The following is a 71,634-nucleotide window of genomic DNA, read 5'->3' as shown; positions in this document are numbered from 1 at the left end:
GTTGCCAATTGTGGTGAAGAATTACACATGTATAATAATAAAAAAATCTGACCCTTTATATACAGATAGTACGTTTTCACACCACACGCTGCATCACATGTATGCAAAAGCTTAACTCACACAATAAAATAGGGATGGATCCAAACAGACTGGGACTCAGGAAACGTCACATAAAGAAACTCAATATCTCTGTTCGGCTGAAAGAGGCTGAAAAAAAGCACTACAATTGGGACCTCCAAAGAACCAGAGACAGGAGAAAACAATGAACTGACAAAGGAACAAAGGAAGTGAACAATGAGGCGTTCTGATATCCATACTTCGCGACCGCCGCCGCGGTTTATCACCTGCCAAAAACATCCCGCTTTGAACGGTGAACCCTTCACGCCTAGCAACTATAAAAAGCAAAAAAGCTATAAAAGCTACAGTATGTGATTTTCGCTTCCAAATCTGCAATTTCTTAACCACTAATATTGTTAAAAATAGCACCAAACCTCCGCAGTACCATGACTAGGGTCCCTACACATAAAGCGAAGCACCAACAACTTAGTTTGGATAACCAGAGTTTATTCAAAAAGGCTGTTTTACAAGCATTAACGGTAGTTCCATGTTTACAGGGAGTCCACCACAAGTCGATTAACGAATGCACCGGAGATCAGTTCAAGGAGGAAAGTTTTGGAATGTTTAATTTATGTAATTTATATTTATAAATAATATATAGCGAGTGTATTGCAGCTGTTATAGTGGGCTGTGCGGGCTGCACTTGATTCATGGAGTCAGAAGTATATCCCCGTTCACTCCAATACAAGTAGGTGTCATGATCCACTCCTGGTTTTCTCATTCACCTGCCTGCCACCCTGATCTCCCCTAATTAACCCAACCACCTCCACCTGTGATCCCTCTATATAAATTCTCTCTCCACTCAGTCTCTACCAGATCGTCTCTCGTAGTCACAGAGCTTTGCCGCAACTCCTGAACTATTCTACAACGCTGATCCTGCCTGCTTCCGACCTCTCGCCTGTCTGACCACCTGCCTGTTGTCAAGTCCCTGCCGGCCTGTCTGCTTCCCAATCTCCTGCCCCTCGCCTACCTGTCTGTCCTCCCGTTGCCGACCCCTTGCCTGCTCGCTCCTTGTCTTTTTCCGGTAATCTTGGATTCCGTTTCTGAACAATAAAACCGTTGAACTGTTCCAACTCTGGTCTCGGTCTGTGCTGTTCTTGGGTCCAACTTCACGCCCCATTACAGTGGGGAAGAGGAATTTGTCACCGCAAGAAAATTCTGGATATCAATCAAAGGCTCATAATTATCTTTATACAATGTATTAATAAAAATGAAGAGCTGAGAGCTGAAAGGAGTCGTAGTGAAACAAATATTGTTTCATCCGCGAGGGCACAGTGCACGGCTCCGTAACTTCTCGTGTTAGTCTCAAGTGGTCATTATGATTTTTGTTTTACAATACAACATTTTTTACACAAGGTGTATGAAAAGGGACAAACTAATCTAGGTCCATGCTCCTGACTCAGCATTTTGACCGTTTTGAGGGCACCATCTGGGTCCTTTCAGTGCACTTCTTTGCACCCCGATCGTAATTGGAACGTCCTACATACTCACACTAAGTTTAGTAAGTATGGGAAGTATCGATATCAGAATGAGGCTCAGGTGGGAAGAATAGCGAGAATACTCGGACGTGAAGTGATTGGAACAGTCAAAGGATACCTACGAATGGACAAAGTCAGACCATGACACCTCGGACCATTGGGTGTGTGTACAGTGTGTGTGTGTGTGTGCATGGATGTGTCAAACGTTAAAATGTGTGTGTGCGTGTGTGTTAATCTCTTCACATGCACACTTTCAATCCCACAGAACTCGAACAAGACGGCCGAGTGGTGATTCATGACATCAGCCCAGTGTCATTTTGCTCATCAATTATTAAAGTAGCAGTATGGAAGTGTGAAATGTGTTGAACGGGCCGACAGACATGAGGGAGGATCAAAACTCCTTAGGGTTGAAAGGTATGTGGGCCTTTTACCCCCTCCAGCCTGCTTGGGGTGCAGTCAGACTATCAAAGTTAAAGGATAACTGAAACATTACACAGACATGATGTAGGGCTGACTTAATCAAGTGAAAGATGGAAATCAGCAGCCAGGTCACTTCTCTCCCGAACGTCTGTCCAGACCGTGCTGAGGTCAGCAATAAGGTCAAGTGGCTCAACAGACATGCTACGTGCATAGCATCAGATTCAAAGTCTGATTCCATTTTAAATGAGTTTGTAGTGCCGATTTGTCCTCAATAAAACAATAGAATCTTACGCAGTGCAGGGAAAAGAGTCAACTGTCCAGTCGTGAATTTGAGTTTCTGAAGGTTTATTTCCAGGTTTATTTCATCTTACAACAGTGGGAACTGGCCGCCTCATCTCCTTTGTCTCTCTCTTACAGCTGGTAAAAAACCCTTCCCAGTGCCTGTTTTACTTATGCCCGCCTACCTCTATACATAGGCTAGTAATAATTTCAAAACAAAAGCATAAACAAACTCAAATTAACTTTAATTTATAATACAAACGAGAAAATAAACCAAAAAATAATCATATTATTTTAATTAAGTAAACAAACTAAATACATGTTTTACAATTAAATCTTACAACTGCATAGCTCCAACAGAGTTCTCAAAGTCTTACTTGTCTGCCTCTTCTGACATCACTAGTGGGCGTTTCCACCTAGATGTGCGCTGGATAGATGAGCGACACATTTGCTACTGGGTAGGCTGGTAGACTGATGCATTAATCATTGACACACTCGCCCATGTAAGAACACACACGCAAACATCACAGCGACACACTCGTCCAGGTAAGACGTTATGTTTTTAAACATAACGGTTCCGCTATCGACTAACTCTCCCAGGTAAGACGTTCCGTCTAAAGACTGTAGAAAATGGGATAAAAGAAGGGAAGATACAATTTCTCACCTCGACAAGCATTGGCAGGTCGTTCATTTCGTCATATAAAAAATGCTAAATTCAAACATCGCGCCGACCGGCATATCAACACACAAGTCATGTGAATATTTACAGAACACGGCTAAATGTGCATGGTACCTTGGCTGCACGCTGCTCAGGGCCACACACACAAATACTGTGTTTAGGGCCTGCTAATATCGATATTAAAGCGTCCATAAAGTAGCATGCCATGGGACCTTTAATAATTGATTTGCATGCATAGTATACTACACTTTCCATTGAACAATTACCCCTGTTACCACAAATTGACTAATTTTATAATGTCAACAAATGCTCACACACTAGCTGCTTTCAGACACACGTGTAAATCCTGATATTCTCCTGATGGGCCGTATGTGTGAACAATATATCCTGACATTTGTACCCTGAAAATCTCCTGAATAATACTACCCCTGAGGTAGTATTTTCTCCGTAGGAACTGTAAATTACCTAATATTTGAATGAGGAGTAGAAAGTCAGTATTCCTGACACCACTTCAATGGGCGTGTTGATGACGTTTCTGCATGTCTTTGAGTGGCCCCCTCAATGATAATCAGCCTGTTGCCTTTTGTTCGCTGAATGGTTGAAAAGTATTTACATGTTGGCACTGCTTTTAAGAGTAATTTCTGGTGAACGATTGTTATGCGTTGTAACATTATAGCCAAAATGGTATGATGTTATGCGCTCAGAAATTTGTTACATTATCGCCTGGTGTCTCCACATTATTGCTATGGGTTTAATTACAACTAGAGGTTGATTAAACTCGAGTAGATTAAGAATATTAAAAAAATCAATACACACATACACAAACCTCTTATTAATGTGGTGAAATTAGAGGGTTTGATGCTTGGATCACTGGGGGTGAAATAACTTTTAAATAATGATGATGATGATGATGATGATGAATAATGCATCAATTTCTAGATAGATGGGGATAAGTTGATTTGAACATTAAAAAGAAACAAAGTGCAAAGTATCATGTTGTTGTTGCTGTTGTTGTTGTTTATTCGTCAGCCGGGCCAACTGGAAGTCATAAAACCAATCACTACACATGACTAAGTGCGAGACTGTGATGAGGTATAGCAATACACACACACACACACACACACACACACACACACACACACACACACACACACACACACACACACACACACACACACACACACACATGAATCCGTACGCCCACACAGGCTGGCGTCCCGCCGGGGTGTCGGGGGAGCAGCTTGTGGGAGCAGAGAGCGTCAAACGATGGCTCTGTCCCGCTCGACGTGCGCTGAGGGCTCACACTGCGACGTCGCTCATCACCAGCCCCACCCCACCCCACCATCACCACCACCTAACCACACCCCACCACCACCACCACCACCTAACCACACCCCACCACACCCCACCACAAGCCCACCCCACCATCACCATCACCACCACCTCCACCACTATCACCACCGACATTAGGCCCAACGTGGAGTTCTACACTCTGGGGCGCATGGCGCAGGGGGGGACGGAGGGAGCACCACCACTGGCTGTCGCCCTGCGTGGTTGATTTGCAGTCTGTTTGAATGTGTGAATGAATGGTTGTGAGTCGTGTTGGATAAAAGCGTCAGAGAAATCCCCTAAATGTAATGTCATTTCTGTGAAGGTGTGTTTGATACTTGGTGCGCATACCTGGGATAGATTAAGAATATTAAACAAATCAATACACACATATACAAACCTCTTACCGAACCCATTACAGTGATCAGCTCTCATCAACTCTGCATCTGTCTGACGGTTCTAGCTGTCCTGTTAAACTCCCATGCTACACATGGTGCTCATAGGGGACTCTGTGACGAGCTGAGACGGTGTTGAGACAGAGAGTGGATGCAGACCTCCCAGAACCGTCAGAAGAGTTGGTGAGTAAATAATTACATAGTCGCCGTGTGCAGGGATGGAAGGGATAAACAACAATGGGTGACTTATTATACTACAGCTACCAACAGAATGGTTACTTAGACAGCAGCATTGTTAAATACTTTTAAATTGATCCTGATTGATCAATAATGTTCTGAGGATGTGCATTGACAGTCATTGAGTAAGTTCCTAATCAATGTGCTACAAAGCCAGCATTAACAACAAAGGAACAGACAAAAAAATATGCTCAAAGCACCACTGACAAATACTTAAATATCAGCTGATAAGATGATGGTAAACCAATCATGTTACAGATGAAAATAACCAATATTTAATAATTGTTGGTATCCACTCCTTCACAACCCCGTTGTATGTTTTATAAAGTAACTCTTTGTGGATTATTACTGACATACACTATACTTTGTGTTTCCATAATTTTCTTAAATTCGAAAAACCTGCTGATGGCATCATTATCAGTTTTCTTTTGATGATGAATATAATATGAATGATGAATATAATATTGTAGATAATTGGCATCATTATCAGTTTTCTTTTGATGATGAATATAATATTGTAGATAATTCCTAACAAAGGCTATGCGTTGTATACAGCGACCTTCGTACTGACCTTCAGGTTACGGTTTTCAAAAACCCTGCTGCGCAGACGTCCAAATGATGATGAGGCTTTATTGATCCGGGTGTGTATTTCTGTGTCAAGGGAGCAGCATGAGGACAAAGTGGAGCCAAGGTAAGTGAAGTGATCCACTGTTTTAAGTGGAACACCGTGTATGTGGAAATTGGGGGGGGTGGGGGCGGGGGTGTTGAGATGGGACATGACCTCAGTTAACCTGTAGGCCAAAGGATTGGTACAGACTGGATATTGTGTTGAGGGCGTGTAGCATAGAGTCCGGGCTGTGAGCTAAGATGTTACATTCATCAGCATACTGAAGCTCACAGATTTGGCGGGTCTTTGTCTTTGTGTGGGCATGGAGCCGACGGATGTTGAAGAGGCTTCCATCAAGGCGGTATTCAACATGGACACCGTCTTCATGTCCCATGACACTGTGAAAGAGGCAGGTGATGGCAGAGAGGAGGATGTTAAAGTGCATCGGAGCCAAGACACAGACCTGCTTCACCCAAACGTTTACCTTGAAAAACTCTGACTAGAGTTCTCCTGTGAGCACTCTGGCATGCATCCCATCACGCAGCAGCTGTAGGATGCTAAGAAACTTGGGTGGTACCCCAAGTTTGCAGAGGTATTTCCAGAGCAACTCACGGTTGACGGAGTCAAAAGCTTTGCTGAGGTCGATGAAGGCTATGTAAAGGTCTTTGTGATGCTCTCGGCTCTTCTCCAGCAGCTGCCTCAAGAGAAAAAACCATGTCAGTTGGCCAAAGGCAAGCTTTTGTACTCACATGGCCATCAGGTGAGGGTCTCTGACGCGTGGGAGGAGGGAGACCTCCTCCACCGAGCCGCTGGCGCCAGAGAACGGTTCTGTGTAGACGCTCAACTTAGAGGTTCTGGGAGTATTGAATATACCCACTTGAAGCTCAAACTAATTGTCAGGATCCTCGCATGGACTGTTGTTTTTGTCTCCCCCTACCTGTTGGAGTGTGATAGTTCTGGACTTCGTTTATGTTTGGAGCCATGTGTTGGTCATGTGTCCGGGGTGACGCCCATGTCCTTATTTGGGCGACTTCCTGCCTTTTGTTTGTGCCCTCCATTTTCTCTGTCCACCTGTCCCTCATTTTGCTTTGATTGGTGGAGTATTTAAACGCTGCCCTTTCTGCTCACTTTGTCAGATCGTCACGTTAGGTACTGTTTGCTACCCGACTGCCACGTGAGTGCGACTAGCGTGAAGCTCTTTAAAGAGAAACTATTGTTTACTGTTCTTCCCGGTTTTGAACCCTGCCTGTTTTGGACTAAGCCTTCTGCCTATCGGTTTTGGATCTCTTGCCTGTTCCTGTCCGCCAGTATCTGTCTGCCTGCCTGCCTGTTTACGAACCCTGCCTGTACCTGGAATCTGATTTGCCCGCTGGACTGTATGGAAATAAACCCTTTTTTGATCTGCTATTGATTCCCGTTCTGTGTCGTGACACTAATGCAGATGCATGTGAATTCCAATTTGTGAACAAACACGCATGCACGCACTAATACACACACACACACACTCTCTCTTAGCTGTCCATCGTGTCCGATGACGCTTGCTCCAGGGATGGGGGTGGGGGAAGGGGGGGGGTTCAACGACATTGCCGCTGATGCCACTTCTCATGGGCGTAGAATCCGATCCTTGAGCCGCACATTCGTCCGCAGATGGAGCAAGGGAAACCAGATGGCAGAAAGGTACCAGCCGCCCGCTGGTGTCTCTGGATGTGCCTCTCGGAACATCGGTCTTGGTTAGTTTGGTGAATTTGACAAACTGCAGTAGCACATGTTACCTGCCAGGCTGGTCTGTTGAGTGCCAGAGTTTCAAGCTGTGTGAGGGGATGTTCGCTCGCTTTAGGAGGTCCCTGGTGTAGTCCTTAAAGGAGCATTTCACCGGTGGAGGCATGAATATGTATTGAAATTGGGTCCTATATGTAGTCTAATAATATAAAATTCTAATTTGGTGCCGTCTTGACCGAGAAAAGGCAGAAAGTGACTTTTTGGCGCTTGTGGATTGAAGACAACAACTCCCACCATGCACAGCTTCGCTGGCGGCCACTCCCGCTGATCATCTCCGCCTATCGGACATCTCCTTGTTCCATCTACTAATGGAACAAATCAGCGTGGAGCTTGACCCGACGTCACTGGCAGAGAGTAGTGACGCTCGCTTGCTTTGATTCTGGGTGGAAATAGTAACATAGTTACGCCATTAAATGCGTTTATGTAAACATTTTTAGCGAGAAATGTGCATTTTACTTTCATCATGTTCGCTCGTTGAATGTGAAGGATGTTTGGTTTTATAGTTATGACGAAGAGGGAACGCTCCATTCACTTGCATGGACAGCGTCTCTGGTTGCTAAGCAATCTCAACGTCTTGTCGGACTATCTGCTGATCAACACTACGAATGCTGGAAACACACCAGACACACCATGTGAAGTTATTTAACCCGATTATTGTTATTTATATCCGAGATTATTTAATCTAACCCGATCTAAACTCTATCATGCACCCAAACACGGCGGCGTTTTGGTTTCCTACCTCGGACTCCTAAATCCAGCGCAGCCACAGGCGCGTTGGCGCGTTGAACCATTTTTGTGACACACAATGATCAAGCGTCAAGTTAGGCACGTTACACGCGTTTGGTGTGGCCGTAGCATTATACGGTTTCACCCAAAAAATCGGCTTTGTGTGGACGGGGCCAAGAAGGCGAACATCACGTCACCAAGTCACCAAGACGGGGAGACAGCGCCAGGCGACTTACGCCACTATCTGCCAATGGATCGTGGATGCCTGGGCTGATATAACAGTCTCAACTGTGGTCGAGGCTTTCACGAAGGCAGGAATAATCACTGAACTGCCAGGCAACAGCAGCGACACTGACTCGGATAATGACGAGAGGGATCCGGGCATGTTGGATGCCGTACTCGCCCAACTGTTCTATTCGGACACACAAGAATTCGAGGGATTCGTAGACGGGGAATGAACTGAAAAGTGAGCTTATTGTTAAGAGATATTGATATTGATCAGATATTGATGAGATATTGTTAATATGCACATTAACGTTTGAACATCGTTACCATGGGAGTGACCGGAGTTGTCAGAACGCTTAATAAAGTTTGACTTTATCTGACTGTTTTGTTGACATTCCCTTTAGCACAGCTCGGTCTAGTCGATGCATAACGCAACCCCAGTCAAACGTTTGACTGCAGTATCTTCTATTCTATGAGCCTTATAATCCGGTGCGCCCTATATATGAAAACAGTTCTAAAATAGGCCATTCATTAAAGGTGCGCCTTATAATCCGGTGTGCCTTATAATGCGGAAAATACGGTAGTCCTCGTTTGTATTTCTTTCGAAATGGTGAACTTTTGCATGGAGCCATCTTCTATGTCAGATCCAGTACCCTCCGCCAATGTACTTCAGTTTTATCAACAGCCTCTGTTATCTTAGCTTCAGACGCTGTGGATGTTAGTTTCTGCTGGTGAAGTCCCACCCACTGGCACTGCTCTAATAGGTCTGTAGCGTCAGTGGGTCCCACCCCCCTCTAGGGGGTGGGACCCACTAGTGCCCACTAGTGGTTGTAGTCTTACGAGAATCATCCCCTCTTACACTTCCTATTTTCTTGTACGCAAAAATCGTCATATTGCGTCATTGAAAACAGGAAGTGTTGGAGATCGATACCGATCTCTCCAGTCTCTCCAGAAAATAAGGGAATGATGCTAGACCATTCAAAAATATGCGGGGGGTTCTAAAAATACAAAGCTTATGTGAAATGGGTGAAGTTGCCCTTTAAAGCACCGCTTTTGCCCTCCAGCGGAGCGCTTTGCTCCTATCCTTGAGCCGCACATTCGTCCGCAGATGGAGCAAGGGAAACCAGATGCCAGAAAGGTACCAGCCGGATAGGCTGTAGAGGACTTGGCGGGGCAGGCGGTGCTCAGGCATGCGTATGGTGTGCCCTATCCAGCGCAGATGTTTTTTGGCCAAAGCTGCTTCCATACAGATTGAACCGGTGTTGCTGAGGATGTCTGTATGGGGGATTCGATCTTCCCAGGACAGACCGAGGATCTTCTGTAGGCAGCGGATATGGAAGGCCTCTAGGTTGCTGATGTGCTGGCGGTATGGGGTCCATGACTCTGCCCCATAAAGCAGAATGGAGAGACAGCGCGTTGTATACAGCGACCTTGGTACTGACCTTCAGGTTACGTTTTTCAAAAACCCTGCTGCGCAGACGTCCAAATGATGATGAGGCTTTATTGATCCGGGTGTGTATTTCTGTGTCAAGGGAGCAGCATTAGGACAAAGTGGAGCCAAGGTAAGTGAAGTGATCCACTGTTTTAAGTGGAACACCGTGTATGTGCAAATTGGGGGGGGTGGGGGCGGGGGTGTTGAGATGGGACATGACCTCAGTTAACCTGTAGGCCAAAGGATTGGTACAGACTGGATATTGTGTTGAGGGCGTGCAGCATAGAGTCCGGGCTGTGAGCTAAGATGTTACATTCATCAGCATACTGAAGCTCACAGATTTGGCGGGTCTTTGTCTTTGTGTGGGCATGGAGCCGACGGATGTTGAAGAGGCTTCCATCGAGGCGGTATTCCACATGGACACCGTCTTCATGTCCCATGACACTGTGAAAGAGGCAGGTGATGGCAGAGAGGAGGATGTTAAAGTGCACAGGAGCCAAGACACAGCCCTGCTTCACCCAAACGTTTACCTTGAAAAACTCTGACTAGTTCTCCTGTGAGCACTCTGGCCATCCCATCATGCAGCTGCTGTAGGATGCTAAGAAACTTGGGTGGTACCCCAAGTTTGCAGAGGTATTTCCAGAGCAACTAACGGTTGACGGTGTCAAAAGCTTTGCTGAGGTCGATGAAGGCTATGTAAAGGTCTTTGTGATGCTCTCGGCTCTTCTCCAGCAGCTGCCTCAAGACAAAAACCATGTCAGTTGGCCAAAGGCAAGCTTTTGTACTCACATGGCCATCAGGTGAGGGTCTCTGACGCGTGGGAGGAGGGAGACCTCCTCCACCGAGCCGCTGGCGCCAGAGAACGGTTCTGTGTAGACGCTCAACTTAGAGGTTCTGGGAGTATTGAATATACCCACTTGAAGCTCAAACTAATTGTCAGGATCCTCGCATGGACTGTTGTTTTTGTCTCCCCCTACCTGTTGGAGTGTGATAGTTCTGGACTTCGTTTATGTTTGGAGCCATGTGTTGGTCATGTGTCCGGGGTGACGCCCATGTCCTTATTTGGGCGACTTCCTGCCTTTTGTTTGTGCCCTCCATTTTCTCTGTCCACCTGTCCCTCATTTTGCTTTGATTGGTGGAGTATTTAAACGCTGCCCTTTCTGCTCACTTTGTCAGATCGTCACGTTAGGTACTGTTTGCTACCCGACTGCCACGTGAGTGCGACTAGCGTGAAGCTCTTTAAAGAGAAACTATTGTTTACTGTTCTTCCCGGTTTTGAACCCTGCCTGTTTTGGACTAAGCCTTCTGCCTATCGGTTTTGGATCTCTTGCCTGTTCCTGTCCGCCAGTATCTGTCTGCCTGCCTGCCTGTTTACGAACCCTGCCTGTACCTGGAATCTGATTTGCCCGCTGGACTGTATGGAAATAAACCCTTTTTTGATCTGCTATTGATTCCCGTTCTGTGTCGTGACAGTACGATCTGACCAAGATGGAATCAGCAGATCTGGATCAGGTGAAAGCTGTGCTGGAGAGGCAAGGAGCGCTTCTCGGTCAACATCAAGCCCAGCTTCAGACGGTTGAAGATTCTCTGGGGGCCATCGCAACCAGCATCACAGACTTGGCGGCCCAGCTGCAGCAGGTCCAACTGGCCCTGGTGCGGCCACCCCAGCCTCAACTGGCGACACCGCCCGACCCCCCCCGTTCCACCTGGTAACCTGTTCCGAGAGCCCCGTCTGCCAGCTCCTGCACTTTATGCCGGGGAACCTGGAACCTGCAGATCGTTCCTTTCACAATGTTCGCTGGTGTTCCAGCTGCAGCCCGCCACCTTTCCGTCGGATCAGTCCTGGGTTGCTTATGTCATTACCCTCTTGGCGGGCCGTGCAAGAGAGTGGGGAACTGCGGTTTGGGACTCCAACTCCCCAGCCTGTCTCAGCTATCAGTCATTCATAGATGAGATGAAGAAGGTCTTTGATCGCTCGGTGCACGGGAGAGAGGCCGCCCGAGTGATGTTGCAGATCCGTCAAGGCAAGAGGTCTGCTTCTGACTATGCAATAGACTTCTGCACCCTCGCCGCCACCAGTGGATGGAATTCAGATGCCCAGTATGATGCCTTCCTCTATGGACTCTCTGAGGCCATCAAGGATGAGGTCGCCACCCGTGAGCTGCCTTCCACCTTTGATGACCTCGTTGAGCTTGCCATCCGAGTGGACAAACGCCTGAAGCAGCGCGCCGGGGAGCGAGAGTTCCGCCCTCCTCCGAGGTCACCCGCCTCGGAGGCCCCTCTCCCGTTCCTGCCTGCGCCAGCTTACCCCAGCCTACCAGAGCCCATGCAAGTGGACCGTACCCATCTGTCCCCAGCCGAGAGACAGAGAAGAAGGGACACCAATTCGTGCATGTATTGTGGTAAACCGGGTCATTACTCCGCCCAATGCCCGGCAAAAGGCAACGCTCACCCGTAGAAGGGGGATTACTGGTGAGCGTCACTCCTCTTCATCCCTCTGCTACCACCCGTACCCTTGTCCCTGCCACGCTCATTACAGGAGCTCATTCCCACCTCGTGTCTGCACTTATTGACTCGGGAGCGGATGGCAATTTCATGGACACCTCCCTGGTCTCTGAGCTACACCTCGTCCCAGCCCAGCTGAAGTCCCCTCTGGAGGCAAGAGCACTAACCGGAGCAAGGTTCTCCCAGATAACCCATGTCACGCCCCCGGTGAGTCTACTCATTTCTGGCAATCATCAAGAGGACCTAGTGTTCCATATGTTAGACTCACCAACTGCTCCCATCGTCCTCGGCCGGCCCTGGCTGGTAAAGCACAATCCACACATTGATTGGGCTAATAACACCATCCTTGGCTGGGGCACATTCTGTCTGAATAACTGCCTTAAGAGTGCCCTTACCCCCCCCGCCTGCAGTCTCACCAGCCACAGATGATTCCATGGATCTGTCTGAAGTACCACCTGAGTACCTGGATCTCAAGGCTGTGTTCAGTAAAGCCCGTGCAACCTCCTGCCCTCCGCCGCATCCACCCCACCTTCCATGTGTCCCGTGTCAAGCCCTTCCGGGGTTGCCGTCCGGGTTCCAACTCCGGCCCCAAACCCCCACCACCCCCCAGACTCGTTGATGGGTCTGAGGTTTACACAGTTCGCCGCCTGCTCGACGTCCGCCGTCGGGGTCGGGGCCACCAGTACCTGGTGGACTGGGAGGGCTACGGCCCCGAGGAGAGGAGCTGGGTCCCTGCCCGGAACATTGTTGACCCCTCGCTCATCAAGGACTTTCACCGTCAGCATCCCGCTCCTACCTCGGTCAACGCCAGGAGGCGTTGGTAGAGGAGGGGGTACTGTCAGGATCCTCGCATGGACTGTTGTTTTTGTCTCCCCCTACCTGTTGGAGTGTGATAGTTCTGGACTTCGTTTATGTTTGGAGCCCTGTGTTGGTCATGTGTCCGGGGTGACGCCCATGTCCTTATTTGGGCGACTTCCTGCCTTTTGTTTGTGCCCTCCATTTTCTCTGTCCACCTGTCCCTCATTTTGCTTTGATTGGTGGAGTATTTAAACGCTGCCCTTTCTGCTCACTTTGTCAGATCGTCACGTTAGGTACTGTTTGCTACCCGACTGCCACGTGAGTGCGACTAGCGTGAAGCTCTTTAAAGAGAAACTATTGTTTACTGTTCTTCCCGGTTTTGAACCCTGCCTGTTTTGGACTAAGCCTTCTGCCTATCGGTTTTGGATCTCTTGCCTGTTCCTGTCCGCCAGTATCTGTCTGCCTGCCTGCCTGTTTACGAACCCTGCCTGTACCTGGAATCTGATTTGCCCGCTGGACTGTATGGAAATAAACCCTTTTTTGATCTGCTATTGATTCCCGTTCTGTGTCGTGACACTAATGCAGATGCATGTGAATTCCAATTTGTGAACAAACACGCATGCACGCACTAATACACACACACACACACTCTCTCTTAGCTGTCCATCGTGTCCGATGATGACGCTTGCTCCAGGGATGGGGGTGGGGGAAGGGGGGGGGTTCAACGACATTGCCGCTGATGCCACTTCTCATGGGCGTAGAATCCGATCCTTGAGCCGCACATTCGTCCGCAGATGGAGCAAGGGAAACCAGATGGCAGAAAGGTACCAGCCGCCCGCTGGTGTCTCTGGATGTGCCTCTCGGAACATCGGTCTTGGTTAGTTTGGTGAATTTGACAAACTGCAGTAGCACATGTTACCTGCCAGGCTGGTCTGTTGAGTGCCAGAGTTTCAAGCTGTGTGAGGGGATGTTCGCTCGCTTTAGGAGGTCCCTGGTGTAGTCCTTAAAGGAGCATTTCACCGGTGGAGGCATGAATATGTATTGAAATTGGGTCCTATATGTAGTCTAATAATATAAAATTCTAATTTGGTGCCGTCTTGACCGAGAAAAGGCAGAAAGTGACTTTTTGGCGCTTGTGGATTGAAGACAACAACTCCCACCATGCACAGCTTCGCTGGCGGCCACTCCCGCTGATCATCTCCGCCTATCGGACATCTCCTTGTTCCATCTACTAATGGAACAAATCAGCGTGGAGCTTGACCCGACGTCACTGGCAGAGAGTAGTGACGCTCGCTTGCTTTGATTCTGGGTGGAAATAGTAACATAGTTACGCCATTAAATGCGTTTATGTAAACATTTTTAGCGAGAAATGTGCATTTTACTTTCATCATGTTCGCTCGTTGAATGTGAAGGATGTTTGGTTTTATAGTTATGACGAAGAGGGAACGCTCCATTCACTTGCATGGACAGCGTCTCTGGTTGCTAAGCAATCTCAACGTCTTGTCGGACTATCTGCTGATCAACACTACGAATGCTGGAAACACACCAGACACACCATGTGAAGTTATTTAACCCGATTATTGTTATTTATATCCGAGATTATTTAATCTAACCCGATCTAAACTCTATCATGCACCCAAACACGGCGGCGTTTTGGTTTCCTACCTCGGACTCCTAAATCCAGCGCAGCCACAGGCGCGTTGGCGCGTTGAACCATTTTTGTGACACACAATGATCAAGCGTCAAGTTAGGCACGTTACACGCGTTTGGTGTGGCCGTAGCATTATACGGTTTCACCCAAAAAATCGGCTTTGTGTGGACGGGGCCAAGAAGGCGAACATCACGTCACCAAGTCACCAAGACGGGGAGACAGCGCCAGGCGACTTACGCCACTATCTGCCAATGGATCGTGGATGCCTGGGCTGATATAACAGTCTCAACTGTGGTCGAGGCTTTCACGAAGGCAGGAATAATCACTGAACTGCCAGGCAACAGCAGCGACACTGACTCGGATAATGACGAGAGGGATCCGGGCATGTTGGATGCCGTACTCGCCCAACTGTTCTATTCGGACACACAAGAATTCGAGGGATTCGTAGACGGGGAATGAACTGAAAAGTGAGCTTATTGTTAAGAGATATTGATATTGATCAGATATTGATGAGATATTGTTAATATGCACATTAACGTTTGAACATCGTTACCATGGGAGTGACCGGAGTTGTCAGAACGCTTAATAAAGTTTGACTTTATCTGACTGTTTTGTTGACATTCCCTTTAGCACAGCTCGGTCTAGTCGATGCATAACGCAACCCCAGTCAAACGTTTGACTGCAGTATCTTCTATTCTATGAGCCTTATAATCCGGTGCGCCCTATATATGAAAACAGTTCTAAAATAGGCCATTCATTAAAGGTGCGCCTTATAATCCGGTGTGCCTTATAATGCGGAAAATACGGTAGTCCTCGTTTGTATTTCTTTCGAAATGGTGAACTTTTGCATGGAGCCATCTTCTATGTCAGATCCAGTACCCTCCGCCAATGTACTTCAGTTTTATCAACAGCCTCTGTTATCTTAGCTTCAGACGCTGTGGATGTTAGTGTCTGCTGGTGAAGTCCCACCCACTGGCACTGCTCTAATAGGTCTGTAGCGTCAGTGGGTCCCACCCCCCTCTAGGGGGTGGGACCCACTAGTGCCCACTAGTGGTTGTAGTCTTACGAGAATCATCCCCTCTTACACTTCCTATTTTCTTGTACGCAAAAATCGTCATATTGCGTCATTGAAAACAGGAAGTGTTGGAGATCGATACCGATCTCTCCAGTCTCTCCAGAAAATAAGGGAATGATGCTAGACCATTCAAAAATATGCGGGGGGTTCTAAAAATACAAAGCTTATGTGAAATGGGTGAAGTTGCCCTTTAAAGCACCGCTTTTGCCCTCCAGCGGAGCGCTTTGCTCCTATCCTTGAGCCGCACATTCGTCCGCAGATGGAGCAAGGGAAACCAGATGCCAGAAAGGTACCAGCCGGATAGGCTGTAGAGGACTTGGCGGGGCAGGCGGTGCTCAGGCATGCGTATGGTGTGCCCTATCCAGCGCAGATGTTTTTTGGCCAAAGCTGCTTCCATACAGATTGAACCGGTGTTGCTGAGGATGTCTGTATGGGGGATTCGATCTTCCCAGGACAGACCGAGGATCTTCTGTAGGCAGCGGATATGGAAGGCCTCTAGGTTGCTGATGTGCTGGCGGTATGGGGTCCATGACTCTGCCCCATAAAGCAGAATGGAGAGACAGCGCGTTGTATACAGCGACCTTGGTACTGACCTTCAGGTTACGTTTTTCAAAAACCCTGCTGCGCAGACGTCCAAATGATGATGAGGCTTTATTGATCCGGGTGTGTATTTCTGTGTCAAGGGAGCAGCATTAGGACAAAGTGGAGCCAAGGTAAGTGAAGTGATCCACTGTTTTAAGTGGAACACCGTGTATGTGGAAATTGGGGGGGGTGGGGGCGGGGGTGTTGAGATGGGACATGACCTCAGTTAACCTGTAGGCCAAAGGATTGGTACAGACTGGATATTGTGTTGAGGGCGTGCAGCATAGAGTCCGGGCTGTGAGCTAAGATGTTACATTCATCAGCATACTGAAGCTCACAGATTTGGCGGGTCTTTGTCTTTGTGTGGGCATGGAGCCGACGGATGTTGAAGAGGCTTCCATCGAGGCGGTATTCCACATGGACACCGTCTTCATGTCCCATGACACTGTGAAAGAGGCAGGTGATGGCAGAGAGGAGGATGTTAAAGTGCACAGGAGCCAAGACACAGCCCTGCTTCACCCAAACGTTTACCTTGAAAAACTCTGACTAGTTCTCCTGTGAGCACTCTGGCCATCCCATCATGCAGCTGCTGTAGGATGCTAAGAAACTTGGGTGGTACCCCAAGTTTGCAGAGGTATTTCCAGAGCAACTAACGGTTGACGGTGTCAAAAGCTTTGCTGAGGTCGATGAAGGCTATGTAAAGGTCTTTGTGATGCTCTCGGCTCTTCTCCAGCAGCTGCCTCAAGACAAAAACCATGTCAGTTATTGATCTGGTCTTCCGGAAACCACACTGTGTTTCCGGAAGCACACCTTCTGAGATGTGCTCAACCAATCTGCTGAGCATGATCTTGGCCAGGACTTTCCCTGCGATGGAGAGGAGAGATATTCCGCGGCTGTTGGCGCATACTGCTCTGCCATCCCATCATGCAGCTGCTGTAGGATGCTAAGAAACTTGGGTGGTACCCCAAGTTTGCAGAGGTATTTCCAGAGCAACTAACGGTTGACGGTGTCAAAAGCTTTGCTGAGGTCGATGAAGGCTATGTAAAGGTCTTTGTGATGCTCTCGGCTCTTCTCCAGCAGCTGCCTCAAGACAAAAACCATGTCAGTTATTGATCTGGTCTTCCGGAAACCACACTGTGTTTCCGGAAGCACACCTTCTGAGATGTGCTCAACCAATCTGCTGAGCATGATCTTGGCCAGGACTTTCCCTGCGATGGAGAGGAGAGATATTCCGCGGCTGTTGGCGCATACTGCTCTGCCATCCCATCATGCAGCTGCTGTAGGATGCTAAGAAACTTGGGTGGTACCCCAAGTTTGCAGAGGTATTTCCAGAGCAACTAACGGTTGACGGTGTCAAAAGCTTTGCTGAGGTCGATGAAGGCTATGTAAAGGTCTTTGTGATGCTCTCGGCTCTTCTCCAGCAGCTGCCTCAAGACAAAAACCATGTCAGTTATTGATCTGGTCTTCCGGAAACCACACTGTGTTTCCGGAAGCACACCTTCTGAGATGTGCTCAACCAATCTGCTGAGCATGATCTTGGCCAGGACTTTCCCTGCGATGGAGAGGAGAGATATTCCGCGGCTGTTGGCGCATACTGCTCTGTCTCCTTTCTGTTTATAAATGACCACAATGTTATCATCCTTCCAGTCCTGTGGGAGGGTCCCATGTTCCCAGATGTTTTTGATAAGGGGGTGCAGGCGACGCGTGAGGATGTATCCTCCGTTTTTGAAAACCTCTGCAGGGATTCCATCGGGTCCAGCGCTTTTATTGTTCTTCAGCCCTGCAATGGCTCGCTGGATTTCTGAGTACAGTGGTGGGGTGACCAGGTGCGTGGTTGGTGGGAGGTCTGGGAGATTATCCAGAATATGTGGATCGACAGGGATGGTGTGATTGAGGAGACTCTCAAAATGATTTGACAAGAATCTCGTGGCGGTCCTTGAAGAGTGTGGACCCATCAGCTGATCGGACTGGGGCAATCGCAAATTCCTGGGGCTGTACAATGTTTTTATGGCATCGTAAAAGCCTTGAATGTTGTTGCAATCTGCCAGGTTCTGGATCTTTTGCGCCCACCAGGTGTCCTCCATATTCCGGAGGGCTCGCTGGGTTGCTGTTCTTGCAGCAGTAAAGGTGGTTTTAAGGGTGGGAGATCCAGGGCAGGACAGGAGAGCTTTGTGGGCCTCATGCTTGGTTATTAGAAGTGACTGTATCTCAGTCAAACGTCAAACCAGTCCTGGTGACGTTTCGTTGACTGACCGAGCACCTCTATGGCTGCGCTATGAATAGCCTGGCGCAGGGCTGGCCAGTTGGCTGATTCCTCCGGGATCTTATAGAGGTTTTCAGCAAGGAGCCGTCGAAGGTTGTCTTTGGGGCGGCAGTAGCTCAGGAGGTAGAGCGGGTTGGCTGGTAACCTGAAGGTTGCTGGTTCGATCCCCGGCTTCTCCTAGCTGAGTGTCGAGGTGTCCTTGACAAGGTACCTAACCCTGACTGATGTCGTGATGTCATCATTTTTTCCCGCTGGGCGCATATCTGGCCTTGGGGCGCTACTGCTGGAGAGTTGGAAGTCTCAGACATCGAAGACAGACATCCTGTCTGTCTTCGACAGCTGCTGCTGGAACAGAGACTTCCAACTCTCCAGCAGTAGCGCCCCAAGGCCAGATATGCGCCCAGCGGGAAAAAATGATGATGATGATGATGATGGTGGTGGGGCTGTTCAGCGCTGTACGGTTGAGTATCTTGTTTGGAGCTGTCCTCGGGCCACGGGGCTGAATGCTAATAAGTAGTTTGGATCTGACCATGAGGTGGTCAGTCCAGCACTCAGCTCCGCGCATGAAACGTGTGGTGAGGACATCTTTTCTGTCCTTGACGGAGAATCACATAGTCGAGGAGATGCCAATGTTTTGAGGGTGGATGCTGCCAGGTGGTCTTGACCCTGTTCTTCATCTGGAAGATGGTGTTGGTAATGACCAGCTGGTGCTCTGCACATAGGGAGAGGAGTCTGAGCCCGTTGTGGTTCATCTTCCCCACTCCATGCTGGCCAATGACTTTACTCCATACCAGGTGCTTCACAGGGGATTCCGGAATGCGCTGCAGCAGTTTAGACTTCACAGCAAAGCCAACTCCATGCTTACGGCGAGTGCCTTCGGGGACCCTCTTCCAAAAGAAGGTGTACCCAGCACCAACCTCTGACAGGGAGTCTTCTCCATGTAGCCTTGTCTCGCTGAGAGCTGCTATGTCGATGTTGTATCTTGCAAGCTCCAGGGCCACCAGTAGCCGCGTTTACATGGCACATCTGATCCGCATAGATTTTTATGCGGAATAGATCTGTTCCTAAAATGTGATCCGAATGTTCTGTATACATGGCAGTAACAAAGTGTCCGTTATGTCTCTCGTGCACACCTGACACATCTCTGGACCGGCGGCGACATAATGGACGTCTTATCACTATTTGGCATTGTGAATTTGATTTTAATGAAAGCACAGCAGGAGAGAGCTTTTCTCTGCCTGCTCCTCCAATTAAGAAGAGGAATATATAACAAGAGGAATTTGGATGCGAGTCCTCAGCCAAGACTGGTGGGAGAGAGTGGTCTTACGCAAATTTAGTGACCAGGAATGGCAAGAAAATTTTAGGATGAGTCGGCAGTCGTTTGTGAAGTTAAGCGAGCTCATGAAGAATATATCGCCAGAGGAAGTAACTGTACGAAGAGCAATACCGTTGGCAATGAGGGTTGCCATGGTACTGTACAAGTTGGGCAGCAGCGCCGAATATAGGCTGATCGCTAATCAGTTCGGGGTGCATAAAAGTACCGTTAAAAAGTTTGTTTATATGTTCTGCAAAAGTACTAGTAGTAGCCTACTCATTCACAGTTGTCTTGGACGCGCCCGGAAACTACGATACACGAACACGTCATTGATAAACACCCATGTCCCGTTGCTTAGCAACCGGACACACTTACCGGACTACTTATGGAGTGGTAACAAAGACGTGAATCAGGCAATAAATCCACTTTCCTTGACAGCGGTCAAGTTCGGTGTGCTTAAAAGTACCGACGGAGCTCAGTGGACCAATTGCGAAGTACTGCAGCTGCTCTAAGTTAAACCCCAATCTATTCGGAATAAGTGTATACATGTCGATTAAAACAGACTACACCACCTCTTCTATTCGGCATAGAATTCTATGCCGAACAGATAATTGTATTCCGAATGAGGTGTATACATCATCATTTTCTATTCTGCATAGAAATCTATGCAGAATAGATGTGTCCATGTAAACGCGGCTAGTGCTGTCCTGCGAAGGGGCCTGTCAGGAGTTCCAGCCAGGTCCAGCAGTGTGCGAACGTTCCACGAAGCAATGCTTAGCTTATTTTTTTGATCTTTTATTTTTCGACCGCAAGAAGGGATGCTCTGACGGAGTATGGGGAGCAGACAATTTTTTGGCCACCTTTTCTCTGTCCTTCCCCATCTCAGGGGTGTGCAGTGTGGGGCTGCTCAGTCACAATGGAAGCTGCCGAAAAGATGCGCTGCTCCATCCCACAATCTTTACGACCATCACATCATTGCTGCTTGTGTGCATGGTTTAGCTAGATACTCCCAGCCACATCCTTGGCCTGTACCCATCACCATTCCACAACGCTACAGGACTTTTTTTTTTGGGGGGGGGGGGGGGGGGGGGAAGCAAGAAGCTTGCGCCTAGGAGAGGATTAAGGTGAGGGTGTGGGTGCGCAGACCTCACTCCCACTATCTTCACACCTACCAGATGGACCTCCAGTGGCATGAGAGAACCCATGACGACCTTCATCTGGCAGGAGTTGCAGGGGACTGCCGGTGGTCCGGTCAGTTGGACTCCGCCTGTGCCTCTCCCCGGGTGCAGGTTTGTTTTTCGGGGTTTGCTCCCCTAACCACTGTACCCTCCTGAGTTAACCCATGTGGCTATGGGGTTGCCTTCTTCCGCCTTCCCAGCCGTTGTGGTGGATCTCACACTGACAATCTTCCGCCTGCTCCGCAGTTGGGGTCTTCACTATTTACCCAAGCTGGGGCTATTTACCCATAACTGGGACAGTGGTTGACGGGCAACAGGGCATTTCCACTCACCGATGGGCCTGCATGCCACGTCCCTGGGGCCCACTGCTGCTCCGAGATCCTGCACAACTTCCTGTACAAAGCCTGGGACCGCAAGGGACCAGTTACCATGTGTGCCACAGGGAGGCGTGTACGAGATCTTGGCAGTGGAGAGGCTATGTACCGGCTGAGGAGACTTACGCACTCGGCTCCTCTTTCCCCCCTGTTAACAAAGGGCTATCCGGTGGCAGTAGCTGAGAGCAGAGAGTAGCAAGCAGCATGCAGCATGCACTAACTACAAGCACTACTTCTCCAACAGTACTGCACAGATGCATCACACGCCCTGTGTGTGTTTGGACGTATACACACAGACAGACAGACAGACAGACAGACAGACAGACATAATGTGCACAGACACACACACACACACACACACTCACACCAGTGGTGGCGGGTGGTTTTTAAAGTGAGGGAGGAAGGACTGCGCGCTTGGTTGCCATTGGCTTGCTTGCACTGTTGGTGTATGGTGGCATAAGAATGTGAGACTCAAGTTGTTTCAGGGTGTTTTGGTGAACTACAAAATAGCAGGGAGGGATAGTTATGTGAATAAAATTGATACAAAGCCACCAGTAGCATCACTGTAATTTGAAAGCTGGTGGGCAGCATCATGCTCTGAATCATTCACTAACACCCTTTCCACAATATCAAACAGATCGGTCAGAGTAACAAACTAGTAAAAGAACAACAAGAACATTATTTTAAAAGTATTTACATGGGCTGTAAACCTAACTATATAACGATATCAGTGACCTGGTCATACCAAACTGGATATTTTTTAAGTGATTTCACCATTTTCTTTTCAATCGAAATAATGGCCAGATTTGTTAACCTCTCATGCCCCTTCGCATTCCGTGTTTACGTTTTAATTGTTTCAGGCAGGAAAAAATTTGCTCAGCTCGTGCAGAGGTGGCACCAATTGTGGCAATCAGAGACGTTTATAAAGCTGTGGCTTCGCTACATCAAGGCTGCTGGATTTCATGAAGGCGAGTGCATTACAAAGTTTTCTTGTGGAATTTATCTCTGTGTAACGGAGCAAATAAAATTAGTGTGTAAATAATTTAATCCTGTATCATTGGTTCAAGACTTTTATTATTTGCTAATGTTGCATTCCGGATACCCTGCAGAGCAGAAAAGACAATCTGCTGCAGGTAGGTTGAGCATAAAATGTGTCCACATGAAACATTTATTAAAGTAATTTTATCATTGTCACTTATCTCTAGACGGTTGTTTAATACATTCTTCTGATATTTGGCATAGTAGGCCTATTGTTTCTTTTATTTGATTTTTTATTTTTGTTTGCAATTTGTAATATTGGATTTATTTTGTCTAGGCGGACCAGGAAATGCTAAAACCTGTCCTTTATGTTTGCTGACCCATTGTGCAGGTAACCGATAAGTTGTTTTAGTTTTATGTATGTTTAATTCCCACTTGTGACGTTGCTAGAATTCACAACCTAGAATGTCTAGCCGGTCCCACCATTTTTGTGTTGTACATGCAATACTGCCGGTCGCCACATGAGTGGAGGGTTCACCTGTTTATGCGCGATGTTTAGCGCGACTCTGTTTTCTTATTTGTAAATATATATTGTTTGTTTGTGTTATATAACACATTATAATGCAGAAAAGACAGTATCTGCTGCAGGCGGACCAGGAAATGCTTAAAACCTGTCCTTTATGTTTGCTGACCCATTGTGCAGGCAATAAAACCGTTGTACCCAATGCTGAGTGTCCGAGTCCATGCTTGAAGGAAAAAAACACAACGCAGGTTACATCTCCATTGCTAAATTGTTTTTCAATTTTTAATTTGTCTCATTCAAAGAAGTGGTCATATGTCTCGCAATTGCCAGCATGGGAAATGAGTAGGGGTGTGACAAGATCTCGTGCCACGAGATCTCGCGAGATTAAACTTGACGATATTACCCGTCGCGTTAAAAATCTGTGTCACGAGATTTGTGAGCTATTCAAACTTCTATTTGTCGCCTGTGGGGGCAGTAATGCGCCTTTGCTACATCTAGCCTGCCAGAACCTAAAGAAGGAGAAGGAAAAGAAGAGGAGGAGAAGGAGGGGAAGCATCAAAAGCAGCCATAAGCTGTGTTCGAAATCGTTCCCTATCACGGATATATTGTACTATATAGGGTGCTCGCCATTTTGTAGTTGTGTTCGAATTCTCACTGGTTAATTTCATGCACTATATAGTGCACTTAAAGTACCCAAAATGTGAGTGTACATACGATGTACCCTACATGTTACTCCCGTATACCACTATGCAATGCGGTCGTGTTTTTCCGGAGGAGAAGAAGAAGCTGAATAGCACTCTGAGATTCTGCTAGAATGAAGAGTGCTCAACAAATAAAATGAATTATTATTATTATTATTAATAACCACAAATACATTTAATGATGGAGTCTCCGGCTTGCGTTCAGAAATGTCAACAATTTATTTGGGATTTAACAGAATATTTAACATTCAAAATTAATTTAAAAAAGCTTGAACAAGGAAATTCAACATCAATACAACCGCCCTCATCATCATGTTTAGATGATGAGGGCGCATCACGTCACACAAATACCCAGCGCATTTACTGACGCAAATGACGTTTAGAAATGTTCAGCATAGTGTCCGAATTCTCGTTTGTTCGTTAGTGCACTATATCATGAACACTATATAGGGAATAGTGAGTGAGTGTATAGGGAACGATTTCGAACACAGCTAAAGACAGCCAGAATGACGTCGGAAAATACCCGTATTACCGTCGAAGATGCCCCCGCCACTTTTAAATAATTTGTTTGGCAGCATTGTGGGTACTTTGGTTTGGTTTTGCACATAATATTGTTTGCACTTGAAAAAAAGAAAATTATTAAATTTAATTTATTTTACCTTAACTTTTATAAATTTTAGTTTTAATTTCAATTTCATGCATGTAAAGAGTTATAATAAAACATTTCAAAGTGCATGTGCAACTTGGTTAAATAAAAGTCTGTTGGTCCAGTCATATATTATAACCCAATATCATGTCTCGTCTCGTGTCTCGTGTATCGTCACAACTAACGTCCCTAACTTTGAAAGATTCAAATTTAGCCGCATCCAAAAGCTTGGATAAGCCCAAACGATCGAGGTGTTGGAAGCGCTGGGTGAGTTGGGTGAGCATGCTGTCGTGGATGGAATCATAAAGCGCTCTGTATGCCTGACGGGGATTTAGCAGCCTTGTTTTTGCCCTGTGAGATACATCAGGGTCATCTGCAGTGTTGGGTATCGTTACTTTTGAAAGTAATCCGTTAGGTTACTTTGTTACTATCAATTAAAAGTAATCTGTTACGTTACTACGTTACCTATAAATAAAAGAACCGCGTTAGAGTACTCGTGCGTTACCAACAATTAAAATGCGTTTGGGGTGCGTGCGTGTCCGCCTAGCGCAACAACAACACACATCCTCCTTTAGATGCACCAACAGTGCTGACTGTTTATGAATCAATCATGAACCTATAGCATAATGACAGGAAAGACAGTCATCATATTGCACGTTTTATTTAACAGGCATTCATCCTTTGATCATTTGAACAGCTTCCATGAATAACATACTCCGGTAACAGGCAGTTATTTTAACAGAATGTAGCTTACCGTATTGGCTGCGCACAAAAGAACAGTGCGTCACACATAGCTTATCCACTTTACAAGTGCAGGCGCCTAACAAAGTGCTTAACAGGTAGGCACGCAACCTTTTAGAATTGGAAATTTAACTCAATTTAACCGTATGCGTTGCACAAAAGAACAGTGCATGGCACTAAAAAAACATTGAAGAACTGAAAATGTTCGTGTGACCCTATAGCCCTACATTCATAACAATCACGTAGGCTACCTTTTTCCACCTACACACAGATTGCATTTGACCACTATGTTCTTCTTGTCCTTTTCGCTCTGTAACTCAAAATAATGAGCGTACCTCCAGGAATCTAAGGCTATCTTCTCGGCCATCTTGCCGCGGTACGAACACACGTAGCTTACACACACAGTTGCGCGCGCACACACACAGAGAGAGAGAGAGAGAGAGAGAGAGAGAGAGAGAGAGAGAGAGAGAGAGAGAGAGACAGAGACAGAGACAGAGACAGAGACAGAGACAGAGACAGAGAGAGAGAGAGAGAGAGAGAGGAGCAGGGCAGCAGCATCTGACTAAATGCAGAAAACCCGGGACTTTACTTTCCTTATCGAGGGAAATTCTTAAAGTAACGGAGTAACGAGTGGTTATTTTGGAAATTAACGAGTTACTGATTACTGAATTCGCAAAACTAACGCGTTAGGTTACTCGTTACTGAAAAAAACGAATAAGAGTACTCTAACGCGTTAGTTCTAACGCGTTACCCCCAACACTGGTCATCTGTTTGAGTGGCAGCCCTGGTGTAAATCTTGTCGAAGACACTTTCTACTTTCAATTTCGTTGGTCAATTATTTGTAGGAGGTTTTTCTATGCGCCGTTTGCAGAAAGTGATATCCATTGACTTGTGCTGTAAGATGTCAAAGACCACGTCAGTGTGCGCAAACAACTGCTCAAATGCGAAGAGAAAAAACACAAATTCAAACTCTTCCATCTTACACCTCAAACCATCAACCAAACGAATAGTCTCATCGTCCATCGTTGGATGCACAATAATATTCTCGAAGATGTCGTGTAGTTCGTCATAATTAGAAGCAATTATTCACTACTCGGGAGGAGAGGTTTCAGCGAGTCGGAGCGTTCCGGGGCAGCCGAGCGCACCTGAATTCCTCGAGTAAAGCTACCCTCTTGCTTGACTTGGAGAAAAAGGATTGAGGCCACACAAGTGAGCAAAGAAGTACTTCGCTTGGCGAATGGCCTTAACACCCTGACTTAAAACTATGTTTAAGGGATGTGCATAGCACTGCAGTGGACAAATGTTGCACAGTGAGCCAATTCCTTCACCTTAGCCTACAGGCCATTCAAATGCGAGGCCATGACCGCAGCATCATCGTACGTTTGGGCGACAAGTTTATCCTTGAAATTGAAACCTGACAACTCAGCCTGCACAAATTCAAATAATGACTTAGCATCTCGACCATCGGACACATCAAAGAAGCCTAAGAAGCATTCCTGAATGGTACCATAGTCATCAACATAGCACAAGATGGTATGAGGGGCCGCCTGGGACAGAATTCATACTTGGTCTTACACACACTATTATAATCTTGCATATACACCACTATACTCATACACACACACTATTAAACTCCTTTTACATGTAAGTATGAGAGTGTATAGTCGTGTATGTGAGGGAGTATAGTAGTGTATGTAAGAGGGTATAGTAGTATGTGTAAGAGGGTATAGTAGTGTATGTAAGAGAGTATAGTAGTGTATGTAAGAGAGTATAGTAGTGTATGTAAGAGAGTATAGTAGTGTATGTAAGAGAGTATAGTAGTGTATGTAAGAGAGTATAGTAGTATGTGTAAGAGAGTATATTAGTGTATGTAAGAGAGTATAGTAGTGTATGTAAGAGAGTATAGTAGTATGTGTAAGAGAGTTTGAATGAAACGGAAGTGAGTTTGAATGAAACGGGAGAGTTTGAATGAAACGGAAGTGAGTTTGAAATGTTCATAAGAGTCAGCAGAAATCGAATATCAATATTATTTTAGTGTAATTACATTGTGTATATGCACAAGCCATCTTATACAAAGCAGCCGAAAAATAGAAAACCGAAACGCTACTGTTTTTTTTTAGAAAACTGCGATTCAGGGTTAGAATTCTGCTATTGTAGTCCGATTCATTGAATCCGCTGTGTTTGCCAGGGTCTCACGGTGACAGAGAGCCCTCCCACATGTCTGTAAGACCAATACTTCCTTGTTTACAAGCCTTACAAGCCAATGAGGCGATCACTATCAAAACGGTGCGTGTATACTTTGATTGACAGCTACACCAGCAGACAGCAAGGGTCGGGGACGGGCCTTAGATATCCTAATAGCCAATGAAAATACCTTTCTGACGATATCCAGCATGTCAAACAACGTCTCACGTGTGGTTGAGAAAACAAATGCGCAAGGGGTGTGTGCGCTCTTCCCCAGAGTTGGAAGACCCTGAGACCCTGGCAAACACAGCGGATTCAATGAATCAGACGACAATAGCAGAATTCAAACCCTGAATCGCAGTTTTCTAAAAAAAAACATTGTAGCGTTTCGGTTTTCTATTTTTCGGCTGCTTTGTATAAGATGGCTTGTGCATATACACAATGTAATTACACTAAAATAATATTGATATTCGATTTCTGCGGACTCTTATGAACATTTCAAACTCACTTCCGTTTCATTCAAACTCACTTCCGTTTCATTCAAACTCACTTCCGTTTCATTCAAACTATTCAACTCCTTTTACATGTAAGTATGAGAGTGTATAGTCGTGTATGTGAGAGAGTATAGTAGTGTATGTGAGAGAGAATAGTAGTGTATGTAAGAGAGTATAGTAGTGTATGTAAGAGAGTATAGTAGTGTATGTAAGAGAGTATAGTAGTGTATGTAAGAGAGTGTAGTAGTGTATGTAAGAGGGTATAGTAGTATGTGTAAGAGAGTATAGTAGTGTATGTAAGAGAGTATAGTAGTGTGGCAGGGCGAGGGGAAAAGCGGGCGTGGGGCGAGGTCACGTTAGGGACCACACCAAGCACAGCCCGTGTTCAGGAGTTTGCAGACAACGCCACCTTGGGACTTTCACCCAAAGATTTAATTTAAGACACGCAAGTAAGTTGACTCTAATGGCAGGAGACGTGGTTCACAGTTTTTAACAATATATATTTTATTTAATTAATCCAATGGAATAAACACTATAAACTGTTAAGGCGGAGGCTGATGTGAATGGGGGGACTAGCGAAGGGAAGGGTCCAAATAATATGAATAACCCGGGTAAATGATAATCACAGACACAAACACAAATCCCAGGGAAGCACAGCACACAGGAAGAAAAGGGACACTGCCACCACCACAGACCTCTGTAAAGTAAAACAGACAAGAATCAAACACAGTAAAACAAAACTAATACGAAACCAAAACGGGGCAAACAATCGATCCAAACAAAATATCCTTTGCTCAAAAACAGAAAAGAAAGTAAATAAACAAACTATCTTCAAAGCAAAACAAACCCAATGGCCAAGGCGGCACACTTATGAAAATGGCTGTAACGGTTCCGGCCGTGGTAACAACGCCAAATCTGTTGCAACGCTGTAGGCAACAGACAACAAACAGCGCTATAAACAAGGACAACAGGCAAAGCTGTAAACACAACAGCGGACGGCGCTGTAGTTGAAACTGCAGACGAAATATAAGACAAAGCAGCAGGGTTCAGCCGTTCAGGTTGCTCAGTAGCTGTCCCTCATCTGTTGACTCGATTGGCGGCACACTGACGATAATAGGGGGAGGAGCCTACAGCTACATGCGGTACCAACGCAGGCCAACGGGAGTAGCGCACGCTAATAGCGGGGCACGGCAGCTCAAGCGCTCCGCCACGAGACAACACTTCGGACCGGAAGTCATGCATGCAATTGAGCGCAGAGAGAGAGAGCACCGGGGAGACCTGCCTCCTTTATGTAGCGTTCCCCCTACCGGCTGCTATGCGCACTTCATTGAGTGTCTACTGCTACAGTAGTATGTGTAAGAGAGTATAGTAGTGTATGTAAGAGAGTATAGTAGTATGTGTAAGAGAGTTTGAATGAAACGGAAGTGAGTTTGAATGAAACGGAAGTGAGTTTGAATGAAACGGAAGGGTTTCCTCATTACCATTTACCTCCTCAAACAAAAACTGACCGTGGAAAATAAAGTAAATAAGAAGAAATACCACTGACATCTTTTTGCCACGGTTGTTTCTGCTGCTTGATTTAATTGTTCCTTTTTAACCGTACGTCCACACCAGGAGCGACCAGACGCTTTGGTCGCTCACAAAGTTTCGCTGCGAATATTTCTGTTCTCTTTGGTCGCTCAAGTCGCTCATGAGTGACATACAATTCAATTATGCAGACGCATTTAAAGGAGCCGTATGCTTTTAGTACAGACAGCCATATCAAAGAGTGAACTCCCATACACTTTGGCCATATTGCCGAGACGGTTTAGCTTGTTGGATAAAGTGCTTCGACAACAAGTAGGACAGTGATTCCCCCCAATATAAAAACACTCCTAAAATCTGCATCAGCAAATCATGATCTGCACTCATTCGTCGCACTCAAAACAAATAGACATTGGCGCACATGGCTAATTTGCATACGTGCACGGGACTGGTTGGCTCCGCAAGGCAAATAACGGAACATATCTATCTATCTAGGCCTATCCGTCTATCTATCTATCTATCAACGCGTGTCTAGTTTTAATGTGATGTATTGTGTGTGTGTCCAGTCAGACTTGTTCTGTGTGGTCTTGTAGGCTACTGTCCTGTGTGGGCCGAACCACCTAAATGGATTCCCGACGATTTGTGTAGTTTGGTATTAATAAAGACTTGACTAGGCTATCTATCTATCTAGACTATTTAATTAACAATTATTCACCTCAGGCTCCGTGAATAGTGGAGAATAGAGGGATAAACGACAAGAGATATATCCCTTGTCATTTATCCCTCGTCTTGTCGATTAGTTTGTTTATGTGACGATTTCAAAAACTTTTTGGGTTTTGTTTAAAGCATGCTACACGCGATTAGTTGGTTAGATTGGTGGCATCAGGGCCGTCGGACTGCGGGGACAAAGGGGACAGTTGTGGGGGGGCCCAAGGCAGAGGGGGGGCCCATGACCAAAAAAAATAAAAATAAATTGTTTTTTACCTTTTGGCCAGTCCCCCCCCCCCCCGTCAACAATCGCTCCGGACCCCCCCCCCCCCCCCCCCCCCCGTCAACAACCTGGCGCAGGGGCCCATCAGTACCTATAGTATAGGGGCCCAGGATTTGGTGCTACGGCCCTGGGTGGCATGTACAGCAAATGAAAATGATTCCCGCTCTAATACGAACGTTCTAGATGTATAAATACTCCCGCTTATCATCACTTGGTATCCAAACCACTATGGCGTTTCGATCTCTGAACTGAAAAAGGGTTGGGTCGTACAACAACTCGCTTCTGGTGTGGACGTACTGTACGCCTTGAGTTGGTGGTGCTAGCTTTACTTTCAAAGCAGCAAGCCCACTAGATAATATAGGCGGCGGGCGCAGAGCCACATAGGGACCAATGTGGGCCACTGCCACTATGATTGACAGGCGGCCAACCCCATCAGGAACCGAGGAATCAAACTCACTTCCGTTTCATTCAAACTCACGTCCGTTTCATTCAAACTCACTTCCGTTTCATTCAAACTCACTTCCGTTTCATTCAAACTCACTTCCGTTTCATTCAAACCCACTTCCGTTTCATTCAAACTATTAAACTCCTTTTACATGTAAGTATGAGAGTGTATAGTCGTGTATGTGAGAGATACGGTGGCCGAGAGGGGTCACAACACATGCAAACGCCGCAACGCCTGCATATACAGAAAACACCTGCAAATTCAGAAAACACCTGCAAATTCAGAAAACACTTTCATCGATTACACAACACGTGCGCTGCAAATGCCAAAACACATGCAAATTCAGAAAAACACCTGCAAATTCAGAAAAACACATGCAAACTCAGAAAACCCCTGCATCGACTTCATAACACGAGCAAATAGGGAAACGAACTGCAAGTTATGACAACGGAAATGTGTCCCGGGGGACCATAATCAGTGACGGACCCATATCCGGTTGGCGGTTCTTTTCAATTACGAAGGTGTTAAGTCGTTTGATTGTGCTACAAGAGGTACGTGTTTCTCTTTTATTATGATATTGAAGTGGTTTTGTGTGTTTTCAACAATGACTAAATATGTTTTCAACATATTTAGTCATTGTCCCCATAACGTATTAGATAGTATTAGACAGATAATTGTTATGGTGCGGCCACACCAGACGCGTATCTCGCGTAATTTTTACGCGAGATACGCTCGTAAAATGTTGCTTGACCATTTTGTGTCAAAAATGGTCACATACGCGCAATACGCGCCATACGCGCATACGTCACTCGCCTAGATGAGTCCATGTCCATGCAAGTGAACGGAGCGTTCCCTCTTCGTCATAACTATCAAACCAAACATCCTTCACATTCAGCGAGCGAACATTACGAAAGTAAAATGCACATTTCTCGCTAAAAATGTTTCCATAAACGCATTTAATGGCGTAACTATGTTACTATTTCCACCCAGAATAAAGAAAGTTGTCGGCCGTGGCTGCGCTGGAGTCCGGAGGTAGGAAACCCCAACACCGCCGTGTTTGGGTGACAGAGTTTAGATCGGGTTAGATTAAATAATCTCGGATATAAATAACAATAATCGGGTTAAATAACTTCACATGGTGTGTCTGGTGTGTTTCCCAGCAGAGAAATAGTCCACCAAGACGTTGAGGTTGCTTAGTAACCAGAGACTCTGTCCATGCAAGTGAACGGAGCGTTCCCTCTTCGTCATAACTATCAAACCAAACATCCTTCACATTCACCGAGTGAACATTATGAAAGTAAAATGCACATTTCTCGCTAGAAATGTTTCCATAAAAGCATTTAATGGCGTAACTATGTTACTATTTCCACACAGAATAAAGAAAGATGTCGGCCGTATGCTTCTGTCCAAGCTCACTACTCTCTGCCAGTGACGTCGGGTCAAGCTCAACGCTGATTGGGCAATGCGTGTCTCGTCAGACGCGTATCTCGCGTACTTCGCGTAAAAAGTTCAATTTTTTGAACTCTTGAAATGTACGCGATATACGCGCGTATAGCGCGTATTGCGCGTAAATATACGCGCCACATACGCGCTATACGCGCGTAAAATGTTGCTTAATACGCGTAATACGCGTAATACGCGCGTGAACCAATGGTTCCCTATGGAAAAAATGGCGATTTCAAACGCGAAGTACGCGAGATACGCGTCTGGTGTGGCCGCACCTTTAAACGTTCTTCAAACGTTGTTAGCTGGAAGCTAGCTGGCTAGCTCGCTCCCGGTCACTAAATAGCATTATTTGTGGTCTTTTCTACATTGTTGTCATGACGTGGTAATGCAAGAGAAGGCCTGATATCTGAACTATTTTTTTTTTTTTTTTTTTATCTTTCAGATTGACGTGTTCTGCCCGTTCTGTGCGGTGCAACTGGGGGACGCTCCCAAGTTTTGCCCGTCATGTGGGCAGAATGTGGGGTTCCTTACACAGCTCCCATCAACTCCATCCACCTCGTCAAGCGAAGGCTGTGGGCCTACAGGTAACATCCCTCACTGTGCTTCCATTACTCTGTGCTGCATAAAAATGTCCCATGGTTATAGCTGTCAGCAAGGCCACAATTTATCAACCCCCGCTAAATAACCATAGCTAAAATGCATCAGTGTGTGTGGGTGCCATTGGGGCATCGGTGATCTAGCCGTTAAGGGGCTGGACCAATAACCAGAGGATTGTAGTTTTGAATCTCACCCAAGACGCCGAATGAGGTCCCCCCCCCCCCCCCCCCCCCGGCTGCACGCTGCTCCGGGTGTAGTAGTACTACTAGTAAATACTAGTACTACTAGTAATAGTGGTATCCCTGGATGGGTTGAATGTAGAGAAAGAATCCCCCCAAGGGGATTAATAAAGTATACATTATTATTATTATTATTATTATTATGTGTGTGTGTGTTAGTGAAGGAGACTAGGAAGGAAGGAAGAGCAGCTCAATTCTTGAGGTTCAGGGAGGTTAAAGAGGCTGAGAGGAGGACCTCCTTTTCAAAGCTTAAAAAGAAGCAGGCCATTACAGTGAAGGTAAGTTAAAGGGACTCTCACCTTTGTTGCATTTGAGAATTACAGCACATTCAAATCATCCCGCCTTCCTCCAATGCCCCACCCCCTAAGCGTTATTTTTTAGAGTACAAAACTAAGCGTTATTTTAGAGTACTGTAACGACCTCGCCGGTGACCTCGCCGGTGACATAATGATGTCGAGTCATTAGTAGTTGAAGGTAGTTTTAATGAACCAAAACCAGGTCACTGAAACCCGTAACATTGTAACCAACGGCAGAAAACCGACACAAAACAAACCCCGGTTACCCCGGCAACCCCCAACACGGTCTCACTCGCGTGCAGGCCCCCACCCTCCTGTTCTTCCAAGGCCCTCCCCCAGCTGACCTAATGATTCGCCCCCACGCTGATTGACAAGAAGAACATTACAATACACGCACATAGAACAACTGGCATAGCGGACAACGAAATATAATGTAACACATAACACACAAACTATTTAACTGTCCCAGGGTCGCTACAGTACAAAAGTTCTAGACTCCCATGGGTTATGTTTAGACTCCCATGGGTTATGTTTAGACTCCCAGGGGTCATAATATCTACCAGGGGTCTAGTAAACAAGAAATTTAGCAGGTGGCTCACTGTAATTTTATGGGCTTCGTGTGATACCGTTTTGAGGCCCCATGTTGAAGGACAGTGGTCCCACTGAGTATAAGAAAGGTGTATGAGCATTACAAACAGAGTAGCGGGACAACGTAGCGTCTGAGGCCGAAATGGGTCCCCTAATCGGTCTGAATGGTGCGGTTGGGTGCCAACGGTCTGGAGGTCTTCCTGTAGCTCCAGAGTAGCGGGACAACGTCGCGTCTGAGTCCGAAATGGGTCCCGTAATCGGACTGAGTGGTGCGGTTGGGTGCCAACGGTCTGGAGGTCTTCCTGTAGCTCCAGAGTAGCGGGACAACGTTGTGTCTGAGTCCGAAATGGGTCCCGTAATCGGACTGAGTGGTGCGGTTGGGTGCCAACGGTCTGGAGGTCTTCCCGGAGCTCCAGAGTAGCGGGACAACTTCGCGTCTGAGTCCGAAACGGGTCCCCTAATCGGACTGAGTGGTGCGGTTGGTTGCCAACGGTCTGGAGGTCCTGAGAATCATCCAGGGGAGCGGGACCACTTGGCTTCTGAGGCCGAATCGGGTCCCCTTGTCGGACTGAATGGTGCAGTTGGTGGCCAACAGTCTGGAGGTCTTCCTTAGGCTCCAAAGGAGGGTAACTCTGTGAGTCTGAGTCCGAGATGAGTCCCCTAATCGGACTGAATGGTGCAGTTTCAGTACGCCGTGGACCACTTTGGTCTGCCATCGTCAGTCGCTACGGTCGTTACTCGCTACTGTCTGCCGTGGAATCAAAACAAACCCTCTAGTTGAGGACGCGCCTTGATGACGCGGGCCCGAATGCGCCACAAGAAGCAGACGGAAAACCTTATATATCCATGCAGCAAACAGACAGGTCTGTCGGCCAATAAGGTCATTCGGTCCGAAGAATTTTATTGGTTGAAGTTTTCACTAAATATTATGAGAGTAAAATAATTGTTTGTTTTTACTCCTGGTTGGTCTGTCTTGCATATTAGAGTGTTATTACCTTATTAATACCAATTTAACCTTATCCAAAAAAAGTGTAAAAAGGCAACAAAGGTAAGAGTCCCTTTAATACAGAGGTTTTAGGTCGTAATGTGACTATTTAAGACCCAGTAGTCATGTTTGTTTTTTCTTTTTTTCTCTTCTTTTCTGATTTCTGTAGATTTCGATTGGCATCATGTCAAGGACCAAGAATGGTTTAAAACCTCAAAGAGGGAAAACCATGCCGTTAAATGTTGAACCCCAGTGGTCAACAACCCAAATCTTGCCAGCTGCTTTAAAGAAGCAGCAAGATTTTAATCAAAACGCAATGGTAGATGGAGAATATGTGCTTCTCTATCCTGATGGATCTCAGGTAGAAAATATACCTGGTACAGACAGACCTTTTGTTCTTGAACATTATAAAGAGGCAATTGGGAAATCTTACCAGAGGATTACGCTGTACATCTGCCTTCTTCAGGATTTGAGTAAGTATTGAAATGAACTACGGTACATGTATGTAAATAAATAAATAAATAATAATAATAGCTAGTTGGTGGTAATTGAGTGAGTCCTTAATGGGATTCAAAGAGGTTGTGAAATTGCCACATATTTTGGATATATCTAGCCTAATAATGATCTTTTCCAAGGTTATGGAGATGACTCATCTTCAGAATCCGATGATTGTGAAGCATTTGGTCGGCTTCCAATGAAAATGTAAGTTTCTCCTGCTATTTTGAGACATGTGCTAGCGATTTTTGAATATCCATGTATTTCACAGCATTCATTTTTGAAATTGCTCTAAGGAATAGATCAAGCATGTTGTCCTCTGTATAACATATGGACAATTACTTATATTCTGATTTAAATTAAGTGATTCAAATTATTTGTGTGTTTTAGGTCCCCAAAACAATCTCTGCCAACAACATCCAGGGCATCTGGTGGGCAAGTATGTATTGTTATCAAATGTTATTAAGTTCCATGTTACTGATGTGGTGATGTAATTATTGTTAATTTGTTTGGTGTTATCTCTATCTCTTTCATCAACAGGCCAATGGAGCAGGAGCAGGACCCAAAAAGACCACATCACCAAACACATCATGTGAATTCTACAAGTAAGTCATAATGGATTAAATTAGTTCTCTTCAGTGCAGTAATATCTTTTTTGGCTTTTGGTTTTGCATGAAATATTTGACTGCGGAAAGTAATTGATTACAGTACCAAAAATAACACATTTTCCAGTAATTTCACAGCAATTTCATTGTTCCTTTTATCCACAGTACATATACAAATGTATATGCACCAGTTGTCATTGACAGCAGTTCCTCAGATGTTGAGGAAGTCGACTACTCTCAGGTGGAAGACAGGTACTTTGATACAAATAATGCTGTTAGCCTTGTTATTTTTTTCTTTCCCTCAGATGAAATATTAATCGGCCCAATTACATTGGGCATTTTACCTGGTTTCTGTTGCCATATTAAAGTAAATATTTGAATTTCATATGTTTTTAATTAAATGACGCCTTAACAGAAAAACAATCAGGCAAAAATTATTGAAAGCTTGCAACGTGTGCTTCATGCTTATGCCCATCACATTTCCTCACACTCATATGGTGTACTTACTGTAATGGGTCCATAAAATACAAAAATATTAATATTTTAACCATGTTCATAACCAAGAGGAGGCAGCGTTAATGTTTCCTGCCTCACACATGTTCTTTTTTTGCAGAGAGCAAGTTTTTGGACTGACTGCTGCTGACGTTTTGTCCAATCTGTCAGAACACGAGCAACTGCAGCAGGTTCAACATCAACCGTGCCAATGTCTGGGATGGGGCTCTGAGGGGATTTAAGCGGTCCTCGTTTGACCCCACCGGTAGCCTTTTGGTGAAATTCACAGACGACATCGGGCAGACTGAGGACGCCGTTGACACAGGAGGGCCTACGCGGGAATTCCGCACACTGTTGATGGACGCCATTAAAAACAGGCGTTTTTTTGAAGGCAGGGAAGATGGCAAATACCTGTCATTTGACAGCAAAGGTAATTTGGTTTTTGCCACATTTTGACAGTATTATAAATCAATTTGAACTAACCCTGCAACATTGCCATCATTAGCTGCAGACGGTGATGAGTACTTCCATGTTGGAAGAATGGTGGCCATGTCCATTGTCCATGGTGGTCCAGGGCCTCGTTGCTTTTCCGAGAACTTCTACCACTACCTAGTGGGTAAGGTGAAGACTATTGAGGCCCCAATTGCAGACGTACCTGATCTTGATCTCAGGAATGTTCTCCTTGAGGTAATTGTTTTGTGTTTATAAGCATATTCAATAAAAAGAAAATATTATTTTGATGAACAATCAACAATATGGACACCCCATTAGCTTTACAACCAGTGTGATACTGGAATAAAGCCAGTGACTTCCATGTTTTGTGTCACTTCTATGTACATTCCAATACAAACCCCTGTCAAAGAGGAATTTAAAATATTCGATAGTCTCATCCTTGGTGATTATTTTTGGTGATTCTCAAGTATAACTATTTACAATATCAACACAAATTATATTTGTGCAGTTTTGTCTGTTCATTGCTCTTATTTTACTCTAGATTAAGAATGCAACAACCTTGGAAGAACTCTTGGAACTTAACGATAAGCACGCTAGCATGCTTCAGACAGCAGGATGCTATCGATGCCTGAGGACACTGGAGGATAAGGAACAAGTTGTAAATGATTACATCCAGTGGTATTTCACCTACCGCAACCATGTTTCCTTCCAGAGGTAGGTCACTCTGACTACTCTGTAGGAATTCCAAAGAGAATGTGAATGAAACTCAAATGAATGTCAGAAATGGTTAGAGTCCTACTGGCAGTGTGACTGGCAATAGCATTAAGAACTTACCATGATCTGCCTCTTCCCCTCACCCCCAACCTGGATATAGGTTCAAGGACGGCCTGGCTACCCTGAACCTTTTCAATGCTCTGGAACAACATCCCTCCCTGTTCCAGCCTTACATGGTTTACAGCGCGGAAGACCTGAAAGCAGAGACTCTAGAGGCGCTGTTCCGTCCACAAATGAGCCCAACTGGTAGCTCAAACCGCCAGGAGGAGGAGAGAGTGCTTGGCTACTGGCTGGACTACTTAATCGCTGTAAAATGTATTTTTTGTATGTTATTTAAAGTGGCTGTTTTAAGTGAAGTTCACAAATGGATGATAAATCTTAATGTGTTTCATTACTCCCCACTCCCACAGAGGAAGCATCTGGGCTGTCCCTGCAGGACGTTCTGATGTTTGCAACAGGCCTAAAAGAAATCCCAGCAGCAAAATTAACACCACAGCCTCAACTCACGTTCCAGAAAAACTCAAGGTTTCCTGAGGCTAATGTCTGCTCAAATACATTGAAACTCCCGATATTACCCTCATATGAGATGTTTGAGGAAGCCATGAGTTATGGAATTAGGAACTCCCCTGGATTTGGTCTCTTTTGAGACCTGCAACTGTTTTTATCAGACATGCAACTGTTTTAACCTGCATTTCAAAGTTCATTGTGCAGTGGCTGTTAGTTTGTCACGGTCTGTACATATAAAGCTATATAACATTGTTTAAAGAAATTAAATTATTTTCATAAGGTGTACGACGTTTGTCTCTTCTGAAACATTGTGAGAATTTAGACTTGTTTTTCTTTGCATAAATTGGTCATGAAATGTAACCTGATCTTGCATGAAAGTCACTTTTAGCTTCAGTGTATTTGTTTATACTAGGTGAACCCCAAAAAGTCATTGTGGTGGTGGAAAAGGTTTTAATTTAACCATGGGTCAAACTTTTTAAACATTGAAGATGTCCATAACAATACACACTGGAGGTGTCACGTTAAAATTGTACCGGGGGCGAAAATTGTACCGGCCTTCGTCATCGTTTGTTTACATCCTGACAACCTGCCCGGCAACAGACGACGCGATGCAGAAAACATGTTTCCAAACGACGAAATAACATATGATAGATAGCGATAACACTTGTTTTTACTTTATATTTGTATTGTATTTAATTGTTTAATCGAAACAATAAAAAAAATTGCCCGCAAAACGGGCGATCGCGTCAAATCACGTAGGAAGGTTCTTGAACATTCTAGACTATGTAACCTGCTTAAAACACTGTTTACTAGCTAAATTTGATTAAACAATTCAATACAGTACAAATATAAAGTAAAAACAAGTGTTATCTAGCGATCCGTTATCTGTATTATGTTTCAAGAACCCTCCTACGTCATTTGACGCGATCGCCCGTTTCGCGGGCAAAACATTTGTCATTTGACGCGATCGCCCGTTTTGCGGGCAATTTTTTTTATTGTTTCGATTAAACAATGAAATATAATACAAATATAAAGTAAAAACAATTGTTATCGCTATCTATCATAATACAGATAGCGGTCCGCTATCTGTATTATGTTATTTCGTCGTTTGGAAACATGTTTTCTGCATCGCGTGGTCTGTTGCCGGGCAGGTTGTCAGGATGTAAACAAACGATGACGTAGGCCGGTACAATTTTCGCCCCCGGTACAATTTTAACGTGACAGAGGCAGTGCTGTATGAAAGAAAAAAAAAAAGTGGCATAGCTACACTCATTGAGTCTAGCTTCCCTGCTTACTAAGCAGGTACTGCTTAATGTGCCGGAACGCTGATCCACTGTCGCCTAAAATAAATGGAACATGAACAAAATAACTGAATAGAAAAAAAACGATGTCCATATTATTGACATATTTAGTCCAATGAACTACTGTCCAACACTGGGGGAATGTGCTGCTGGTCAAGCATGAGGAGGTGGGGCGTCCCAGTTCAAAGCGAGCACACCATCCAACAAGGCAATTCTAAAGTCCAGCCATCTCCTTAAGTGCAAGGTAATTGTCAACAGCAGCTGGCCAGTTGATGGGTGGAGCGAGCTGGCTCTGTCTCTCCAAGTTGGCAAAATATGCTTGGAGATAATCATCTCCACACAAACTGTTTGTAGGTGGCAGAAGGTCTTTGAACTCCTGTAACACTTGGGGATCCACTTGGAATCCACAATCCCTTCCACCAAACCTAAGGCCGCACAGAAAGCACAACAGTGAACTCATGAATAGTTATATTTCAATCTCGAAGGCTAGGGTATAGGCAGTCAATCATGATGGCTTTGGTAACGAATACAAAGACCTACACAGTGAAAATGCAACCTAGCATTTAATGAAAATGACAGTACAGGTGCTATATACAAACCTGTGAGGCAGGTGGTACATGGTCTCCGGTTTTCCAGATGGACAGAGAGACGGACGGACAGGCCTGATGGTGTGGTTGTTCCAAAGCTCTCGGTGCTCATCAAGCTCTTTCTGAAAAATGCCCAGGAAGACATACCGTACAAGGCACTTGTGTTCATGGGTGCCGTTGAAGTAGTGCCTGTCTCTCAGGTCACTAAATAGATCCATCCAGAACTGTGTCCTAATAATGGAATGAGAGTATACAAAGTGATTTACCTCAGTGTTGTATAAATGTTTCTAACACAAACATAAATAATTAAATATTAAGAGCGCGTGCGTGTCTGCCTTCTTCTATTGACACCTTCAAACTTACCTCTGTTTCCTGAAAATGGACCACCAGCTTTCAATCCTTTGATTGGCAGTTGAAGTGCCATACATGTGGCTGAGAGGTCCCGCAAATTCATCGGTGTGGTCCTCTCTTAATGAACATTGGATGGCAGCCATGTCTCCGTTTTCTGTCCCACAGTCTGTCCGAAGTCGTGCTGGAACTACGCCACAGTTCGAAACACACTGCAGGTAATATTGTGCTATTACTGCAGGGTTGTTGTTGGTGCTGCCACTACTGAGCCACATAAGCCGCCTGGAATACCCATCGATGCAGCCACTGATGGCAATCCCAAAGGGCTTAAGTTTGTCGTATCCATCCGCGTGCCACACCTGATTGGGTCCTGCAGCGCAATAGGATCGCCTGAAAAATCGGCGCCTATGACGGAGAGATACTCTTTCTGGATTGAGGAATCTGAGTGCTTGCGTAACATTATCTCGTCTGACGGTCAACGAATGCGTCTGTTGCAGGGTCTGCCACATAGCCCTGTAGCCCAAAAGCTGTCCTGAGCCATTCAGTTCAGTCCTGATGGCAGAGTTCAAAGTCTCCATCGGAGCATAACTTGCCCTCCGACTAAGGTTGAGCTGTTTCAGCCTTCTTTTGAGAGTTTTCAGGCTCATTACTATCCCGTGTTTTGTCTCCAAAAAATCGCAGATAACGGTGTAGGAGTGGCCCTTTCTGAAGAGGTCCCGGATAAGGTCTTCCTCAGAGGCCTCAACTAAAGTCATGGACACACAAAGACACACACAAACACACACACGGACGGGCACACACAAACACAGACAGCAGGCTGATTAATTGATATAACTAATATGATTTAATGGGGGTTGATAAATTGTGGCCTTGCTGACAGCTAAAACCATGGGACATTTTTATGCAGCACAGAGTAATGGAAGCACAGTGAGGGATGTTACCTGTAGGCCCACAGCCTTCGCTTGACGAGGTGGATGGAGTTGATGGGTAAGCTGTGTAAGAAACCCCACATTCTGCCCACAAGATGGGCAAAACTTGGGAGCATCCCCCAGTTGCACCGCACAGAACGGGCAGAACATGTCAATCTGAAAGATAAAAAATAAATAAAAAATAGTTCAGATATCAGGCCTTCTCTTGCATTACCACGTCATGACAATAATGTAGAAACGACCACAAATAATGCTATTTAGTGACCGGGAGCGAGCTAGCCAGCTAGCTTCCAGCTAAGAACGTTTGGAGAACGTTTAACAATTATCTGTCTAATACTATCTAATACGTTATGGGGACAATGACTAAATATGTTGAAAACACACAAAACCACTTCATTATCATAATAAAAGAGAAACACGTACCTCTTGTAGCACAATCAAACGACTTAACACCTTCGTAATTGAAAAGAACCGCCAACCGGATATGGGTCCGTCACTGATTATGATCCCCCGGGACACATTTCCGTTGTCATAACTTGCAGTTCGTTTCCCTATTTGCTCGTGTTATGAAGTCGATGCAGGTGTTTTCTGAGTTTGCATGTTTTTTTCTGAATTTGCAGGTGTTTTTCTGAATTTGAATGTGTTTTGGCATTTGCAGCGCACGTGTTGTCGATGAAAGTCGATGAAAGTGTTTTCTGAATTTGCAGGTGTTTTCTGAATTTGCAGGTGTTTTCTGTATACGCAGTTGTTGCGGCGTTTGCATGTGTTGTGACCCCTCTCGGCCACCGTAGAGAGAGTATAGTAGTGTATGTGAGAGAGAATAGTAGTGTATGTGAGAGAGAATAGTAGTGTATGTGAGGGAGTATATAAGTGTATGTGAGGGAGTATAATAGTGTGTGTAAGACCAAGTATGAATTCTGTCCCAGGCGGCCCCTCATAAGATGACAGACAGCTGTATATGACAGTCTGTGGTCTCGTTGATTTGCCAAGAAAAGAATGGTGCCTTGTTAAATTCCTTTTTTATCTGTGCTTTAATCAAACTGTGAATGGCTGCGATTCAATCGTTTTGGATTGTTTTTGACATGCCTGTGAAGACAGTCAAGCTTTCCATTTGTTCTGCCAGAACACGGCCATACTGAGCAATCACCTCCACAAGCTCCCTGTAATTGCCCTTGTTGCCAGAATTGACCCCTCCTTCATGCCCCCTAAATGACAACCCTTGCATGCTCAGGTTAGCTGTTGCATCTAACAGATGTTTCACCACCTCCCTATTGCCAAGCACTTTAGCATTGTGCAGTTGGATTTGCAGCCGCACACCCTCATCTACAACCTGATCTATAGGCATGGTGCCTAGCAAGGAAAGTCGGATAGTAGCACCAACGTGATGTTGACACTTGTCGTGGCGATGGTTGCCCTATCAAAATTTTTCACAGCCCTCGTTGGAGATTTGCCATTGTTCATTAGCAAACAGGGCCAGCAATACAGTCGATTGCTAGTAATGCTACCAGTAAAAATTACCAGCAATTACTAGTAATTTAAGGGATATATAGGCCTACACATACAAATCATAAGTCAAAACGGGCTTATTTTGGCAGAATTATAAAAGGTATAAGTGGTAATATGAAGAGCCGTTTGGGAGCCGAACGAGCCTGCTCTTGTTGGTGAGCTGATCCAAATGATCGGGCTCCCTAAACAGAGCAGAAATTCCCATCACTAGTCTCTTAGTCTGAGCGTCAATGCAGAGCGGGTTTGTTATCGAAAGCGTTGCCAGATTGGGCAGATTTCCCGCCCAATGATCATTTTTCCAGCCTAACGTGGTTAAAAGTACACGTTGGGTAGGAAATCTTCCAATCTGGCAAAACTGCTCAACAGCCAGGGATCCTGCTTATTGGTTCATAGTGCGGCGCAAATAGATTTTTGCGCAAATCAGACCACTTAAGGTCACACCCACTCAGAGGAGGACTTTCCTCCTCTCTCCCATTGAAACCCATTTTATTCACCGGCCGCCAGTATTTTCTGGGAAATTAATGGGAGTAAATGGAGGCTGAGGGAGGAACGTCCTCCCTGAAGTAATTGTCAACAGGCGATAGGGGGTGCTAATGTCCCTTTACCCAGGGAAACAAACATTATATACTCAAAGGCATTAAAGTAGTCATATTCAAGGGCATTATTCATTACTATAGTCTGGGCAATCTACATTTTTCTCAACAATGTTAAGGAGGATCTTCCTCCCTCTCCTCAATGGAGAAGCCTCCACTGACACACACACACAGACAGATATGCGACAGACGCCTAAAGACTTGATTATTACACTTTCACACCGTGAAGGTGCCATCATGCCTTCTTCATTCCAACTAATCCACCTGTGCTAATGCCTGGTTAAAATAGGCTCTAATGACCATTCATCATGCCAACCACCCAGTAACAGCATCCTATCAGCAAAGCAGGGATAATAAAACCCTGTTTATCCACTAATTGGCTTGTAAAGGCCTTTCTTTTATCACAGAATAATAATGAAAAACAACACAATAATATTGAAAATATTGAAACAAAATGAATAATTAAGGTCACTTTTCTTAGTAACCGTAGCACCTGTTATCTAAATGCTGGCATGACACCAACACCCAGGGGGAGGGGCCAGGGGAGACACTGAACTCAAGGGGTCATTCACATCATGGTGAGTTACTCTAGTACTGGGATCTCGTTCACTCAAGCTGATCTCCAGCTGCAGGTGCAAGTGTTTCCGTCCAGGGGAATACAGTCTGTCGCGTTTTTGAAGAAAGTAGTTCAATCCTTGGTCACTTTTAACTCACTTTATTTGTCAAAGTATTTCGGTATGGTAACTATGAAGCAATCATAGTCGAACGTCGAACCTCAGATTGAAGAGGAACAATGCGGTTTTCGCCCCGGACGTGGAACTACGGACCAGCTCTTCACTCTCGCAAGGATCCTGGAGGGGGCCTGGGAGTATGCCCATCCGGTCTACATGTGTTTTGTGGATCTGGAGAAGGCGTATGACCGGGTCCCCCGGGAGAAACTGTGGGAGGTGCTGCGGGAGTATGGGGTAAGGGGGTCTATCCTCAGGGCCATCCAATCTCTGTACTCCCAAAGCGAGAGCTGTGTTCGCGTCCTCGGCAGCCAGTCAGTTTTGTTCTCAGTGGGTGCTGGTCTCCGCCAGGGCTGCGCCTTGTCACCAATCCTGTTTGTGATATACATGGACAGGATATCGAGGCGTAGTCATGGTGGGGAGGGGTTGCAGTTCGGTGGTCTGAGGATCTCGTCACTGCTTTTTGCAGATGATGTGGTCCTCATTGGATCATCGGCCTGTGACCTTCAGCACTCATTGGATCGGCTGGCGGCCGAGGTTGAAGCGGCTGGGATGAGGATCAGCACCGCTAAATCTGAGGCCATGACTCTTAGCAGGAAACCGGTGGATTGCTTACTCCGGGTAGGAAATGAGTCCTTAGCCCAAGTGAAGGAGTTCAAGTACCTCGGGGTCTTGTTCGCGAGTGAGGGTACTATGGAGCATGAGATTGGCCGGAGAATCGGAGCAGCGGGGGCGGTATTGCGTTCGCTTTACCGCACCGTTGTAACGAAAAGAGAGCTGAGCCGCAAGGCAAAGCTCTCGATCTACCGGTCGATCTTCGTTCCTATCCTCACCTATGGTCATGAGGGCTGGGTGATGACCGAAAGGACGAGATCGCGGGTACAAGCGGCCGAGATGAGTTTTCTCAGAAGGGTGGCTGGCGTCTCCCTTAGGGATAGGGTGAGAAGCTCAGCCATCCGTGAGGAACTCGGATTAGAGCCGCTGCTCCTTTACTTAGAAAGGAGTCAGCTGAGGTGGTTCTGGCATCTGGTAAGGATGCCCACTGGGCGCCTTCCTTGGGAGGTGTTTCAGGCACGTCCAGTGGGGAGGAGACCTCGGGGAAGACCCAGGACTAGGTGGAGAGATTATATCTCAACACTGGCCTGGGAACGCCTCGGGATCCCCCCGTCAGAGCTGGTCAATGTGGCCCGGGAAAGGGAAGTCTGGGGCCCCCTGCTTGAGCTGCTCCCCCCGCGACCCGACCCCGGATAAGCGGACGAAAATGAGATGAGATGAGATGAACTATGAAGCAAAAGGGAGGGAATTGTATCTAACACGTGTGAGAGAAATACCGTGAGCTACTTCGAACCCCGGGCTTAGGCCCGGTTCTCTCTGTGGGTCTGCCTATCTCTCTGGCCTCAATCTGAACTCCGCCCTGGATTCTATCAGGTGGGCGTGGCCTGTGTGAAGTAGGCGTGGCCGGTGTGACGTAATTGCTCCGACCTCCTCACCTGTCTAAAGGTGCTGCCATCTGTGGCTGGAGTAGTTATTGCAGCTTATGTGTTCGATCCTGCTTCCTAGTGGCTATGTGAGGGTAATGCAGCTTGTGTGTTCGATAGTGCTTCCTAGTGGCTATGTGAGGGTAATGCAGCTTGTGTGATCAAAATACGTAACAATCCCTCCATGTTCATCTCAGATGACCATACCATAAACATTTTAAGTCAGAAAACATAGTCAAAGTAGGAAAATCATCAACACCACCAACCGAGGTGGAAAAAACTCCATAGGGGAGATAAACCACCACGCGTCCCCCTAATTCTGAAACGGCATTCGCCTTGGTGGGTCTCATAGGTAATACAGGTCCTTGTCAACAATACAACTATAAGCATATTACCAGGTTGTCATACAATCACACAGAAAAAAGGCACATAGATAAAAGCATTCATAGAAATCCAAACTAATACTTCCGGTTATATGTGACAAAGTTATACAATTTTCAGCATGCATAAAAGTGAAAGGTACAAAATTAGGTGACTTATATTTACAGCATGCATTGGAAGTAAAAAGTAAAAATACAAAATCAAGTGAGACAATAAAAAATCAAGATTGTCGGTAGGCTCGCATGGATTTGAATGGCTCAGGTAATCTTCATGTATTGGTGCGCCGCTTGAGGGGAAAAACGGTCTGTCTAGTTACTGGACCAGATGAAATGAGACGGAGAGGTAATAAAGTCTGTCGGCACGAGGACCTTGGATTTATTAAGTAAAGTGGCAACGGTTATACAGAGTCATAAAGCGTGAGAGATCGAATATGTCTAAGTCCCTAATCAGCGCTGATGGTTCGTCCAGAGCTTCGCCTCCGTGGAAGGTCTGCTTCAGAAGAAGATGAAGAGTCCCTGTGTGATACAGTCTTATGCTGTACCCTCCTCTCGATGAGGTGTGTGCGTTTGAGGTGTGCGTGGTTCTGTGTGTTTTTGCTTGACCTTGGCTCTCAGGCCCTGGAATATGCATGTGTATCTCTTGCGTTCCTCCTAACGGGGGAGTGCCCCCGAAGTGTCTCCTGTGTGATCAATTAATGTGGCTCTCAGGCCCTGGTATATGCATGTGTATCTTCTTGTGTTCCTCCTAACGGGGGAGAGCCCCTCGAAGTGTCTCCTGTGTGATAAATTAATGTGGCTCTCCCGTTCTTGAGGATGACTGGTGCATTGTCTGAGTGTCTACCATTTGCCTGGATGGGGAAATGGGGCCTTCGGCTCCGGCCTTGACCTGACTATATTATCATGTTTGTGTTATGTGTTCGTTGGGTTAGAGCAAGAGTTGACCATATTGTAATGTGTCTGCCATGTGATGTGCTCATCAGGCTAGGGTAGGAGTTAGCTATATTTGTAATGTACATGTGTACTCAGCAGGTTATTATGCCCAACATATCCCCCTCAAGTCGTCGCAAGACGACTTTTACTCATTAGGGGTACGAGGGATAGGACTCCAGCGCGGGACTACCATTATAACACCATTAGAAATAACAGAAAGAAGGCAAAATGATCATAAAAACATACAACCATGAGCATGGGACCAAAACAACTCGCTGGACCGGGTGTATGGGGAACCACGTGGGAGAAACGCTACCCCTGCTTCAGACATGGGTATGCCATACACACCCCACCTAGGGGGTGGCATCCACCCCGGCCTTACATCGCGAGCAGACAATACCAACAATACTGGCAGCAGATGATACACAACAAAACCAACACCATACCATAACAACAACAACAAAATGCAACAATAAAACTAACAGTAAACAATAACGATATAAACAAAAATGCAACAATCACACAAACATTACACAATAACCATCACAGGAAAGAAATGCAACCATGAAACGTGTCCCTAAATAATAATAATAATATCAGAAAGATATGAGGTACACAACGAATGGCAATCCCCCTCAACCCATCCCTAGATGACCACACACTAAGGATGTGAGGAGGAGTTAACTGTTCGTGTAACAATAAGCAATCACACGCATGGGGTATCCAGGGTAGGCCCGGGGCACGGGAACAACTAAGAAACCACGGAATAGTCCTAAGCGTCATCACGGGAAGGGGGACGCAACGCGCCACCTGAGCATTAGACCCTTTTATTCAACTGCGCTCAGGACCTCATCAGATAAACGGGCAATCAAGGCCCCTGGAATCTCGCCCGTGTGTATCCCCGAGCTCCATCTAGTGGGACAGCGATATAAACAACAACATTTGCGTTCCCGGCGTCGGTTGCGTAGACGCGGGCATAGATATGGGAGCGGCTAAAAACAGTGAAGCGTACAGAAGCGAATACAGCCAGGGGCGCCCTCAAGCCTTAAGGGAACGGGCCGCAGCCCCTGGTACCGGAAGGCAGATCCCTGGTCCGGGCGACGTGGGTGCATCAGGTGGGAGGGGGGTGGTGCCGTTGGCGGGGACGGGAATGGGGCAGCCCACCTGGAGAGGTTACTAGCACGTCACAGGCGGGGGGGGAGGGGGGTGTGGTGGTGGGGTTTCAGCATACGGTGGTGGAAACAGGACGCCGGGGCCGTGCACCTGGAGAGGCCACTAGCACTCACGGGTAGATGTCCGGCTCGGCGGGGACGCAGTCGATGGCGGGGGTTGGGAGTGTGTAGGGGAGCTCGTACTCAAAGTCAAAGGTTGCAGGGTGAGGGAGGCCATACTCACAGTCAAAGTTTGCAGGCACTATCTGGTCGTCCAGGGGAAGCTGGTCCGGGAAATCCACCAGGGGCTGTTGTAGTGTGTGTGTGTGTGTGTGGATGTGTGTATATGTGTATATAGGTGTGTGTGTGTGTGTGTGTGTGTGTGTGTGTGTGTGTGTGTGTGTGTGTGTGTGTGTGTGTGTGTGTGTGTGTGTGTGTGTGTGTGTGTAGTTGTGTGTGAAGATAATAATTGCATCTAACCAGTTCTATTTAGTGCTTGAAACAGTGTTTGCTGAATATACGCTGGCCCATTGTCTGAGCTTATCTCTGATTGAATTTCAAACCTTGGCATGACTTCTCTAGTCAGAAACTTGATTATTGTAGCCGCACTTTGGTCTTTTGATGGGACTGCTTCTACCCATCTGCTGAACCTGTCAAGGATAACTAACATGCACAACATGTCAACATAGTTCATGACCAAATGTCAAAATGGTCCTTCAGGTGTGGGAATGTGTCCCAATGTAGCAGTGATTGTTTTTATTATATTGTGTTTTGCACATAATTCATACTCATTTAGTTGGTCATCAATCATTTTTTGCAATTATGGTGAAGAAAAAACCTTGTTTTCTAATTCTCCTCAACACTCCTCAACACCTCCCCCCTTGCGCAATGGTCAAAACCATGCACACTTAAATGATAAGCAAACCTAACGACGCCGTTGGTGGAACCAACGTTGGAACTCCTAACCTTAACCATCCGTAAAATAAAACCAATCTATTGGGAAGGGAAATCGAAGCCAGTATATCCAAAACCAAAGGTTGATATTGGTGGGTTTTACCATCAGCCGCCCTGAAACCACGCCGTTACCAAGTCATGCACTAAACCGAAAAGATTTCATGGGTCAGCAGGCCTTCATGCCTCAACTGTCAAATAAAACGCAACATGCCCTGTCCCAATACCACCACCTCTGCTGCTGGGGCTGCCATATCTGACTCCTGTTCCCCCTCCACCTTTGACCCTCCGGCTCTTCCTATGATGGTTGCAGTATGTCACTTCATCATCAAGTGAGCCAGTGCTCACAGTGACTGCCAAGTAATCGTGACTGTGCCTGTTTAGGTTGTCCCGGTCTTCAAGGTGGGATCTTACCCGTCGTTGGCTAACCAGCCTTCCATACTGGCTTAGTGCAGGATGCCGTGCCTGGGATACAATCAATCCCCACCCATAAGGTGGTTTTGACCGCAAAGTGGAGGGATGGAGACAGAGTCTTCAATCACAATTGCCCATGCAGCCAAGGCTGTAATGGACACACCAGACCAGTTACAACAACTAAAATTTGACCCTGTGTGTGCGGGGGATATATGATGGGGTGAATCTAAAGGTAATTCATCAGAGCTAAAAGTATCATATTATCAAATGTTAATATTCTATAAAAGTGTTGCAGCAGCAGTCATGGCATTTGAAAGGTAAACCCACCACTTCTGAATGTAAATTGAGACCTAGCATGTAGGATCCCTTCCCAGCAGATGTAGCGTTAATCCACCTACTGTCCTTAACTAAGGAGATGTGAAAATAAAACAAAAAATCACAATATTAAAACTTGCATTTTCAATATTAGGCGATTCACTTCTGTGTTAACCGTTACTCATTATCATAATTCCCTTTATAATTCCACCCGATTGTCCTATACTCGCTATTTAAATTGGGCGATCTAATCGTATTATATTCTACCTGTTGTTTGCATGTTTTGTCTGAAGTAAGCTTTTGGTACCCCTTCGTGTATTCCATCACACTAAGTAGGAGAGCATTCTCCCCTGCCTCTGTGGCCCTAACACACACACGAGAGCAGGCTCAAACACACACCCTTTTTTATTATATTTTACTTATTTAATTTTATAAAATGAATTCATAAACTTGAATAATATTTGAACGTACTCATTTAGTCTAATTTTTAAGTATTTGGTTATTATTTCTAGATTGTACGACCACTTTTAATAAATGTCCGTTATTATCGTAATTCCTTAGGAAATATTTTATTTGTGTTGTTATCTTGGCACCTAGACCTCGTCAGGTCCAAACACCAAAACAACATCCACCTATCCACTGCGGAGTCCAAGGTTTGGGTAAGCTGGGCTCCTCTTTTGAGGAGTGCAACTGTGTTTACCCTGAATTCTTCTAATAAGAATCCCCAGCGCTGGTAGCCCCCTGGACTTCTGTGGACGAGCGGTGTGCATGTTATTGACAACATTGAACGCTAATTGTTCATTTTATGGAGTCTAGCTAATTACCCTTAAAACCTGTGATTACCATGTAGCTCTAATACTTCGATACTGGGCTCTCCATTGATTTATCACCTCTGGGTTGGGCCCTACCATCTCTCTCTGTGTCCTTTACATTAAACTCATCACATCCAGAATCCTCTCAATCCTCTCCCTTACCCAACATGCTGTATCCCTCTGAACCAACACAGTGTTTCACCAATTGCCCTGTGTACCAAGATCTATTGATTCATATCGCATGGTACCACGACGCTATGGAGAGTCTCAAAGGTTGTCGCGACACACAGAACCACAGAGTCACCGATCCCAGTGGTGGTTCTATGATTTTCCTAAAACAGGAGCCATTAAGGGGCCACAGGTTATATCGAAGGACGAAGTAGTACAGTGTACATCCAATCACAAATGTAATCTATTCAGCACAATGCAAATCCATTCTCTCACTCACTCACTCACTCTGAAAATAAGAATTTCTCAGATTGTCACCCTTGGAGTTGAAATAGGTATTGACTATGTGTGTCCCGAGAATCCTACAGTTTTGGCGAATTTCCCTGCCATGGGGAGGTGAGAGGCATACTTTGAACCTACACAAGTGTAAGTGGCTCCAGTGTCGGCCACCATTGGCGTGCCTCTATCATTAACAAGAACCTGTAGTATTGATTCCTCATCAGCTTGTTTTGTGATTGCTACAAGCTGACCCTCCCCTTGTGGATTCTCTGGGCACCCCTAGTATCCCTGTCCCATAATAGGACCTGGCTGGGAGCTACCTCCTTGTTCTTGCCTTCCCTGATAGCCGTTACCCTGTCCTTGCTGGGGTGGGAAAGGGTTCATTGAACAATTTCTCTTAATATGTCCTTCCTGGTTACACCCATAACATATTAAAGGACCTCTGCGTTGTCCTTTGAATCCTTGTTGTTGATTGTTTCTAAACTGACCTTGGGGCCCCTCATTCTGATTCTGTCTATTTATATTTGTGGGGTTCCCATAATTATGGATGTGAACATGTGTAACTGGTGGATTAGGTGACTGTTGGCTCTGAGGCTGTTCTATCGGGGGAGAGAATGCCTGCTGTCCATTGATTAGAATAGGATAATTTCCTGATGACGTGTCGGGTGCTCTTCTTTCTCTATGTGATCCCCTTGGTTTCCCCTGTGTTTCGAGTGCCAGGGGGCTTTGTAATGCTGTACTACAACAAGGTTCCTCTGGCCCTTGATCCACACGGGAACTCTCTCCCTGATTACTATCTCTCCTTTTTTTCTGCCTCCTCTGACTCTTCGTTCTCTTCTTTGTGTTCTTTCCTCTCCTTTTAATTTTAGAAGAAAGTTCTTTGTAATTTTGTTCAGTAGCATTGTTCCCATCTTCGCCCACGTGCTCATCACCACTATTCTTATCCTCGTCCTTGCTTTCACTAGAACTAGTTTCAGAATCGTCACACTCTTCTCTTGCATTTCTAATCCCCTCATAACAGTCCGTGTGTATGGGTGCGCCCCTCCTTCCCTGTGTGTTACATTGCTTATCCTCCTCATCTAGTGTGACCTCCCCTTTATTTGCTACCATGCCTTTTAACAATGGATAGATTGACACTGGTTTGTATAGCGGTGGCTCAACCTTCAGAGGCAATGGTTGAGCCTTTTTGTTCTTAGCTATTATTTCTCCCGCCACTCTTTGTAACGTTCGACATCTCTCTCCTTCCTCTAGGAACAAAGCTAGTACTAACTTTTCCCTGTCCCTCTTCGCCAAGGCCGCTTTTCCACTTCTGTTATCTATGTAATTCCTTATCACTACCTCCATGTCCCTATACATTATTGGATCAAAAGTCCCTCCCATGGGCCATATAGTGCCTGATACTTCTGTCCTTTCTTCCCATTTCTCAGAGATCTTTTTCATCTCACCTTTGAGCAATAGACGGTCTCTACTCAAAATCTCCGCAGCCGTTGGTACTATATTCATATTCTCTCTAGGTGTATAAACACTATTTTTAATACAATTTATTTGAGTTTATTCAACTCGTTAGACAAATTATTTTATTATCTCTAAGCTATAAATGTGCACTCCTCCCGTGCGTTGCTCTCTCTCTCTATCGATTGGGATGTGCGTCCCAGCTGTTCTTAGATGTACTCTGCTCCTAGGCCCCCACCCTTTCTGGCCACAGGCTAAGAGAACACGTCACCCCTAGATAAAGTTTCGCCCACTTGTTCCAGACAAGTTATTTATTTCTCTGACTGTCTTAATGACGGAAAAAACGGATTGTAAAAGCCTCCGAGGTAACTTATTCCTACACAACTTAAATACAGAAGGAAACAACGTTTAATAGTGTATCGAAAAAACGGCCGAATTTGTTTGCACAAGATATAGACTGGAACCAGTCACTCATTCGTCTTTAAATGCAAAATAAAAGATTGGCCAAACGCTGAAGCTGGCCTTTTAAAATATGAACTGTCGGATATATAATCATTCAACCAGATCATGAACAAACAAGAAACTTCGTAAAAATACCAACTCAAACGGTACCCCAACCAAGAGACTTATCTATTCAAAAGTGCGAGAAGCCTGGTTTCTCAGAATGCCAAGATCGGAATTAGAAATTCACCATCAACCAGCGCAGGATCTGCAGCTCAACTGCTCCAAGACTTGAATTGAAAATTCACTGGTCGGCACTCCAAGAAAGCTCTTCTCTAAATAAAACCGAGTTAATCCACAGTAATGAATTCTAACTCATAACTCATAATTCCAGATGGGATTTCAAAAAGTCCAACAAGTACGCACTCATTCGACCCGTGGACCTGCACTGCCATACCTATACTGGAACTTTGACACTAATTCGTTCCCCTAGATAACAGTCGCAGGACTTTTATAGAAGACCCAAACCAATTTCAGCTGGGGTCTCAGAAATCCAACAAGTGCGCACTCATTCGACCTGCGGACCTGCGCTTGTTCTATTGGAACTTTGACACTAATTCGTTCCCGTAGAACACAGCCACAGGACTTTATAGTAGGCCTTATCAAAAAACAAAAATAAAAATTTTGTATAAATTTAGAACCATAAACCACTTGTTAGTTAACCATAACAACAGAGCGTCTATGGCTGTGCGCGCGCACACTCTATCTCTCGCTGGAGCTCCCCAATCTCTCTTCAATGATTAATTTGATTCGTTGGACTGAAGAGACGCTTTACCTGCAGCAGAGCTTCCAGACGGGACAGGAACAGATCAAACAACCGTATTAATTTGTGGTAAGACAACTTACCAATAATTTGACGAGCTCTAGGGTTGTGTGATCCGCTCGTGCCCCGTCCGTCAGTCCAGCAGCCGGGCTGTCTCTGTTCCTCAGTCCTGGTCGTGACGCCAAATGTTGTAGCATTAATAATAACAACTTATCTAATTCACTTCAACTAGCTAAAAAGCAAGAGGAATCGGGGAGTCCAGGTCAAGTATAGATGGAGAGTTTATTGCCACCCGCAAACGAGAGACAACAAAGCTGAATGGTATTCGCGAATACACACTACCGAATGAATCCCGGACAGCTCCTTATATCCCCAATTCTTACACAATACAAAGTTGGACTTTCATCAAATATAGAATTTCCCATCAGGGTCATACTGTGTGGATGTCAGCATACTCCTATGTCTTCTGAATCCCAATGTGACCTTAGAACATATATTATCCTTATACAAACAGAGATGATGCACATGTGTGAATGTAAGCATTGTCTTCAGAGAGTACATCAATATGGGAGTAGACTGGACTCTCTGACTGATGTATCACATGGCCCATCAGGTGAGAATATCCTGGACCCACTCACTGGTGTCACACAGCACACAACATCTAGGTTAGAGGTGATCAGCTCTTCTCCACCATTAAAGTATATATGATATGTAGGCCTAATAATAATCATAGTTTAACATAGAATGTAAGGTTAATTTCTACCACAGGTGCTACTTACAGCTGAATGTAGTGCCATGTTGTTAAACGAAAACCTACGCTAGCCTGGCTCGCTCTCGCGCATCTCTGTTCGCGCTCGTGCATGATTGCGCGTCCAGGTACTTGGAATGGGTGGAGTCAGAGTCAGCGTTGAAGGAGAGGGGGTAGGACCATTTGAGTTGTGTATTTTCAAAATCTGCTGGCGTTTCGCAAATCGCGTACCCAACCTTTAATATAATGATCTGGACAATTTCACCATTGACAGTGTTGACTTTTTGAGGTCACTTTCCCCTTTTCCCGCCAAAAGTGTTTGCTTGGTATGGCGTTATCTGGTATGGCTATTGTCTAATGTTAGCTTTGTTCATGTTGTTTCGTCATGTTAATCGCTAGTAATAGTAAGTAATTTGTAGAAATATAGCCTATCATCACAGGCCGTTTCTCAATTCGCGTACTTGTGCGTGCTCGTGTGCTCGTGGACTCGTGAAACGTTATCAGTCGTTGCCCGAGCACTGTTCCAATTCGAAGTACGCATCAAGCGAGTTCTGTCGTAAAACCCGGAAGTGTTCTTGATGCGTTCTTGATCTCGCCGTTTCACCGAGCATGCATCGGAGGTGGCTCGTGTGTACTTGCAACCGCTATAAATCCCAGGATGCATTTCGCACTCGCAGCAGTACGATGGCGGACAATATGGAGAAGACGCACAACTGTAGCTTAAGTTACTCTTAACTTATATATATATGTATATAATATATAATATAATAATAATAATAATATAAGATAATATCTAAATATATATATATAAAGTCGTGTGTGTATAGCTTATACACATGACAGGACACGCATATCTTTTCAATTTTTATTCATTCAGAATATTTACATACTATTTGAAAATGAAAGAGGCTGGGATTTTGTTTTATATCATTTGTTTATATTGTTCAGTAGTATATGCCTAAATGAGGCCGTAGCACAGTTAACGGACGAGCAGAGGTGGGGACGTCATCGAGTCCGCTGCTGTTCCAATTGCAGGTACGTACTCGCGTGCTCGCAAGTCTGTGCTTGAAGTACGGACTTGCCAAGTACGTGCTTGCAAGTCATCCAGTCCGTAGTACGCGTGCTAGGAATTGAGAAACGGCCATATTCCTTTTCTCCGCCAAGATGCGCAAGGGGGAGTCGAAACAACGAACAATCGAACAAAAATGTATAATAGAACCATCGCAATGACTCTTAGCCTGTTATATTAAGGTAAATCAAGCCAAAAAAGTTGCATAGTTCCCCTTTCACTCGTGTCTGATCTCTTTTCTGGTCCATTCTTCTTTTGTTCCACCGACAGTCGCCTCTTGGGTCCCTTATCAGTCAATTGATCCATGATGAATGCAACAATTGCCTCGCAACTGGCTGTTTATGTCTAGCCGGTGCCATGTTTGGGCGTGTGTCTGTGCCGTAAAGCATTTTCGAAACTACAATCTGACTACATTTTCAAGGCGCGATTGGATACTTCCGCTGCGTCACATCCGGATTGTGTCGGTCCGAACAGAGCAAGTTGCATATGCGCTTTTTCCTTGGAGAGGTGACATGGGGCAATGACACACCCACCAAACGACCCAGAAATGGTTGCAGAACCATCAGAATAACTCTCAACCAGCATAATTAATGTAATTTTGGCTAAAAAAGTTGCATAGTGGGCCTTTAAGAAAAGAAGCGGGCGTGATCACACAGGCAGTTTTTTTCTCAGGTGCGAGTGGATGTTTTACATTATCATCCTATGATACAGAGTGTTTTTGTAAAATCATCCTGGGCGCTTTTAAAAATACCGCTGCCAATGGGTTTTTTCACTGCTCTTGGTGGTTTTCAAGTTGGGAAAATTTCATCTCGCCAAGAAAAAGCAACCCGATGTCAGGCAGTTTTTTGACAGCTGACCAATGAACGAGAACTTACGTCACTAGGAAAACCGTTGGAAATTCAAGAATGGCGACCCAAACCAAAAAGTCTTTCCCGATGGAGCAACTGGTTGTCCTTGTAAGTGAACATTTTGAGCTATACGACATGACCAACAAGTTGTACCATAACATCTATCACAAGGAGAGTATCTGGAGGACGATCGGTGGGATTTTGGGACATAAGTGTAAGTATTCATTTTAATGTTTATCTGCTCACCTAACAAACTATCCAGTTAGCACAGCTGAGGGCTGTTGTTACGGACAACGCAAGCGTTAGTAGCTGCTACCGAAAGTCTTGGTAGGGCTAAATCCTAGCCTGTTGTTTACTTTTATTCACTGTAGGGGAGGATTGCCGTGACAAATGGAAATACCTTAGAGGCAAGTACGGCAAAGAGAGAAAGGAAATGAAGGAGAGGAAGAGTGGATCGGAGGGAGGCCATAAGCACCATTGGAAATATGTCAACTTATTATCTTTCCTGGAGCCTCATGTACAGGAAAGGCTCACTGTTAGTAACTTCGACCAGCCAAGCCAGACAGCAGAGAGCATTCTGAATGCAATGTGTGAAAACAATGAGGTAAGACTAGATGAGATTGTGCTAATGTGCCATGATGAACAGGCCAATTCATAATTGTAGGCTAAATAAAATGAGTGAAGCTTATCAGCTGTATGACTATGTCCTGTGTTTAATCATGTGGATTGCGAAGGACATTTTTTTTCATGCTGTGTGTAATGTTGTGTTTTGTCCTGTGTTTCCTTTACCTGAAAGACTACACTGGATGACACAATGATTAGTCAACCATGTCCTGGGCCTGGTTCTTCAAATGGCAGTTCATCTAGGCCCCCACCTCATTCATCTAGGATCCCACCCTCTCCATCTCCACCCCCACAACCACCTCAACAACAACAGCAGCAAGAATTGGGGCCCATGAGAGTTCAAAGAGGGAGGAAGAGGCAGGCCACTGCAACCATAACCCCATACCAGCAACAGGTCCTCAGTGCCATTGCTAAAGAGGAGAATGAGCATGAGCGTTTCCTTCTCAGCTTTGCACCCACACTGGCAAGGTTGGAGCCTCGCAAACAGACATTGCTAAAGTGTCGAATGCAGTCACTGTTTTTTTATATTGAATTTGGAGAAGAATGAATGAAATTATTAAATTAAATTATTACATTGAAACACCGACATCTGCTTTGTACCTCTTTCTTTACATTAGATATTCTGATGGAGATTTAACATTTTATCTTGTTTTATCACTACAATACCCACTTTGATATACATAGGAGCCACACAATTTATATTAGGTATACAACATTTATTTAAACTTATGTCAGCTTTATCGTCCATGGGTGTGGTACTGCTTCCAAGATTCTGAGAAAACTTCAACTCCACCACATCATCTGGTGTTTTCTAGTGATGAATTGGAATAGCTTTTAAGCAGAAGCTTTGGGTAGCTCTTAAAAGAGCTGTTGGTTTTGTTGGTTCTTGTAAGGCCTAGATGTTATCCTGCCAGGGAACTCGTCCAGCTTCAGACATGAAGTACTGAGCCAACTTCTCCCTCACTGCTACAACATCTCTGCCAGCATTGTTGGTGCCAAGGCGAGGTGCGTTCTGGAGACCTTGTGATGGCTCAGCTGTGGATGTTCCAGTAGATGACCTACCAGGTATTGTAGTGCTGGCATCCCACCACAGAAAGTTATGCAGCATGCAGGTGGCCTTTACCACGTTCTCTGCCACTTCTGGAGAGAATCACAGCACCCGACGGTACACTCACCATTGGGATGCCAGTATGTCAAACGCACACTCGACCATTCTGCGCACGTGAGAGAGACGGGTGTTAAATGGGTATGGGCGCATGATGTTACGGCGCAAGGGGAAGGCTTCGTCGGCCAGAAACACATGAGGCATCGGGCCAAGATGTTCTGGCCCTGGGAGGATGGAGTCATCCGGGATACCCAATGTGTTCTGCCGCAAGCATGCATACACCTGTTGATCTTGATTGTAGCCGTTAGCAGTTAGATAGCAGTTTCTATTTCATTTGCAGGCCTGACAGTCAGGTAGGTAATGCTAGCAGTCCACATCCTGTCCAGCAAGCGGCGCTATACATATAAAATAGGCCTACGTATGCTGAAAAAGTAAGAACAAGCTCTGCAACACCAAAGAGTATGGGAGGCAAGACAACATAGCTTACATTAGACCTGTTGCTAGGTAACCTACTACCTGCTTGTTACTAGCAGTAAAATAAACTACGAGACATACGTCTGATTTCATAGGCCTTTTTATAAATATATTTGCGGATTTACCTTAAACAAATTTTGAGTCGTTCCTCTAGAGACTGATGGCTTGCCTCATGTGGGTGTCTTGCTTTATTATTGAAGGCGCAACGATGCGCAAAAGTGATTCAAATTGACTCTTGTCGAGTCTGAAATACGCACTGAACCGTACATTATCAAACCGTAGCTCTTGAATCAAACTATGAAACGCACCGTACTGCTGCCGTCCCCGGTTTATATCATGCACCCACAAACGGGAAGGTTCGTCGTTATCCTCGTCGTTGGCATCTGACGCCAAAACAAGGACTAATTCTCTCATCCTCGACATTGGAACTAGTTGACACTGATTCAAGTAGCGTAGTCAAACCACTTTGATACGGTAACCGATTTGCAACGTAAATGTGCTCTAGAAAAGTGAGGCAGCTACAGGCTTTATAAATAGGCAGTGGCTATTCGTACGAGAAGCCCCTGGCTGCAGCCCGCAGACGGAGCCCACATGGAGGGGGTGGCACTCAGTCCACATGGAGGGGGCGGGTATCTCCGCCCACATGGAGGGGGCGGGCACTCAGTCCACATTGAGGACTGGTCAAACAGCATTTCTGATCCCGTTTCTGACCTGAAATTAGCTGAAATGTACCTGAAATTACCTGAAATTAGAGTGTGCCCGCCCGAGCGAGTGATGCCTAAAACATGCAAGTAAGAGAGACTGTCAAAATGCTTAATATATTTAGTAATATTCATGCAATTGTGTATTATGTCTTGTTAACTACTTAATCGTCAAATCCCGCCGGCGAGAAAGTTTAAGTTACACCTAGCATGTTCCCCCCAACATGCTAGGTCAATTTTCAGCATCATAAGTTTGAGTGATATAGTCATGTCATACACCGTTTGAAAGCTTAGAATCTCAGGTTGTTTTGTCAACCAATGTCAACCATTCGGTGGAATAAATATGTTTAGTGAATATAGATCAAATATATCCTAGTGTCTTAGGTCAAAATAGCCTCCCCCACCCTTGGTGCGTTCTTACTTTATCGTCGTTGTGGATATCCTTAGCAATGAGTTGATACTTCATGTTGGGTCTTGAAATGTTCATAAGGGTCCACAGAAATCGAATATCAATGTTATTTTAGTCTAATTACATTGTGTATATGCACAAGCCATCTTATACAAAGCAGCCGAAAAATAGAAAACCGAAACGCTGCAATGTTTTTTTGTAGAAAACTGCTTTTATGTTTATACTGGTTTTCTTTGACTTTTAGAGACACCATCAATATACAAGTTATAGCCTACTCCATGACTGATCTATTGCACTACTAGGGCCTACTATTATTATTCCATTGTATTAGCCTACTCAACATTACAGACAACAATCTGTTTTATTTCCAGACAAAACTGAAGACCAGGAACTGGAACCTGGGAACCTGGTATGTAATATGTGTGTAATGCTGGAGGTTGTATGTATAGCCAGATGAAATAGTCTGATGACTAGTTGAATAGTGTTTTTTATCAGTGAAAACTCATCAGTAGTAGTAGCCTTTGTTTGCATACCATTTTGTGGTTTTTGGAGAGTAGGGTGTCAAGTACAGACACAAATAATTTTTCTTTCTTCTTCAAGGAAGATGATGTTGTCCTGAAGGACACAATTCAGGCAGCAGCATGGTGCCAGTTACAGTCTTTCAAGGACAGCGTTTCTCTCCCAGAGGTCATTGGGATGGAAGGTTGGGAGCAGATGGCAGCATCAACACAGCGCAAATCCCATGACGGCGGGGATGAGGAAGAAACGTGGAAACCATTCCAATTCTCATTCAGATTACATACTGACTATGAACTGTTCTGTGTGGAGATGATGGACAGGAGAAACCTGAAGGTGTTTGCCTCTTTTGAGTCAAACACATCTCCCCCTCCCCGTCCCCCTCCCCGTGACGCCTGCGCCACACGACTCAAATGTAGTCTGATGATGCAGCATAATGGCGGCGCTTGGCATCTATGGCGGCGGTGACGGCGATGTCGGGCGACAGAGCGTGAAGCGAGAGTGGCGTCCACCTCACTGAGGAAGGCGTCAGTGTGTTCCCCCCCCCCCCCCCCCCCCCGTTGAGACTTTGTTTGTTCTACTCTTTATTGATTTATCTTTTATGTTAATAGTTTACAATCTATTTTTTGTAGTTGTTATTTTTTAATTGTTTTTTTGAATAAAAAGACTGTTGTTAGTGCTCCTGTGATTGGTGTAACTTAATGTGCTTCACACATGTAGCATTTCATTATGTCTATTGAGGTAAATATTTTGCCCTTAGATGTGGTCACTTCGTTATTCCTCACATTACATCTGTTACGGTCATACCTTTGGGTCCCAGTCTTCATAGTTCCCCAAATCTTATTTTGGCTCTTACTGGGCCTGTAACTCTCACAGTCAGACGGGTACAGGAGTTCGCACACGTTGCATTGTTTACAGGCAAGGGTGGATTACCGCACGGGCACACCGGGCACATGCCCAGGGGCCCAAGGGCGGTGGGGGGCCCTAAGCCAGAGCTTCTGTGTGAAGTCGCTGTTAGTAACTTTTAATGTTGCATTGTCGAAGCAATCAGTAGAGAAATACAAAAAGTCAAGCGAAAACAGCAATAGTAGGCCTATTAATACTGAGTAAAAAAAAAAAAAGATCACTAGGGGGCACTATTTCAGTTAGTGAACGGGTCACGAACAAGGCACTGTGATTTAAACATGGAGCAACGGCGTACGGTTGTAACGTGAACTCTTACAGTAATAGGTCCATGAGTGGAACAGCTAAGCGAAAAGAAAAATAAACAAGAGAAAATGTATTTGCAAGTCGTTTAGGCTATGCTTAACTTTATAATAGTTCCATGGTACGCAGCAAGAAAGATACCCAGTCACAATACTCCCGTACCATCTGTTTGTATAATTTAATTAACAGCATGGGCTCCCGCTAGCTTAACATAGTATTACCGTTTACTCATGCATTAACAAGAGCAGCGGAAATCTGCTCAATCGTCAATGTGGTCGGAGTGCCCGCCCCCTCCATGTGGACTGAGTGCTGTTGGGAAAAATAACCTGCTGAGTACATCACATGTACCTTACAAATATAGCTAACTCCTACCCTAGCCTGATGAGCACATCACATGGCAGTCACATTACAATATAGTCAACTTTTAACACATAACACAAACATGATAATATAGTCAGGTCAAGGCCAGAGCCAAGGCCCCATTTCCCAAGCAGGCAAATGGTAGACACTCAGACAATGCACCAGTCATCCTCAAGAACGGGAGAGCCACATTAATTTATCACACAGGAGACACTTCGAAGCTCTCCCCCGTTAGGAGGAACACAAGGGATACACATGCATATACCAGGGCCTGGGAGCAAAGGTCAAGCAAAAACACACAGAACCACACACACCTCAAACGCACACACCTCATCGAGAGGAGGATACAGCATAAGACTGTATCACACAGGGACTCTGGATCTTCCAACAAAAGGTAGGCAGAACCTGTTGATAAAATCCAAACTCTGCATAGTTATATAGGAACCACATTAGGAGGTGAGACTGTGAGAGCGGTTCGCTACGGGATATCTCGTGGGGACGAATAGGACTGCATCCCAGCATTTCCCCATAAACCCGATTGACCCTGAACGCGTGACACATCGAATATCGGCTCGTTGCATGGTGAAGGAATACCCACGAGACCATAGGGCCTATAAGAATCGGGCATAGTGATACAAGACTACCGATGGCCAAGTAATGGATGTGTAATAAATACACCGGCGTTTTAAAGAGGGTTATGGTCCCCACCGGCGTTTTAAAGAGGGTTAGGGTCCCCACCGGCATTTTAAAGAGGGTTAGGGTCCCCACCGGCGTTTTAAAGAGGGTTAGGGTCCCCACCGGCGTCTTAAAGAGGGTTAGGGTCCCCACCGGCGTCTTAAGAGGGTTAGGGTCCCCACCGGTGTCTTAAGAGGGTTAGAGTCCCCTTCTTTGTTTGTGTATTAAATAATTCTATGTGGTAAGAAGGTTAGAGTCCTTTATCAGGGTTAGAGTCCCTTTGCAGAGGAAACGGTATGCCTGGGGCATGAGTGGCACCCAGAGGAAAAAGGTAAATGAGAATAAGATAAACTAGGCTCGTTGCGTGGTGAAAGAACACCCTCGAGGCCTAAGGCTCGCCGCCCTTGATAAGTGAATCTGAGGTGCCCGAAGAAGCACAACGATTTCTTGGCCATATATTCATTGCATATGCGGGGACTGACGGACAGACACCTGAACTGACGCAGGCTAGGGATAGCAGAGACCTCTCACCCCCACCTTCACGACCAGAGAGACAGTGTGTGTATGCGCTTGAGAGAGAGAGACAGAATGAGAGGAGCCGTGTGTGAAGTCAGTGTGAATGTGCGTTTGTGTGAGAGGGAGCGAGAGAGATAGCAAGGAGAGATAGCAAGGAGAGCTAAAGTCGGAGGACGATCGAGAGGGACCATTTTCCCTCTAGACAGTTGGAGGTAGCGATAGAGTGCGTGTTTTTCTAACAATGAACGGTTGTTTCAGGACCACGAGAAGGGACTCTGTATAGTTTTCAGGCCCAGAGTGTAATCCCCTTTCCCATATGTGTAGTCCTCCCATTTGAGGTCCCCGTCCACCATATTTGAAGTCCTCTACTCCACCTCATGTTGTAGTTCCCCTCCCTAGAATTGTATGGAAGTTAGAACCTGTGAGGGTGTTTTGGTTCGGCCTGACGAGGCCTGTACCAATTTCGGTGGTCAGCTTCGTAGTTTTGTGTATATAGAAATTTGGAAAGGGGGAGCAGTATTAAATTATATATAATAAAGTGAAAAGTTATTTGTGAATGAAGGGACAGAAGGATCTTTTTGTGTGTGAGAGATAGTTATTAGGCCATTGTTCCATGATGGATAGTTCAGGATGTTGCATTCCAGGCTTATCTTTTAACAGTCCTAGGTGCTGCTTGACCCTAAGGGGAGTGAGGAAGAATAAGAGAGAGAACACATTTCACCCCCATTTGTCGACCTACACCATTAAGGCAGTACAGAGAGACACACTAACACACAGTACAGAGAAAGGAAATAGAGAGTGTGTTCAACTGAGAGCGTGTTGTGGCCATACGCCATAAAATACCACATATCCAAGGAATACAGGTAGAGCTCTGTTGAGTTTTCAGGCTTTGATAAATTTGTAGTTCCCCGTCTGCCATGTTTGAAGTTCTCTGTAGTCTCTGTCCATAGGTTTCACCTGAACAACCCCTCTGCTGGCCGAGAAAAGGAACTACCACTGGTTTCTCCCACACCCAGCCCCCAGAGCACGCTCGCTTTCAAGGCGTTATGGCCGCACCCAACGTGGGAGGGAGACACCCTTATCTGTTGTCTTGCACCAAACAGCACCCCGTACTGAGGAGGGAGAGAGAGCGTGTTCTCCTGAAGGAGGGAGAGAATCACAGGGAGACACGCAGTGGATATTCACATTATGGCTAATTTGTTTTTCTTTAAGTTTAGTTTTAGTTTTTGTTTTTTATTCAGGATGATGAACATCCTGACACAGTTATCATTCAGGATGAAGAACATCAAAGTTCATGAGGAGGTTATAAGGACAATAACGTTGATACTTTACTAGGACAACAGTGATGATAATCTAATGCAATTGGACTAAAGAAGGTGTTGCTATTAACTAAGTGATTCATATTATTTTCACGCAGGAAAGAATGAGAGAGAGAGAACACATTTCACCCCCATCTGTTGACCCACACCATTAAGGCAGTACAGAGAAAGTGAGTGAGACCGTATACGTGCGTTTGTGTGAGTGTGTGCATGTGTGTGTACGTCAGTGTGCACGTGCGTGTCAGCGAGTATGCGTCAACGTGCGTTTGGGTGTGTACGTTTGCGTGAGAGAAAGCTTGATAGAGGGAAAGAGAGAACCTGTGAGTGAATCAGTGGGTGTGTATGCGTGGTCCGCTCTATCTGCCCGTTGAAACGGGTAAAGGTAGGAATAGATAAATCGATAATAATTAATAATGTCTCTCTGCCGTATTGCTTTGGTCTATGGCTTAACCTGCGGAAATAGATAAATTGACAATGATAAATAACCCTTTTTTACTGTGTTGCTTCAATTTACTGTTTGACCCGTTAAAACTAGACCTAGATAAGTTGACAAGGATAAATGATATCTCTTTTACTGTGTTTCTTTGAATTACTGCTGGACCTGTCGCGATAGATAAACTAACGATACTAAACAATATCTCTTTGCTGCGTTGGTGGACGGTTTAGTCTGTTGAAGCAGATTAATCAATAAGGATGGATAACGACTATTGGCTATGAGGAATATCTGGATGTATTGAATAACGTCTCTAGGCCCTGTTGTTGTTTTTTGCCCCCCCCCCCCCCTGTTTTTTCCTCCTTTTTTTTTTTCTTTTTTTTTCTCGTTCTCCTCCTCCAAGAGTGACAAGAGTTACCCCCTAGTCTCTCATCCGCCCTCGTGTGTTAGACAGGCCCCACAGAGTTATAGCATCACGGCCGCCGTTTTTTGAGTTCTCTCACTCAGTCCCAAGCCACACCTCCCCCTCCGCCAAATTTGGACCACTCCAACCCTACCCTTCCCCAACTACACCGCCCCCTGCTGGACATCAGAGGGAGAAGGTGTTTGGAGAATGGAGAGGAATGTAAAGAAAGAAAAAAGGGCGGATGCGGACCGACCCAGAGGTAATAAATCAGCGGAGAGGAGGCTGGGGGTCGGTTTAGCTCAGGAAGTAGAGGGTGTCTTGCAACTGAAAGGTTGTTAGTTCGATCCCCATCTCCTCCTAACCGAGTGTTGATATGTCCATGAGCTAGTTACATGGTGATCACAGGATTCAGGAATAATTATCTAGAATCCAAAACATGAGCAATTAGTGTTAAAAATTGTCTGCAAACCACACTCCACAGGAGTCAATGGGTTCAATTGCGCCAGGGTAAAGTGACTCGTCAAAAGAGGAGCAGACCCAACCCATGGACTCTGCGTGGATAGGTGGATGTTATTTTGGTGCTTGGACCTGACGAGGTCTAGGTGCCAAGATAACAACACAAATAAAATATTTTCTTAGAGATTATGATAAGTAATAGACAATTTATTAAAAGTGATCTTATAATTTAGAAAAAGCAATCGGCAATACTTAAAAATTAGACCAAATAAGTATGATAAAACGTTATCCAAATTTCTAATTCAGGTTATCCACAATGACGAATGTCATTTAAAATAAATAATTAAAATAAAATAAGAAAGGATGTGTGTGTGAGCCTGTTCTCGTGTGTGTGTCGGGGCTGCCAAGGTAGGGGAGAATCCTCTCCTACTCAGAGTGATGGGATACACAAGGGGATACACAAGCATACTTCAGATAAAACAACATGGTTAATTAGTAAATGGAAACAATGTATCAATTCAGTGTTGAATAAACTAGATAAGGACAACGTAGAGGGTTTGGCTTTGGTATAGTAGTGAATCAAAATGTGGAAAAAACTAAATGCAATCAATAGGTAGAATAAAAGGTTTAATTAGGTCGTCCAATTTAAATAGATAGTGAAGGGCAATCGGGTAGGATTATGAAGAGAATTGTGATTTTGAGTAACGGTTAAGACAGAAGTGAGTCGCCCAATATTGAAAATGCAAGTTTTAATATTGTGATTTTTGTTTTCTTTCACATCACCCAGAGTTAAGGACAATAGGTGGGTTGACGCCACATCTGCTGGGAAGGAGTCATACATGCTATGTTTTCAAATTGGATTCGGAAGTAGTGGGTTTACCTTTCAAATGCCACTACTGCTGCTGCAACACTTTAATAATTGTAACTCTGATAAATTACCTTTTGTTTTATAGTTGCCCTGATGTGTATCTTTTACGCACACACACGCTGCATAGGGCAGATGCGGCTGAAGACTCTGTCTCCATCACTCCACTTTGCGATCTATACCACCATATAGGTGGGGATTGATCGTATCCCAGGTACGGCATCCTGCAATAAGCCAGTATGGAAGGCTGGTTAGCCAACGACGGGTAAGATCCCACCTTGAAGCCCGGGACAACCTAAAACAGGCACAGTCACGATTACTTGGCAGAGTCACTGTGAGCACTGGCTCACTTGAACATGAAGTGACGAACTGCAATCATCATAGGAAAAGCCGGCTGATGAAAGGTGGAGGGGGAACAGGAGTCAGATATGTCAGCTCTGGCAGCAGAGGTGGTCTGGGAACGGGGCATGTCGCGTTTTATTTTATTTTATTTGACCTTTGTGGTATGGAAGCCCACTAACGCATGTACGTTTTTTGGTTTAGTGCATGACTTTGGAACAGTGTGGTTTCAGGCGGCTGATGGTAAACCCACCCATATTGGGCTTTGGATTTGGACATACTGGTTTCGATTTCCCTTCCCAAAAGATTGGTTTCAGTTTGCTGATGGTTACCTACGGTTAGACTTTTCGACGTTGGTTGCACCAACGGCGTTCTTAGATTTACTTATCATTTAATGCGCATGGTTCTGACCATTGCGCAAGGGGGGAGGTATTGAGGAGAATTAGAAAAAAATAAATAAATTAGAAAACAAGGTTTTTCTTCACCATACTTGCAAACAATGATTGACATCCAGCTAAATGAGTGTTGAATATTTGAAAAAAGTGTTCAACAGATGGGTAGAAGCAGTCCCATCAAAAGACCAAAGTGCGGCTACAGTAATCAAGTTTCTGACTAGAGAAGTCATGCCAAGGTTTGGAATTCCGTCACAAATTAGCTCGGGCGATAGGGCAGCGTTTATTCAGATTACACTCAAACAAGTGATTTCACATCTGCATGTCAAATAGAGACTAGTCTGTGTCTACAATCCTCGAACCACAAGGTATGGTGGAGAGAGGAATGGGACGCTTAAGTTAGAAATAAATTAGAGTACTAAATTAAAGGACTAATGCACTACGACTGACACTAATGAGTTATCGCATGAAAACTAACAGAACGACGCATCTAACCCCGCATGAAATGCTTTAGGGTCGACCCATGCCTTCACTTAACATTCGAGGGTCCCAAAAGGGACTTCCATTAGAGTAATTAGAAATAGAATTAAGGAAAATATGTTTGAACATCTAACTGTTGAACATAAGTTTGTAATTCCAGCAAGAGAAACACAAAGTTCCAGGGCCAGAGGAGGAGCCAGATGCAGACACGCCCGGAGCCGACCAACTACCCAAGGATGATGCAGTCAGATTTCGGCAGGGATGGATGGAGAGCCCAGTGAGCGATGGGCACTACAGGTGCAGCGGGTGCCCTCCAGGCTTACCTGGGGATCGAGTATACACCGGGGAGTTTGGACGAGGGACCACCAGAGGGGCCCGACCTGATCTGGCTGGAGAACATGGAACAGACCCCTGCCCCACTGTCCAAGAGCCCCCACGCAATGCAGCGCACCAATACATGAAGATCACCTGACCCCCCCCCCCCTTTTCCCATCCCAGCCTCTGCGAACGGACCCCACCACCAACTACAGAGGTAATATCCGACCCAAACCCCTTGGCCGTCACCCTGACACTGACACGCCCTTACACACACACAATCACGTCTGAACCAGGCCCAAAAGACTGTCTCTGGCCTGAGGAAAGATGAAGCCTGAATCGACATCATTCAGTATGGATACCAGCCCTGGATTGTGGTTTATGCTGGGATTGATAGTGTGGTAGAACTTTTCATTTTTTCCAGGTTATGTTAAGTGATTTTGTGCTACCCTCCATAAAAGCGAACGGTGGTGTAGATATCTGTGCAGGAAAACCATGGTCGGACAGGATAGATGGTGAACACTAGCATGTTGTGGTTACTTGATAATTTTTGTGGTGTTGACTATCAATGCATGCTGAAAGTGTAGGACTTTGCGTCACATATATTTAGAGTTATTTGTTGTGATTTTGATTCTTATTTTGTTTATGGTTACACCTATATGTATGCCCTTTTGGATTTACTATTGATTTACTATTTGATTATTGATTTCTTATTGCTTTGCTATTTACTATTTGGTTAATGATTTCTTCTTGCCTTATTACTGATTATTGATTTACTATTTTATTTATTATTGCTTTACTATTTCATTATTCATTTACCAATCATTAATTGTTGACAGTGGTCTGTATTTCCTGTGCAAACTTTGACTGTGAGTATGGCCTCCCTCACCCTGCAACCTTTGACTTTGAGTACGACCTCCCCTACACACTCCCAACCCCCGCCATCGACTGCGTCCCCGCCGAGCCGGACATCTACCCGTGAGTGCTAGTGGCCTCTCCAGGTGCACGGCCACGGCGTCCTGTTTCCACCACCGTATGCTGAAACCCCACCACCACACCCCCCTCCCCCCCCGCCTGTGACGTGCTAGTAACCTCTCCAGGTGGGCTGCCCCATTCCCGTCCCCGCCAACGGCACCACCCCCCTCCCACCTGATGCACCCACGTCGCCTGGACCAGGGATCTGCGTTCCGGTACCAGGGGCTGCGGCCCGTTCCCTTAAGGCTTGAGGGCGCCCCTGGCTGTATTCGCTTCTGTACGCTTCACTGTTTTTAGCCGCTCCCATATCTATGCCCGCGTCTACGCAACGGACGCCGGGAACGCAAATGTTGTTGTTTATATCGCTGTCCCACTAGATGGAGCTCGGGGATACACACGGGCGAGATTCCAGGGGCCTTGATTGCCCGTTTATCAGATGAGGTCCTGAGCGCAGTTGAATAAAAGGGTCTAATGCTCAGGTGGTGCCTTGCGTCCACCTGCCCGTGATGACGCTCAGGACTATTCCGTGGTTTCTTGGTTGTTCCCGTGCCCCGGGCCTACCCTGAATACCCCATGCGTGTGATTGCTTATTGTTACCCGACCAGTTAACTCCTCCTCACATCCTTAGTGTGTGGTCATCTAGGGATGGGTTGAGGGGGATTGCCATTCGTTGTGTACCTCATATCTTTCTGATATTATTATTATTATTTAGGGACACGTTTCATGGTTGCATTTCTTTCCTGTGATTGTTATTGTGTAGTGTTTGTGTGATTGTTGCATTTTGTTTATATCGTTATTGTTTACTGTTAGTTTTATTGTTGCATTTTGTTGTTGTTGTTATGGTTTGGTGTTGGTTTTGTTGTGTATCATCTGCTGCCAGTATTGTTGGTATTGTCTGCTCGCGATGTAAGGCCGGGGTGGATGCCACCCCCTAGGTGGGGTGTGTATGGCATACCCATGTCTGAAGCATGGGTGGCGTTTCTCCCACGTGGTTCCCCATACACCCGGTCCAGCGAGTTGTTTTAGTCCCATGCTCATGGTTGTTTGTTTTTATGATCATTTTGCCTTCCTTCTGTTATTTCTAATGGTAGTCCCGCGCTGGAGTCCTATCCCTCGTACCCCTAATGAGTAAAAGTCGTCTTGCGACGACTTGAGGGGGATATGTTGGGAAAAATAACCTGCTGAGTACATCACATGTACATTACAAATATAGCTAACTCCTACCCTAGCCTGATGAGCACATCACATGGCAGTCACATTACAATATAGTCAACTTTTAACACATAACACAAACATGATAATATAGTCAGGTCAAGGCCAGAGCCAAGGCCCCATTTCCCAAGCAGGCAAATGGTAGACACTCAGACAATGCACCAGTCATCCTCAAGAACGGGAGAGCCACATTAATTTATCACACAGGAGACACTTCGAAGCTCTCCCCCGTTAGGAGGAACACAAGGGATACACATGCATATACCAGGGCCTGGGAGCCAAGGTCAAGCAAAAACACACAGAACCACACACACCTCAAACGCACACACCTCATCGAGAGGAGGATACAGCATAAGACTGTATCACACAGGGACTCTGGATCTTCTTCTGAAGCAGACCTTCCACGGAGGCGAAGCTCTGGACGAACCATCATCGCTGATTAGGGACTTAGACATATTCGATCTCTCACGCTTTATGACTCTGTATAACCGTTGCCACTTTACTTAATAAATCCAAGGTCCTCGTGCCGACAGACTTTATTACCTCTCGGTCTCATTTCATCTGGTCCAGTAACTAGACAGACCGTTTTTCCCCTCAGTGCCGCCCCCTCCATGTGGGCTCCGTCTGCGGGCTGCAGTAAGGGGTACTTGATTCGTACGGCGACCGAGCTTGTCACGTGGCCGCACTTGACCTATCAGTCTGCTCGGCGCTAACCCTAACCCTAACCGGGCCGACCGTAATTATAGTAATAACCCTAACCCTTACCCTAACCATAACCTGCCGTGAAACTAGACTAATAAAGTATTTTTTACGGCGCGGCGTACGAATAGCCTAATTGCTATTCTTAAGGTGCGGCCACACCAGACGCGTATCTCGCGTAATTTTTACGCGAGATACGCGCGTAAAATGTTGCTTGACCATTTTGTGTCAAAAATGGTTGCATACGCGCCATACGCGCCTACGTCACTCGCTTAGATGAGTCCATGTCCATGCAAGTGAACGGAGCGTTCCCTCTTCGTCATAACTATCAAACCAAGCATCCTTCACATTCACTGAGCGAACATTACGAAAGTAAAATGCACATTTCTCGCTAAAAATGTTTCCATAAACGCATTTAATGGCGTAACTATGTTACTATTTCCACCCAGAATAAAGAAAGTTGGCGGCCGTGGCTGCGCTGGAGTCCGAGGTAGGAAACCCAAACGCCGCCGTGTTTGGGTGATAGAGTTTAGATCGGGTTAGATTAAATAATCTCGGATATAAATAACAATAATCGGGTTAAATAACTTCACATGGTGTGTCTGGTGTGTTTCCAGCATTCGTAGTGTTGATCAGCAGATATATAGTCCGCCAAGACGTTAAGGTTGCTTAGTAACCAGAGACTCTGTCCATGCAAGTGAACGGAGCGTTCCCTCTTCGTCATAACTATCAAACCAAACATCCTTCACATTCACAGA

At 45.4% G+C, this 71,634-nt stretch overlaps 3 protein-coding genes and 1 long non-coding RNA gene across 5 annotated transcripts; 3 read left to right on the top strand and 1 right to left on the bottom strand.

Annotated features, from left to right (window-relative positions):
- Nucleotides 1–31,044: 31,044 nt before the first annotated feature.
- Nucleotides 31,045–36,594, top strand: LOC115552861 (uncharacterized). Of its 2 annotated transcripts, XR_003978384.1 has the most exons (9): nucleotides 31,045–31,222; nucleotides 32,560–32,701; nucleotides 33,113–33,231; nucleotides 34,992–35,295; nucleotides 35,458–35,524; nucleotides 35,708–35,756; nucleotides 35,858–35,922; nucleotides 36,088–36,174; nucleotides 36,536–36,594. It is a non-coding gene; the product is annotated as an uncharacterized LOC115552861 (long non-coding RNA). The 2 variants fall into 2 exon arrangements; XR_003978383.1 differs by lacking the exon at nucleotides 33,113–33,231 and having other exon boundaries at nucleotides 31,051–31,222.
- Nucleotides 36,595–36,738: 144 nt separating this feature from the next.
- LOC115552734 (G2/M phase-specific E3 ubiquitin-protein ligase-like) lies at nucleotides 36,739–38,326 on the top strand. Its single transcript, XM_030369043.1, has 5 exons — nucleotides 36,739–36,844; nucleotides 36,920–37,101; nucleotides 37,409–37,581; nucleotides 37,742–37,956; nucleotides 38,310–38,326. Exons 1-5 carry the CDS (start codon nucleotides 36,772–36,774, stop codon nucleotides 38,324–38,326), a joined length of 660 nt encoding a protein of 219 aa, XP_030224903.1. The 5' UTR covers nucleotides 36,739–36,771.
- Nucleotides 38,327–39,332: 1,006 nt separating this feature from the next.
- On the bottom strand, nucleotides 39,333–41,366 carry LOC115552887 (uncharacterized). The gene is made up of 4 exons (XM_030369255.1): nucleotides 41,326–41,366; nucleotides 40,400–41,129; nucleotides 40,049–40,267; nucleotides 39,333–39,874 (listed from the first exon to the last, which is right to left on the bottom strand). Exons 2-4 carry the CDS (start codon nucleotides 41,029–41,031, stop codon nucleotides 39,664–39,666), a joined length of 1,062 nt encoding a protein of 353 aa, XP_030225115.1. The 5' UTR covers nucleotides 41,032–41,129; nucleotides 41,326–41,366; the 3' UTR covers nucleotides 39,333–39,663.
- A 14,776-nt stretch (nucleotides 41,367–56,142) lies between these two features.
- LOC115552461 (uncharacterized) lies at nucleotides 56,143–59,259 on the top strand. Its single transcript, XM_030368605.1, has 3 exons — nucleotides 56,143–56,613; nucleotides 56,771–57,003; nucleotides 57,196–59,259. The coding sequence occupies exons 1-3, from the start codon at nucleotides 56,457–56,459 to the stop codon at nucleotides 57,568–57,570; spliced, it is 765 nt and encodes a 254-aa protein (XP_030224465.1). The 5' UTR covers nucleotides 56,143–56,456; the 3' UTR covers nucleotides 57,571–59,259.
- The last annotated feature ends 12,375 nt before the right edge of the window (nucleotides 59,260–71,634 follow it).

This window comes from Gadus morhua, chromosome 10 (genome assembly GCF_902167405.1).
Source record: "Gadus morhua chromosome 10, gadMor3.0, whole genome shotgun sequence".
NCBI classification, from domain to species: Eukaryota; Metazoa; Chordata; class Actinopteri; order Gadiformes; family Gadidae; genus Gadus; species Gadus morhua.
Note: the sequence above shows the minus strand (reverse complement) of the source record. Positions and strands in the feature narration are given on the sequence as shown.

Bases quoted from the DNA above. Each gene is read 5' to 3' on its own strand.
- LOC115552461 (XM_030368605.1), top strand. From the start codon at position 56,457: ATGGCGACCCAAACCAAAAAGTCTTTCCCGATGGAGCAACTGGTTGTC. The intron at 56,614-56,770 runs GTAAGTATTCAT...TATTCACTGTAG, and splicing joins TGGGATTTTGGGACATAAGT to GGGAGGATTGCCGTGACAAA. The intron at 57,004-57,195 runs GTAAGACTAGAT...TTTACCTGAAAG, and splicing joins CAATGTGTGAAAACAATGAG to ACTACACTGGATGACACAAT.
- LOC115552734 (XM_030369043.1), top strand. From the start codon at position 36,772: ATGGACGCCATTAAAAACAGGCGTTTTTTTGAAGGCAGGGAAGATGGC. The intron at 37,102-37,408 runs GTAATTGTTTTG...ATTTTACTCTAG, and splicing joins TCAGGAATGTTCTCCTTGAG to ATTAAGAATGCAACAACCTT. The intron at 37,582-37,741 runs GTAGGTCACTCT...ACCTGGATATAG, and splicing joins AACCATGTTTCCTTCCAGAG to GTTCAAGGACGGCCTGGCTA.
- LOC115552887 (XM_030369255.1), bottom strand. From the start codon at position 41,031: ATGAGCCTGAAAACTCTCAAAAGAAGGCTGAAACAGCTCAACCTTAGT. The intron at 40,268-40,399 runs GTAAGTTTGAAG...TTCCATTATTAG, and splicing joins TCCATTTTCAGGAAACAGAG to GACACAGTTCTGGATGGATC. The intron at 39,875-40,048 runs GTTTGTATATAG...GTGCGGCCTTAG, and splicing joins ATGTACCACCTGCCTCACAG to GTTTGGTGGAAGGGATTGTG.